At 33.7% G+C, this 72,089-nt stretch overlaps 2 protein-coding genes across 2 annotated transcripts; both read left to right on the top strand.

Moving 5' to 3' along the window:
* The first annotated feature begins 38,982 nt into the window (after positions 1-38,982).
* Positions 38,983-41,301, top strand: LOC139859158 (WAT1-related protein At5g40240-like). Its single transcript, XM_071847958.1, has 7 exons — positions 38,983-39,188; positions 39,277-39,342; positions 39,447-39,563; positions 39,652-39,889; positions 39,981-40,139; positions 40,230-40,381; positions 41,133-41,301. The coding sequence occupies exons 1-7, from the start codon at positions 38,983-38,985 to the stop codon at positions 41,299-41,301; spliced, it is 1,107 nt and encodes a 368-aa protein (XP_071704059.1).
* A 1,001-nt stretch (positions 41,302-42,302) lies between these two features.
* On the top strand, positions 42,303-48,592 carry LOC139859157 (WAT1-related protein At5g40240-like; the record flags this gene model as incomplete). The annotated part of the gene is made up of 8 exons (XM_071847957.1): positions 42,303-42,399; positions 46,593-46,686; positions 47,138-47,200; positions 47,294-47,410; positions 47,595-47,832; positions 47,920-48,078; positions 48,163-48,314; positions 48,418-48,592. Coding segments are annotated over 8 exons (1,095 nt in total), but the record flags the coding sequence as incomplete, so codon positions are not given.
* Between the last annotated feature and the right edge of the window lie 23,497 nt (positions 48,593-72,089).

Raw genomic sequence — 72,089 nt, 5'->3', positions numbered from 1 at the left:
ACTTTGTCCTCTTCAGTACACTTACTTATGGCAAACACCGATTCGACCTTCTCGGTCCACCGTTTCAATCCGATCGGTCCTTCGGTTCCATCAATTTCCAAAGGTTTGTAGGCAGTGAATTCTTTGTAGGTGCATCCTACACGATTTCCTGTACTGCTAGATCCAAGGTTATTGTTGGTATGTAGTGCAGCCTGTACTGCGGCTATCTTTGAAGCTAGAAAAGTACGGAATTCCTCTTCATTCATATTCACGGTGTGTCGAGTAGTCGGTGCCATTTCCTTCAAAATAGTCAAATTGAACAAGCTAATCATACAGAATATTAAGAGTAGTTAATAGTATTTCGTAGCATAATATGAACTCATTTATAAAAGCTTTTTCTTCATATTAGCATTTTATAAGTTTAAATTCGGGTAGTACCTACCCGTTAAGTTCATACTTAGTAGCTAATATACAATTCAACTACTACAATTCTATATGAAAAACTGATTGTAATAATATTTTGCGTTCAAACTTTTATACAATATTTTACAAACTTACAATATCGCTTATTTTACATAAAGCATGAAATATAGCACACAATAACTTTGATACAAGATAGTTGTGAAGATAATTCTAGCTAGTACACAAGTCGTTCAGCAAAGGCAATAAAGACACGTAATTCATACGTCCAGAAACAAGTCATGCATTCTGGTTTTACTATGACTACTTCCCATCCTTGGTCTTGTGGAACATAACCGTTATGGCCGTTGATAAGACAGCGTGTTGTAAAGTCGTCAAAGGGACGAGGGTTACGTAATGACCAACAGTCTCGTAATAACCTAAAAACCTCATTTCTTACCCCAATTACCGACTCCGTCACTTGTGGGAACGTTTTGTTTAATAGTTGTAGCCCGATGGTCTTGTTCTCACTTTGGTGAGAAGCGAACATTACTAACCCGTAAGCATAACATGCTTCTTTATGTTGCATGTTAGCCGCTTTTTCTAAATCACGAAGTCCTATATTCGGATATACTGAGTCAAAATAATTTCTTAACCCGTTGCGTAAAATAGCATTTGGGTTCCCCGCAATATATGCGTCAAAGTAAACACATCGTAACTTATGGATTTCCCAATGTGATATCCGCCATCTTTCGAACGAAAGCCTTTTATAAACCAAGGCATTCTTGGAACGTTCTTCGAATGTCTTACAAACTGATCTCGCCTTAAATAGTTGTGCCGAGGAATTCTGACCGACTCTAGACAAGATTTCATCAATCATGTCTCCGGGTAGGTCTCTTAAAATATTGGGTTGTCTATCCATTTTGTGTTTTTATACTGTAAAATAGACAAGAGTTAGATTCATAAAAAAAATACTTATTAATACAAGCAATTTTTACATATATCATAAAGCATAAGCACACTATATTACATATATTACACCACACGAATACAACTATCTTATTCCGACTCGCTCGTTTCTTCTTGTTCGGTTTTGGTTCATTTTGCCAAGTTTCTAGGGATATATGATGTTCCCCTAATACGAGCTGTCGTTGTCCACATTGGTTTAGAAAAACCTGGTGGTTTAGAGGTTCCCGGGTCATTGTTACAACTTAAGGACTTCGGGGGTTGACGATACATATAAAGTTCATCGGGGTTGGAATTAGATTTCTCTATTTTTATGCCCTTTCCCTTATTATTTTCTTTTGCCTTTTTAAATTCAGTTGGGGTAATTTCTATAACATCATCGGAATTCTCGTCGGAATCCGATTCATCGGAGAATTGGTAATCCTCCCAATATTTTGCTTCCTTGGCGGAAACACCATTGACCATAATTAACCTTGGTCGGTTGGTTGAGGATTCTCTTTTACTTAACCGTTTTATTATTTCCCCCACCGGTTCTATTTCTTCTTCCGGTTCCGATTCTTCTTCCGGTTTCGATTCTTCTTCCGGTTCCGACTCTTCTTCCGGTTCCTCTTCGGGAACTTGTGAATCAGTCCACGAATCATTCCAATTTACATTTGACTCTTCATTATTATTAGGTGAGTCAATGGGACTTGTTCTAGAGGTAGACATCTATCACATAATATCAAACACGTTAAGAGATTAATATATCACATAATATTCATATGTTAAAAATATATAGTTTCCAACAAAAATGTTAAGCAATCATTTTTAAAGAAAACACGGTCGAAGTCCAGACTCACTAATGCATCCTAACAAACTCGATAAGACACACTAATGCAAATTTTCTGGTTCTCTAAGACCAACGCTCGGATACCAACTGAAATGTCCCGTTCTTATTGATTAAAAACGTTCCATATTAATTGATTTCGTTGCGAGGTTTTGACCTCTATATGAGACGTTTTTCAAAGACTGCATTCATTTTTAAAACAAACCATAACCTTTATTTCATAAATAAAGGTTTAAAAGCTTTACGTAGATTATCAAATAATGATAATCTAAAATATCCTGTTTACACACGACCATTACATAATGGTTTACAATACAAATATGTTACATCGAAATCAGTTTCTTGAATGCAGTTTTTACACAATATCATACAAACATGGACTCCAAATCTTGTCCTTATTTTAGTATGCAACAGCGGAAGCTCTTAGTATTCACCTGAGAATAAACATGCTTTAAACGTCAACAAAAATGTCGGTGAGTTATAGGTTTAACCTATATGTATCTAATCGTAACAATAGACCACAAGATTTCATATTTCAATACACATCCCATACATAGAGATAAAAATCATTCATATGGTGAACACCTGGTAACCGACATTAACAAGATGCATATATATAAGAATATCCCCATCATTCCGGGACACCCTTCGGATATGATATAGATTTCGAAGTACTAAAGCATCCGGTACTTTGGATGGGGTTTGTTAGGCCCAATAGATCTATCTTTAGGATTCACGTCAATTAGGGTGTCTGTTCCCTAATTCTTAGATTACCAGACTTAATAAAAAGGGGCATATTCAATTTTGATAATTCAACCATAGAATGTAGTTTCACGTACTTGTGTCTATTTTGTAAATCATTTATAAAACCTGCATGTATTCTCATCCCAAAAATATTAGATTTTAAAAGTGGGATTATAACTCACTTTCACAGATTTTTACTTCGTCGGGAAGTAAGACTTGGCCACTGGTTGATTCACGAACCTATAACAATATATACATATATATCAAAGTGTGTTTAAAATATATTTACAACACTTTTAATATATTTTGATGTTTTAAGTTTATTAAGTCAGCTGTCCTCGTTAGTAACCTACAACTAGTTGTCCACAGTTAGATATACAGAAATAAATCGATAAATATTATCTTGAATCAATCCACGACCCAGTGTATACGTATCTCAGTATTGATCACAACTCAAACTATATATATTTTGGAATCAACCTCAACCCTGTATAGCTAACTCCAACATTCACATATAGAGTGTCTATGGTTGTTCCGAAATATATATAGATGTGTCGACATGATAGGTCGAAACATTGTTTACGTGTCTATGGTATCTCAAGATTACATAATATACAATACAAGTTGATTAAGTTATGGTTGGAATAGATTTGTTACCAATTTTCACGTAGCTAAAATGAGAAAAATTATCCAATCTTGTTTTACCCATAACTTCTTCATTTTAAATCCGTTTTGAGTGAATCAAATTGCTATGGTTTCATATTGAACTCTATTTTATGAATCTAAACAGAAAATTATAGTTTTATAGTCGGAAAAATAAGTTACAAGTCGTTTTTGTAAAGGTAGTCATTTCAGTCGAAAGAACGACGTCTAGATGACCATTTTAGAAAACATACTTCCACTTTGAGTTTAACCATAATTTTTAGATATAGTTTCATGTTCATAATAAAAATCATTTTCTCAGAATAACAACTTTTAAATCAAAGTTTATCATAGTTTTTAATTAACTAACCCAAAACAGCCCGCGGTGTTACTACGACGGCGTAAATCCGGTTTTACGGTGTTTTTCGTGTTTCCAGGTTTTAAATCATTAAGTTAGCATATCATATAGATATAGAACATGTGTGTAGTTAATTTTAAAAGTCAAGTTAGAAGGATTAACTTTTGTTTGCGAACAAGTTTAGAATTAACTAAACTATGTTCTAGTGATTACGAGTTTAAACCTTCGAATAAGATAGTTTTATATATATGAATCGAATGATGTTATGAGCATCATTACTACCTCAAGTTTAGTAGGTAAACCTACTGGAAGTGACAAGAAATGATCTAGCTTCAAAGGATCTTGGATGGCTTGAAAGTTCTTGAAGTAGGATCATGACACAAAAACAAGTTCAAGTAATATTTTTACTCGAATTAAGATAGTTTATAGTTATAGAAATTGAATCAAAGTTTGAATATGAATATTACCTTGAATAAGAAAGATAACCTACTGTATATAACAAAGGTTTCTTGATCTTAGATGATTACTTGGAATGGATTAGAAAGCTTGGAAGTAAATTAGTAAACTTGAAGGGATTTTTGAAGTGTTCTTCCTATGATGATTATAGCTTGATTATTGACGTGATTTTTGATGAAGATGATGATTAACTACTGGAAAAATACGTTCATAATAGTGTGTGTGTGTTGAGAGAGAATTAGAAAGAGAATTGGAAGTGAAATGGAGTGAATGATGAGTGGTAATTGGTGAGTGGTGAGTGGGGTTAAAAGGAGTTCTAGTTAGTTGACTAGCTCATGGTAGAAGTTAAAATTGATTAGTCATACATGACATAATCAAGAGTGGAATCCCATGCTAGTTCCTATTGGTATATATTTATAGTAAGTATGTTTTGAAGCTGTGTATAATACTGGTAAGAATACGACTAGAATTCTTGATGAAAGAAAAGAATGGAAAAGTAACTGTAACCATTTTCGTTAAGTATGAGTGTTTTGATATATGTCTTGAAGTCTTCCAAAAGTATTTTAATACATCTAAATACACTACATGTATATACATTTTAACTGAGTCGTTAAGTCATCGTTAGTCGTTACATGTAAGTGTTGTTTTGAAACCTTTAAGTTAACGATCTCAATTAATGTTGTTAACCCATTGTTTATTATATCTAATGAGATGTTAAATTATTATATTATCATGATATTATGATATATTAATATATCTTAATATGATATATATACATTTAAATGCCGTTACAACGATAATCGTTACATATATGTCTCGTTTCGAAATCCTTAAGTTAGTAGTCTTGTTTATATGTATATAACTCATTGTTAATATACTTATGGAGATACTTACATATCATAATCTCATGTTAACCATATGTATATCCATATATATATCGTCATGTCGTTTTTACAAGTTTTAACGTTCGTGAATCGCCGGTCAACTTGGGTGGTCAATTGTCTATATGAAACATATTTCAATTAATCAAGTCTTAACAAGTTTGATTGCTTAACATGTTGGAAACATTTAATCATGTAAATATCAATCTCAATTAATATATATAAACATGGAAAAGTTCGGGTCACTACAGTGGGAAGGGGTTAAATTCTTTCGGATTTTTAAAATTTTAAATTTAAACACTTGGTTACCATTACAAATACTAGTAACGCAGTAGTTGTATTAGAATCTTGTGCTCTCTGATAATAAAGAACAGCCCTAGTCTTATATACTGACTACCCAATTCTAGTAAAAATTTTCAAAATTTTTAATTAAATGATTTCAAAATCATGTTTATACATATTTATGAACGATAAAACTAGGTGTTAACACCGAAATTATTGTTACCTCGGAAAGGACATAAATTGAGAAACAACCCAAAATGTTAGAATTCATTTAAAATGGAATAGAGGACAATAAAAAGGAAAATAAAAGCCAAGTGTGGGAAAAATTTATCAAGTTATTTTGAACATATATCACATATTTTTGTACAAATAACTGAAGATACTTTTGTTTTGGACAATTTTATCAGTTTTACCCTATTTACTATAATATATTTGGAAGAAAGATGGATCTACACGATGAATCAATTCCATCATTAAAAGGAAGTAAAGTCTTCCAAAAAAGAAACGCGCTTCTTGATTTAGGTCAGGAAGTTGTCATCCAGACCAGCTGTAGGTTGACGAAAAACCTTGAAAAGTTTTCTCGAAAATCAGCTGGAAATCCACGGACCTCAGCATCAAACAGGGTCGCCAAGTGGTCAGACTTATCCTAACCATGAAAGGATCTGTCTCGTAAAATGGGGAGGGCACCGTGCAAATTAGCTTGATAAGACTAATGAATCAGATCCCCAGAAAGGATAATCTCCTTAAAAGATCAAAAATCAGCTTTTAAGACTGATATTACTCAATCCTTGAGATTGACCTTAAAGATTGAGAATTACAAACTCATGGAATTCGATGATATTGATAATGCTAAAAACGAACATATATTTCATAGCATTATTCCTCAAGAAAGACAAGCTTTTAGTTGCAATTGTTCTATTTACAAGTGATATTCGTTTAAATAATAAAAGGTGAAGACAAAAGACAGATTCGACGAATTGAAGACGCAAACGACCAAAAAGCTCAAAAGTACAAAAGACAATCAAAAAGGTTCCAATTATTGATAAGAAACGTCTCGAAATTACAAGAGTACAAGATTCAAAACGCAAAGTACAAGATATTAAATTGTACGCAAGGACGTTCGAAAATCCGGAACCGGGACCAGAGTCAACTCTTAACGCTCGACGCAACGGACTAAAAATTACAAGTTAACTATGTATATAAATATAATATAATATATAATTAATTATATTAATTATATATATATTATATTTATAAATAAAAACCGTCGGCAGAGAAAGACTCCAAGGGACTGAGCTGTAATTTCATTCTCCGCGACTCGCGGAGTTTGAAGGCCAAAATGGCCGCGAGTCGCGGAGCCCCCAGTTTTGAAACTCCCTATAAAGCAAACTGAATTCTGATCATTTTCATCCATCTTTTTCTTCTTCTTCTCATACGTAAAATATATATATATATATATTTATAATTTATATTTTAATTTTAATTATAATTCTAATAATAAGGGTATGTTAGCGATTATTGTAAGGGTGTAAGTCGAAATTCTGTCCGTGTAACGCTACGCTATTTTTAATCATTGTAAGTTATGTTCAACCTTTTTACATTAATGTCTCGTAGCTAAGTTATTATTATGCTTATTTAAAACGAAGTAATCATGATGTTGGGCTAATTACTAAAATTGGGTAATTGGACTTTGTACCATAATTAGGGGTTTGGACAAAAGAACGACACTTGTGGAAATTAGACTATGGGCTATTAATAGGCTTTATATTTGTTTAACTAAATGATAGTTTGTTAATGTTAATATAAAGATTTACAATTGGGCGTCCCTATAAATTACCATATACACTCGATCGGACACGATGGGCGGGGTATTTATATGTACGAATAATCGTTCATTTAACCGGACACGGGAATGGATTAATAGCCACTAGAATAATTAAAACAGGGGTGAAATTATGTACAAAGGACACTTGGTATAATTGATAACAAAATATTAAAACCTTGGGTTACACTCAGTCGACATCCTGGTGTAATTATTAAACAAAGTATTAAAATCTTGTTACAGTTTAAATCCCCAATTAGTTGGAATATTTAACTTCGGGTATAAGGATAATTTGACGAGGGCACTCGCATTTTATATTTATGACTGATGGACTGTTATGGACAAAAACCAGACGGACATATTAAATAATCCAGGACAAAGGACAATTAACCCATGGGCATAAAACTAAAATCAACACGTCAAACATCATGATTACGGAAGTTTAAATAAGCATAATTCTTTTATTTCATATTTAATTTCCTTTATTTTATATTTAATTGCACTTCTAATTATCGCACTTTTATTTATTGTTATTTAATCGCACTTTTAATTATCGTACTTTTTAATTATCGCAATTTTATTTTATCGCACTTTTATTGCAATTTCATTATCGTTATTTATTTTACGCTTTAAATTAAGTCTTTTATTTATTTAATATTTTTTATTAGGTTTTAACTGCGACTAAAGTTTTAAAATTGATAAACCGGTCATTAAACGGTAAAAACCCCCCTTTATAATAATAATATTACTTATTTATATGTATTTGTATTTTTATAAAAGTAAACTAATATAGCGTTAAGCTTTGTTTAAAGATTTCCCTGTGGAACGAACCGGACTTACTAAAAACTACACTACTGTACGATTAGGTACACTGCCTATAAGTGTTGTAGCAAGGTTTAAGTATATCCATTCTCTAAATAAATAAATATCTTGTGTAAAATTGTATCGTATTTAATAGTGTTTCGTTGTAAACTTCAATAGTATTTTATACCCCTTAGCTTTGATATCAAGTATTTTTGGCGCCGCTGCCGGGGAACTTTCTAAACGCCGGAAGCGCAACGCTAATAAAAAAAAAGAGATTTTTTCTATTAAAAGTCGCTTTTGTAAAAATACGTTTTAAATATTCGAAAATATAAAAAGAAAAACAAAAATATAAGTATTTTTAAGATTTTGTTAAATATTTAAGTTGATTAAGTTTCTTTATTTTTATTTTAGTTTATAAAAAATATAAGTTTTATTTAAATATCTTTTATTTATATAAAAACAGAAAAAAAAAATAAATAAATAAAGAAAAACGCGTTGAAATTAAACCTGTCAGTTGAAATTCTGAACCCCGCGACTCGCGGGGTTTGATGTTTTAAATACCGCAACTCGCGGAGTGACTCTGACACGAGACAGAACCCTAATTCAGCATTAATTACGGGGTATTTAATAATTATTATTATTATTAACCCTAATTATTATTATTATTATTATAATTAATTTTATTTTAAATTTTACTTTTTATTTAATTTATGTATTTAGTATTAATTAGTTTTATTAAATTGTAAAATTAATAGTTTTAATAAATAAATAATATAAAAATAATATTTTTATAAAAATTGTAATTTTTACAACTTTTTGTATATTTTTATATTTTGTCCCTTTTTAATCGTTGTAGCGTAATATTTGTATTTTTCGCTCATATTTAATTTTAAACTTAGTTTTTGCCATAGTCATTTTTACTCCTAGATTTTTAGGCTTTGCCGTAGAATTCCTTAAGTGCTTTTTCTTTAGACTAAGATTTAGGTACTCTAGAATTTTGCGACGCCTTTTTAAGTTTTAGTTTCTTTTTAAGTTATTTCCATTTGGGATTTAGTTTTTCCTGTAAGCTTTAATATTTTTAGACACTTTTTACTATGTATCAATTATCATTCCAATTAGTAATATCAATTTGCGATTATAATTTTAAGTTAGTTGTAGTAATAAGGTTAGGTTAGTCAAGTATTTTTAATTTTTTATAAGTTTCTTTTATTTTTCCGTCACCTTTTATTTTTTTTTCAACCATTTTTCTTTTTCAATTTTTTTTTTCCGACGAACTCTTTTTCTTTCTTATTTCTCGCTATTCTAGTTTTAGGACATAGATTTTTATTCTACTTCTTATCTAAATTTCTTAAAATTACGAAAATTTATTTTGAGTGGTTAAATTGATAGACATCAAAATTTTCTGGTTCGTAGTAATAGTTGGATTTGTACGTAGACCGGGTTATTGGAGCCAAACAGTCCTCAATTATATTGAAACCAAACGAATCCTGCCCCTCTGCTGCATCTTTTGGCTATTCAAAACGTGGGCAAAATCAGAAAAGTCTATTGGTTGGATAACTTATTATAATTTTTCTTTCCTTTTTAAAACTAATAGGATATTCAGTGAATGCACCGAGCAAGACGTTCATCACCTTTTGTACGTTCACCACCTGTAACTAGATCAAGACATTTAGCAAATATAACCGCCGTTGATTTTTCTTTAAAATCGTCATCCAGTCGACCAAGTACTTCAGTTCAAATTTCCGATAATCCATTTTTTGAACCCGACCTCACAATTGAGAATCCGGAAAATATTCAGGAATGGTTCGTAGATCCTGAACCACTAAACTTTCCTCCGGAGCCACCAATCATTCAAACAGAGATTGTTGAGGAACGAACCATTAAATCAGAATCATCTAGTGATACCGATTCAACAAATTCAATTATGGAGAATCTGGAACCTTTAAGTATGGAAGACCGAATGAGAGCTAAACGCACTGGCCAAGGTCACGCAATTACTCATCCAGACATTAATGCGCCAGATTATGAAATCAAAGGACAAATTCTACACATGGTGACTAATCAATGCCAATTTAGTGGTGCGCCGAAGGAAGATCCAAATGAACATCTACGTACCTTTAATAGGATCTGCACACTATTTAAAATACGAGAAGTGGAGGATGAACAGATATATCTCATGTTATTTCCCTGGACTTTAAAGGGGGAAGCCAAAGATTGGTTAGAATCGTTACCTGAAGGGGCGATTGATACATGGGACGTTTTAGTTGAAAAATTTCTTAAACAATTCTTTCCTGCATCTAAAGCCGTAAGACTTCAAGCAGAAATTGTTACGTTTACACAGAAACCAAATGAAACTCTATATGAGGCGTGGACTAGATATGTAAAGTTGTTAAGAGGATGTCCGCAACATGGTTTAGACACCTGTCAAATAGTACAAATATTCTACCAAGGATGCGACATCACTACAAGAAAAGACATAGATATAGCAGCTGGTGGTTCTATTATGAAGAAAACCGAAACTGATGCTTACAAAATTATTGATAATACTGCTTCCCACTTACATGAGTGGCACCAAGAAAAAGATATTGTTAGATCATCTAAAGCAGCTAGAGCCGATTCTAGCCATGACTTAGATTCCATTTCCGCAAAGATAGATGATGTGGAGAGACGAATGGAAAAGATGACTAAGGATATTCACTCAATACGAATTAGTTGTGAGCAGTGTGGAGGACCACATTTGACAAAAGATTGTCTCAGTATTGAATTAACAATGGAACAAAGAGAGAATATTTCATACATAAACCAAAGGCCTGGAAATAATTATCAGAATAATTATCAACCGCCAAGACCAATTTACAATCAAAACCAGAATTATAACAGAAATATTCCATACAACAACCAACAAGGTCCTAGCAATCAACAAGTATCCAATAATACTTATAATCAGCAAAGACCTAATTTTCAAAACAAACCACCACAACAAACCGATGATAAAAAGCCGAATTTAGAAGATATGATGACGAAGCTAGTTGAAACTCAAACGCAGTTTTTCACATCTCAAAAACAAACCAATGAACAAAATGCTCAAGCATTTAGAAATCAACAAGCTTCTATTCAAAATCTGGAACAAGAATTGAGTAACCTAGCAAGGTTAATAGGTGAAAGAAAACCGGGAAGTCTACCTAGTGATACAAATGCTAACCCCCGGAGTGAAACAGCTAAAGCCATTACCACAAGAAGTGGTACAACACTTAAACCACCTGAAATACCTGTAACTTCTGATGAAGCCATTCCTACTCCACAAGAACCACAACCTGATCAAGATAAGGAAAAAGAACCGGTAGTTGAAAAGGTTAATGAAGATAACACAGTTAAGGATAAACCTTATGTTAAACCATATCAACCACCACTTCCTTACCCGAGTAAAATGAAGAAAGAGAAACTTGAAGCCGAGCAATCCAAATTTTTGGATATGTTTAAACAGATAAATGTAAATCTTCCTTTCATTGATGTGATTTCAGGAATGCCTAGATATGCTAAATTCTTGAAAGATCTAATCTCAAATAGAAAGAAAATGGAAGAACTCTCGGCTGTTACTATGAATGTTAATTGTTCAGCAGTGCTGTTGAATAAGATACCAGAAAAACTATCTGATCCAGGAAGTTTCACAATTCCATGTTTTCTGGGTAGTCTTAGTTCAATAGAAGCATTGGCAGACTTAGGTGCTAGTATAAATCTAATGCCGTATTCACTATACGCTAAACTAGACCTTGGAGAATTAAAACCAACCAGAATAAGCATACAACTAGCCGATAGATCAATAAAATATCCTAGAGGGATAATGGAGAACATGCTAGTTAAAGTTGGTACTTTAGTATTTCCAGTAGATTTTGTTGTTCTGGACATGGAAGAAGATTCTCAAGTTCCTCTCATATTAGGAAGACCATTCTTAAACACGGCTAAAGCAATGATAGACGTGTTCGGTAAGAAACTGACCCTAAGTATAGAGGATGAGAGTGTTACCTTTTCAGTTGATAGAGCAATGCAACAACCACAATCTGCAGATGATACATGTTATTATATTCAAACTATAGATGCACATGCAGAATTATTAGAAGAATTTCCAGAATTACAAGGAACAGGAGAATGTTCTTTAGGAGAAGGTAATGAACCAATTGATGAAGCTGAAATGTTAGCTACACTTATAGCTAATGGATATGAACCAACAACAGAAGAAATTCAAATGCTAAAAGAAGAAGACAGATATCGATACAAATCATCGATAGAAGAACCTCCGAAATTAGAGTTAAAGCCACTTCCAAACCATTTGGAATACGCTTATTTACATGGTGAATCTGAATTACCTGTAATAATATCGTCTTCTCTTACTGAAAATGAGAAATCACAACTCATTTCTGTGTTGAAAGCTCATAAACCAGCCATTGCATGAAAGATTCATGATATTAAAGGAATAAGTCCTTCGTATTGCACATATAAAATCCTTATGGAAGAAGGTCATAAAACGTATGTGCAACGCCAACGAAGACTAAATCCTAATATGCAAGATGTAGTTAAGAAAGAGATTATTAAACTGCTAGATGCAGGTTTAATTTATCCAATTTTCGATAGTCCATGGGTAAGCCCAGTTCAATGTGTACCTAAGAAGGGTGGCATGACTGTCATTACAAATGAGAAAAATGAGCTTATTCCTACTAGGACTGTAACAGGATGGCGTGTATGTATTGATTATAGAAAATTAAATGACGCCACCAGAAAAGATCACTTTCCCTTACCTTTCATAGATCAAATGTTGGAAAGATTAGCCGGAAATAGTTACTATTGTTTTCTAGATGGATTTTCCGGATATTTTCAAATTCCAATAGCACCCGAGGACCAAGAGAAAACCACATTCACGTGCACTTATGGTACTTTTGCTTACAAACGCATGCCATTTGGACTTTGCAACGCCCCTGCAACCTTTCAAAGGTGTATGATGGCGATTTTTCACGACATGATAGAAGAATGCATGGAAGTATTCATGGATGACTTTTCAGTCTTCGGTGATACATTTAAATCATGTCTAGTTAATCTGGAACGAATGCTAATTAGATGCGAAAAATCAAATCTAGTACTTAATTGGGAGAAATGCCATTTCATGGTTAAAGAAGGCATCATTCTTGGACATAAAATTTCAAAAGAAGGAATTGAAGTGGATAGAGCTAAAGTAGATGTAATTGCTAAACTTCCACATCCTACCAATGTTAGAGGAGTTAGGAGTTTTCTAGGGCATGCCGGTTTTTACCGACGTTTCATAAAAGATTTTTCTAAAATTGCCACTCCTATGAATAAACTCCTAGAAAAGGATGCTCCATTCATCTTTTCAGATGAGTGTATCAAATCTTTTAATATTCTTAAAGAGAAACTCACTAATGCGCCGATCATGATAACACCAAATTGGAATCTACCATTTGAACTAATGTGCGATGCAAGTGATTTTGCAATGGGAGCCGTTTTAGGACAAAGGATTGAAAAACGATTTCAACCTATATATTATGCTAGTAAGACGTTACAAGGAGCACAAACGAACTATACAACTACTGAAAAAGAACTCCTTGCTATTGTCTTTGCTTTTGACAAATTTCGATCATATCTCGTTCTAGCAAAAACGGTGGTCTATACCGACCATTCTGCTCTTAGATACCTATTTTCAAAACAAGATGCTAAACCAAGATTAATCCGTTGGATCTTACTCTTACAAGAGTTTGATATTGAAATCCGAGATAAAAGAGGAGCAGAAAATCTCGCCGCTGATCATCTTTCTCGTCTTGAAAATCCTGAGTTAGAAGTTCTAAATGAATCGGCCATACAAGACAACTTTCCTGATGAATATCTATTGAAGATAGATTATAAAGAAATCCCATGGTTTGCAGACTATGCAAACTACTTAGTTTGTGGATTCCTTGAAAAAGGATTATCGTACCAAAGACGAAAGAAATTCTTCAGTGATATAAAACACTATTTTTGGGAAGATCCACATCTGTTTAAAAGTTGTCCCGATGGAATAATACGCCGATGTGTATTTGGAGATGAAGCTAGTAAAATATTAAACCATTGTCACACAGGACCAACAGGAGGGCATTATGGGCCTCAACTAACAGCAAGAAAAGTTTATGATGCTGGATTCTATTGGCCAACAATTTACAAAGACGCACACCTTCTTTGCAAATCCTGTGATGCATGTCAAAGGGCCGGAAAAATAAATTAACGTGATGAAATGCCACAAAATGTCATCCAAGTATGTGAAGTATTTGACATTTGGGGTATTGACTTTATGGGTCCATTTCCAAAATCTCATAATAATCTATATATACTCGTAGCCATTGATTATGTATCTAAATGGGCGGAAGCACAAGCTCTCCCAACTAACGATGCACGAGTTGTAGTCAACTTTTTAAAACGTCTTTTTGCAAGGTTTGGAACACCGAAAGCTTTAATAAGTGATCGGGGTACTCATTTCTGTAATAATCAACTTGAGAAAGTTCTTAAAAGATATGAAGTAACTCATAAAATCTCCACCGCATATCATCCACAAACAAGTGGACAAGTTGAAAATACCAACCGAGCTTTAAAACGTATTCTAGAGAAAACCGTAGGATCAAATCCGAAGGAATGGTCCATTAAATTGGAGGATGCACTCTGGGCTTTTAGAACAGCCTACAAAACTCCAATTGGAACCACACCTTTTAGACTTGTTTATGGAAAAGCATGTCATCTTCCAGTAGAAATTGAACACAAAGCATTTTGGGCTTTGAAGACATGTAATCTTGATTTACATGAAGCTGGACGTCTACGATTAAGTCAACTAAACGAATTAGAAGAATTAAGACATGAAGCATACAAAAATTCGTTAATCTATAAAGAAAGAACGAAGAAATAGCATGATAAAAGAATCAGAAGTTCAAAAGAATTTAAAGAAGGAGACAGAGTTCTTCTTTTCAATTCACGATTCAAGCTATTTCCTGGAAAATTGAAATCAAGATGGTCTGGACCATTCATAGTCAAAAGAGTTTTCCCATACGGAACGATAGAATTAATAAATTCAAATGGGATTGAATTTAAAGTTAATGGTCACAGAGTTAAACATTACATACATGGTCCGATGGAAGTCGACAATGAAGTTAATCACAATTTCGACACCACAGCTAACTAAGTGTGGGGAGAATCAAGTCTTTAAAGGATAATATGTATTTCTGTTAGAGTTAGATTGTCTGTTTTCGTGTAGTTCTCGAAAATGGAACCCGAATGGTCTTTCCCTAGCAGACCCTAAAGAACTAGTCTTCTCCCCCCATTCTGAATTTTTATTTTTTTTAGGTTTTTACAAAATGAAGACTGCCTGTGAGCTAAACCATGGTCTAATGCTACACGCTTTGATCACTAAACGTAATAATGACATACTACCAAGTGAAATAGTATCAGTAATCAGAGAAAGAATGGACGGAGTTAGAAAAGAATCCAGATGCGAAGATAATAAGTTACAATTTGGTAAAGGAAAATCAAAATCCGCAGCGAAAAGAAGAGCACGACACCTAGAACGATGTCACAAATGCGGAAAATGGTCACATGGAGGTAAATGTTCAAATAATCAAACCTATTCAAATACCGAATTTGTTACTTTATGCAGAGACGGACCGTTCATATGTTTAGAAGAAAAGACACTGAATGCGCGAGGTTACGCCTATGTAGCCATGGAAAACCAATTAAACCGACTATCTTATGAATGGGATAGATCATATAACTAAGAAATCTATTTCACAGGTATGTCTGTACAGTTTTTATTTTTATTTTTATTTTTAACCTTTTGATAATAAACGCTAATTTGTTCGCTAAAAAGTATTAAATTGGTATTGAATAAAATTAGGTTTGGCGACCGAAATTATTGATATCATTCAAAAATTTATTACATCACTGCGAAATTTAACGTTTATTCTTAAGGTATAAATATCTTTAATCAATCAACACAAAATATTTCAAAAATTCGTCATGAGTTAAATTAGGTCTTGGAACCGAAATTACTTTACCGAAAAGAGGGGCGCATATTTTTGATAATATTTGATTGATTAAAGTGGGATAAAAAGACAAAAAGATTTTTAATTTTATTCTTACCATGTTTTTAATATTAATATTTAAATCTTAAATTAATATTGTAAACTTTGTAAAAACAATATATTTAAAATTGTAAATATTTGAAAAATTAATATAAGTTTGGTATGAATTTATAAATTTTTAAATTAAGTTTGGTGTGAATTTTTAATTTTTAAAATATAAATTTTTAATTTTATGCATTTCAATTTTAAGTTTGGTGTGAATTTTTTTTATATTTAAGTTGTGTGAATTTAAAAACAAAAATTTACTTTATCTCATTAAGTTAAAAATATGATTTTTAAAATTCGTCGTAAGTTGAAGACTAGGTCTTTAAACCGAAATTGCTTTACCCGAGGGAGGGACGAGAACTTTTATTATCATTATTTTTAATCTTATTGAATTAAAGTATGCCAAAAACATTGAAAAAACCCAAAAATCTTAGCTTTTAAAACAATCGCTACAAAAAGACAAATTTTAAAATTTTGTCAAGGGACGGACTAGGACATCGATCCGAAACGACCTCGTCCTAAATAACAAACGAAACAAAATTTTAAAATTAAGTACTTAATTGTTTCATAAGTTAATGATTATAAAAAAAAAAAAATAGCAAACTCCGCGACTCGCGGAGTTTGAAGTGCAATTCGCCGCGACTCGCGGAGGAGTCGGATTACAGAAAAAAAATAAAGAGCTGCAACAGCTCAGTTTCACTCCCCACAACAGAAAATAAACTGCGAAAACCCACAAAAATACCCGAGAAAAAACCCCCAAAATCACAATTTTTAACCGTTAATCACCAAATCTTTTGCTAAAATCATGTTGAGAAGGATGCTATCTAAGAATTACTCAAGAAAAACGGTAAATTTCTACACCTAAACACCATTTAATCCGAAATTTGGTGTTCTTGAGTCATTTTTTTCCCAATTTGATTTTGATGCTTTTTAGTGTAATTAGGCTTAAATTGTTTATGTATTATGCTTGTATAACCTAGATTGATGCTGTTTAACATGATTAGAAGCCTTAAACTTCAAATTTTGAATAATCTAGGGTTTGTGTTCTTGAGCAAATTTGGGGCTTTTTGATATAAACAGGTTATGGCCGATTTTTGTCATGAATTGTTGCTAAAATAAGTAATGTAACATGTTTAGGTAGTTAAATGATCCAAACTTTGAGCCTAAATATGATTTTTGAGAATTAAAGTGGACTTTTTCAAGTCTAAAATTCATGAACTTGATTTTTGAAAGATAATGCCATTTGAGACTTGTTTAATTGCTAGTAATGATTATTTTGACATGTTATTTGAGTTGAATGCTTATGAACTTGGCGAACATTTTCGTATATGCTTATTTAAAAAAGTGTAGATTTGATAAAAATGTGAAATTGAGCTTAAGTTTGATATAAATTGATCATGTCATTGTAATTATTTTGATTGATGATTTTGCTGACACTAATGCATATTTGGATGCACAAAAATTGTGTTTGATGTGTTTTGCAGACTGAAAGGGGTGAATCTTCATCCCAAGCCCGCAATGCTCCTGCTGAGAATTTGGAACAACAGGAGGTGGATAACTACTACAAGCAGGATATACCTCATTCAGTCATGACCTTTTCTGATATGCACTTGGAAGAGTTACACCCGAACCTGAGATTTGACAAACTTTGGATAGATTATCCAAAATACCAAAGGGGTTTGCATACTCTTCATTCTAAGGTTGTTGAGGTACCGAGGGTCATAGAATGGGGACCCTTAGAAGCTGTAGAATTGGCCGGGCCAATTAGGGAATTACTTGTACAGAGGTATGGTAATTCTTCTTTTAATGACTGGGTACATTTATTCACCATGCGTAGACCTGTATATAAAGTATGGTGTGAAGAATTGTTATGTAGTATAGAGTTGAATGATCGGGTAGCTAGTTTAACCGATCGTTCTTTTATTAGATTTTTGTTAGGCGGTTCGATGCGCCACATGTCTTTAATGGACATGGCTCAGGCTTTACGTATATATACGCCTGAGGAGTTAGCGTCTGCCGATTGTAGAGGATTGATACTAAACGGTAGAAAGATAGATGAAAATTTTGATACACACGGTGTGTGGAGTCAAATGACAAGCCATCACCGTTTCAAAGGGGGGAAATTACTCTTATTTGGATATAGATAGAGCCGAATTAAGAGTGATACATAGGTTTTTAGCTAATTCGATTACACAAAGGGGTAAGAACAAGGAAAAAGTAAATGAACAGGATTTGTTTTACCATATGTGTATTCGAGACCCACAAAGCGCTGTAAGTATACCATATTGTGTGGGTTATTATTTATCAGCTATGGTTCGGGGGATGCGACCGCATAGCATAATAGGAGGTGGTATTTTTATTACTTTGATTGGTGAATATCTCGGTGTGGATATAAGTCAGGGGGGATTATTAGTAGAAGAACCAGAACCCCGCGATACTATAGGTTTAAATGTATACCATGGTGCGAAAGTTTTGAAGAGGCGAAATAACGCCGCAGTACGATACCATGGTAGACATCCACAGGTGGAGAGAAACCAACAGCAAGGTAATGTAGGAGGGGGGAATGAGATGCAAGAAATGCAAAGGTTTATAGCTTCTCAGGAATACGAAAATGCTAGACAGAGAGCATTTGAAGATTGGCAAGTTCATCAGAACCAAATCATAGCTCATTGCCAACATATAGGTAGAAACTATATTCCTACACCGAAACCCATCTTCCCTCCCTGGTCTATAGAGATGCAGCCACCGTATCCTACGTATGACCCTGCCGAAGCATTCTATAGCACCTATGGTTATGCCTGGAACCCCTATTGGTACCAGTATCATCCCTAGTATACTTATTATTTTTTTTTATTTTGTAATTTGTAATGATTGATACGTTTAATACTTTTGTTAATATTGTAATCATTTTTATAATTGTCTAACTTTTATTCTTAGATTTTAATAATTTTTGAATGTGGGGTAATATACCAAACTTCAAAAATATGTATATATATTTGCAGTTTATCTTATGTACACAACAGGGTAAAACAATGCATTTTCAAAGACTGGCATTAAGTTCAGCAAAAGCAACTAATTTTGACGACAAGATGCAAAATATATGTGAAATAACAACAAGACGGAATGAACAAATGATGTGCACCATTTATCATTCAGCAAACAAACGCCAATATATTTGGAAACTTTGGTAAAAATTTAATCATTTTCACACTAATCACCCTCAATTATTTAAATTGTTACTGATTTCTTGCAAATGAGGGCATTGCAAGATCTTAAGTGTGGGAAGGGGTTAAATTCTTTCAGATTTTAAAAATTTTTACTTTATACACTTAGTTACCATTAAAAATACTAGTAAAGCAGTAGTTGTATTAGAATCTAGTGCTCTCTGATAATAAAGAACATCCCTGGTCTTATATACTGACTACCCAATTCTAGTAAAAATTTTCAAAATTTTCAATTAAATGAACTAAAAATCATGTTTATACATATTTATGAACGATAAAACTAGGTTTTAACACCGAAATTATTGTTACCTCAAAAAGGACATAAATTGAGAAACAAACCAAAATGTTAAAATTCATTTAAAATGGAATAGAGGACGATAAAAAGGAAAATAAAAGCCAAGTGTGGGAAAATTTACCAAGTTATCTTAAACATATGTCACATATATCTGTAACAAATAACTGAAAATACTTTTGCTTTGGACTAAACTAAACTGTTTTTACCCGATAAAAGAAAAGAAGAGATGGATCTACACGATGAATCAATTCCATCATTAAAAGGAAGTAAAGTCTTCCGAAAAAGAAACGCGCTTCTTGATTTAGGTCATGAAGTTGTCGTCCAGACCAGCTGTAGGTTGACGAAAAATCTAGAAAAGTCATCACTAAAATCAGCAGGAAATCCACGGACCTCAGCATTAAACAGGGTCGCCAAGTGGTCAGATTTATCCTAACCATGAGAAGGATTTATCTCGTACAATGGGGGGGCACCATGCAAATTAGCTGGATAAGACTAATGAATCAGATCCCCAGAAAGGATAATCTCCTTAAAGATTAAAAATCAGCTTTTAAGACTGATATTACTCAATCCTAGAGATTGACCTTAAAGATTGAGAATTCAAACTCATGGAATTCAATGATATCTAAACTCGAGCTTGAACGAGAAAATATTTTGATCAAAATTATAAACCGATTTGTTTTCTGAAAACCCATTTTCAATGCGTTCATTACCATTGAACGTAAAATCCTAGGAATTCACCTGGAATTCATTAGGTCACCTGAACTAAATCGGGTGTCAACCGTAAGAACGGTGGTTGCATAGCATGGTCAAAGACAGGACCTTGTGCCATACCGAAAAATTATAAGGGTGAGCTTTACTATTGCTCCTACCAAGGATAATAATTGCATCCGACACATTACAGACCATAATTAAAAGCATGTCAGGGGACATTGCCTTAACAGTTGCTTGTTCAACGCTTTCCTTTACAACCGGACGGTAGTTTACAGAAAGGTAATATACGGAACAAGTAAACTGGACGTGTTGCTTTCCAAATACAAGGTTAGCAAGTGGGTGACACAAAACCGCAAGTTTTGAGCTAAAATTTTCAAATCTAAAACCCACCAAACCCACAAAAATATTTTGCAAACACCGGTAAAGGGTTATTCCGGAAAACTTATCTAGGGTAAAAACTAGATTTAATTTTCAAAAGATCAAATGTTTTCATAAAGATCCAATTTCCTTAATGGATCTAAATTTTTATAGTCATGTGGGACTGTAAACCATATCGTTACTACCATTGTTTATACCGCCGTATAGAAATCACTGATATATACAAAGTGTGAAGAATAAAGAAGTGATTCTAGTATTTCAAGACGATATTGCTTGAGGACAAGCAACGCTCAAGTGTGGGAATATTTGATAATGCTAAAAACGAACATATATTTCATAGCATTATTCCTCAAGAAAGACAAGCTTTTAGTTGCAATTGTTCTATTTACAAGTGATATTCGTTTAAATAATAAAAGGTGAAGACAAAAGACAGATTCGACGAATTGAAGACGCAAACGACCAAAAAGCTCAAAAGTACAAAAGACAATCAAAATGGTTCCAATTATTGATAAGAAACGTCTCGAAATTACAAGAGTACAAGATTCAAAACGCAAAGTACAAGATATTAAATTGTACGCAAGGACGTTCGAAAATCCGGAACCGGGACCAGAGTCAACTCTTAACGCTCGACGCAACGGACTAAAAATTACAAGTTAACTATGTATATAAATATAATATAATATATAATTAATTATATTAATTATATATATATATTATATTTATAAATAAAAACCGTCGGCAGAGAAAGACTCCAAGGGACTGAGCTGTAATTTCATTCTCCGCGACTCGCGGAGTTTGAAGGCCAAAATGGCCGCGAGTCGCGGAGCCCCCAGTTTTGAAACTCCCTATAAAGCAAACCGAATTCTGATCATTTTCATCCATCTTTTTCTTCTTCTTCTCATACGTAAAATATATATATATATATATTTATAATTTATATTTTAATTTTAATTATAATTCTAATAATAAGGGTATGTTAGCGAATATTGTAAGGGTGTAAGTCGAAATTCTGTCCGTGTAACGCTACGCTATTTTTAATCATTGTAAGTTATGTTCAACCTTTTTACATTAATGTCTCGTAGCTAAGTTATTATTATGGTTATTTAAAACGAAGTAATCATGATGTTGGGCTAATTACTAAAATTGGGTAATTGGACTTTTACCATAATTAGGGGTTTGGACAAAAGAACGACACTTGTGGAAATTAGACTATGGGCTATTAATAGGCTTTATATTTGTTTAACTAAATGATAGTTTGTTAATGTTAATATAAAGATTTACAATTGGGCGTCCCTATAAATTACCATATACACTCGATCGGACACGATGGGCGGGGTATTTATATGTACGAATAATCGTTCATTTAACCGGACACGGGAATGGATTAATAGCCACTAGAATAATTAAAACAGGGGTGAAATTATGTACAAAGGAAACTTGGTATAATTGATAACAAAATATTAAAACCTTGGGTTACACTCAGTCGACATCCTGGTGTAATTATTAAACAAAGTATTAAAATCTTGTTACAGTTTAAATCCCCAATTAGTTGGAATATTTAACTTCGGGTATAAGGATAATTTGACGAGGGCACTCGCATTTTATATTTATGACTGATGGACTGTTATGGACAAAAACAGACGGACATATTAAATAATCCAGGACAAAGGACAATTAACCCATGGGCATAAAACTAAAATCAACACGTCAAACATCATGATTACGGAAGTTTAAATAAGCATAATTCTTTTATTTCATATTTAATTTCCTTTATTTTATATTTAATTGCACTTCTAATTATCGCACTTTTATTTATTGTTATTTAATCGCACTTTTAATTATCGTACTTTTTAATTATCGCAATTTTATTTTATCGCACTTTTATTGCAATTTCATTATCGTTATTTATTTTACGCTTTAAATTAAGTCTTTTATTTATTTAATATTTTACATTAGGTTTTAACTGCGACTAAAGTTTTAAAATCGACAAACCGGTCATTAAACGGTAAAAATCCCCCTTTATAATAATAATATTACTTATTTATATGTATTTGTATTTTTATAAAAGTAAACTAATATAGCGTTAAGCTTTGTTTAAAGATTTCTCTGTGGAACGAACCGGACTTACTAAAAACTACACTACTGTACGATTAGGTACACTGCCTATAAGTGTTGTAGCAAGGTTTAAGTATATCCATTCTCTAAATAAATAAATATCTTGTGTAAAATTGTATCGTATTTAATAGTGTTTCGTTGTAAACTTCAATAGTATTTTATACCCCTTAGCTTTGACATCAGATATCTAAACTCGAGCTTGAACGAGAAAATATTTTGATCAAAATTACAAACCGATTTGTTTTCTGAAAACCCATTTTCAATGCGTTCATTACCATTGAACGTAAAATCCTAGGAATTCACCTGGAATTCATTAGGTCACCTGAACCAAATCGGGTGTCAACCGTAAGAACGGTGGTTGCATAGCATGGTCAAAGACAGGACCTTATGCCAGACCGAAAAACTATAGGGTGAGCTTTACTATTGCTCCTACCAAGGATAGTAATTGCATCCGACAAGTTATAGACCATAATTAAAAGCATGTCAGGGGACATTGCCTTAACAGTTGCTTGTTCAACGCTTTCCTTTACAACCGGACGGTAGTTTACCGAAAGGTAATATACGGAGCAAGTATACTGGACGTGTTGCTTTCCCAATACAAGGTTAGCAAGTGGGCGACACAAAACCGCAAGTTTTGAGCTAAAATTTTCAAATCTGAAACCCACCAAACCCACAAAAACATTTTGCAAACACCGGTGAAGGGTTATTCCGGAAAACTTATCTAGGGTAAAAGCTAGATCGTATTTTCAAAAGATCAAATGTTTTCATAAAGATCCAATTTCCTTAAGGATCTAAATTTTCATAGTCATGTGGGACTGTAAACCACAACGTTACTACCATTGTTCATACCGCCGTATAGAAATCACTGATGTACAAAGTGTGAAGAATAAAGAAGTGATTCTAGTATTTTTATTTTCAAGACTATATTGCTTGAGGACAATCAACGCTCAAGTGTGGGAATATTTGATAATGCTAAAAATGAACATCTATTTCATAGCATTATCCCTCAAGAAAGACAAGCTTTTAGTTGCAATTGTTCTATTTACAAGTGATATTCATTTAAATAATAAAAGGTGAAGACAAAAGACAGATTCGACGAATTGAAGACGCAAACGACCAAAAAGCTCAAAAGTACAAAGTACAATCAAAGTGGTTCAAATTATTGATGAGAAACGTCTCAAAATTACAAGAGTACAAGACGCTAAACGCAAAATACAAGATATTAAATTGTACGAAAGGACGCTCGAAAATCCGGAACCGGGACCAAAGTCAACTCTCAACGCTCGACGCAACGGACTAAAAATTACAAGTCAACTATACACATAAATATAATATAATATTTAAATAATTCTTAAAATTATTTATATATTATATATTATATTTAAAAACCGTCGGCAGAAGAAACAAGCTCATGTGAGCTGGAAAAGCAGGCCATGCGATCGCATGGCCTGGCAGTTATAAAGCCATGCGATCGCATGGTGAATAGTGCCAGGCCACATTCCTATAAAAGCATGCTCTGGTCGACTGATATATCAATCCATCTCTCTATCTATCACTCGTATATATATATATATATATATATATATATATATATATATATATATATATATATATATATATATATATATATATATATATATATATATATATATATATATATATATATTTATATTTATATTATTTTTTTAATTTTAATTTTAAATTCTAATAATAAGGGTATGTTAGCGAATGTTGTAAGGGTGTAAGTCGAAATTCTGTCCGTGTAACGCTACGCTATTTTTAATCACTGTAAGTTATGGTTAATGTTATTTTTAAATTAATGTCTCGTAGCTAAGTTATTATTATGCTTATTTAATGCCGAAGTAATCATGATGTTGGGCTAAATATTAAAATTGGGTAATTGGGCTTTGGACCATAATTGGGGTTTGGATAAAAGAACGACACTTGTGGAAATTAGACTATGGGCTATTAATGGGCTTTATATTAACTAAACGATACCTCGTTAATTTAATATATAGAATTATAATTTGACGTATTTATATATAACCACATACGCTTGACTGGGTACGGTGGGTGGGATATCTATAAATACCAATAATTGTTCATTTTACCGGACACGGAACTGGATTAATAATTAATAGACTTGTTGAAACAGGGGTGGATTACATTCAAGGGTAATTAATGTAATTGTTAACAAAGTAGTAAAACCTTGGTTTACATGCAGTCGATAACCTGGTGTATTCATTAAATAAAGTATTAAGACCTTGTTACAATTCGAATCCCCAATTAGTTGGAATATTTGACTTCGGGAATAAGAATAATTTGACGAAGACTTTCGCATTTTATATTTATGACTGATGGACTATTATGGACAAATCCGTATGGACATATCGAATAATCCAGGACAAAGGACAATTAACCCATGGGAATAAACTAAAATCAACACGTCAAACATCATGATTACGGAAGTTTAAATAAGCATAATTCCTTTATTTTCATATTTAATTGCACTTTTAATTATCGCACTTTTATTTATTGTCATTGTATTTAATTGCACTTTTAATTATCGTACTTTTTATTTATCGCAATTTCATTATCGTTATTTACTTTACGCTTTAAATTAAGTTATATTTATTTTTAAAATTTTACATTAGGTTTTAACTGCGACTAAAGTTTTAAAATTGACAAACCGGTCATTAAACGGTAAAAAACCCCATTTTTATAATAATAATATTATTTATATATTTTTGTATTTTTATAATTATAAGTTAAAAATATAGCGTTAAGCTTGTTTTAAAAGATCCCTGTGGAACGAACCGGACTTACTAAAAACTACACTACTGTACGATTAGGTACACTGCCTATAAGTGTTGTAGCAAGATTTAGGTATATCCACTCTATAAATAAATAAATCACTTGTGTAAAATTGTATCGTATTTAATAGTATTTTCCTTGTAAAATTAATACTATTTCATATACCCCTTGCATAACATCAAGTACGTAGACGTAACAAAGATGATAAACACTAGGTTTGATTTGCAAACAATACCCACGAACATTACCCATAACCTCCATAGTTATAACCTATAGTTTCCTTAGCTCTATCCCTCTCGAAAACCCATTTTTGAAAGTGACGCACTCATAACCTCGTCGTAATATTTTATGTATAATATTACTAATAATAATAATAATAAGATTAATAATAATAATATTAATCTTAATAATAATAATAATAATAATAATAATAATAATAATAATAATAATAATATAAATATAAATAATAATATAAATATATATGTATATATACGAGAGAGATTGAGAGTGTGCAACTGAGCCAGAATGATCGAGCTTTTATAGTGTGGCCTGAATTCTCCTGCCATGCGATCGCATGGCTAATGTGAGGGGATTCCATACGATCGCATGGATCCCTTTTCCAGCTCACACATGTAATTTAACTCTTCCTCGTCGACATATTTATTTATTAATATATAATATATAATTTATATAATTAATTATATATTATATTAAATTCACGTGCATAGTTGCTTTGTAATTTTCATTCCGATAAGTCGTACGTCATCACTCGACTTATGTCCCGGTTCCTGTTTTTCGAACGTCCTTTCGTATACTGAGAAAACTTGTACTTTACGTTTCGTGAATCGTACCTTTGTCAAAATTTAGTCTTAAATTATCCATAAACTATACCAATCGAGATATAACTTATACATTTGAGTGTTTTGGTCATTTACTTCTATAAATCATCGTCTCGCTATTTTTTAATATATATATATAATATATACATTTTCATTTTGAAATAGTGTTTTACTATAGCAAAGTTACTGTAGCAAAGTTTTTTTACTGTAGCAAATAGTGATTTTCGAAAACACTGTAGCTTTTCGGGTACTGTAGCAATTCGAAAATACTGTAGCAAATTAGTGTTTTACTGGTTCATCTTAAACGTTTTAGTTAACTTATCTAAATATAAATCGAATCAATAATCGAATGTTACTATCGTTTACTAAATAATTTGAAATCATATATATATATATATGCACATTAAGTTATATATATATTATTCGTGAATCTTCGAAAACAGTCAAAGAATAATTGATTACATGAATATAGTTCCAAAACTTTGAGACTCAACATTACAGACTTTGCTTATCGTGTCGAAATCATTAAATCATTTAAAGATAAAGTTTAAATTTGGTCAGAAATTTCCGGGTCGTCACAAAAAAACTCCATAATATAATATTTTTAATTATATTAAATCATTAACACAATACAAAACATATTATAAAAGTTAAAATATATTACAACACAGTTAACGCTTAAAACTAATTTCATCCTAAAGGACATGTATTCTTGTTGTGTCCTTCGGCTCTGCAAATGCTACATTTTGGTTTATGTCTTTCGCGTTCATCCATCTGATTAGGAAAACGTTTAGATTTCTTCCTTCCCCTATGTCTGATAATTTTAGTTACATCAGGCTTAATCCACCAATCTCTCGGTGCCAGTAATTCATGTCTCTGAGCGGTCTGAATGAATGTTCATATTGGCTATATTGCTCTCGCTAAATGGTAGTTGTGTACAACTTACTAGCCATTCCCTGTGCATTCTGTTGCAGATGGCTACACACAGATATGGCATGAGAGCAAGGAAGTCTTTGGTGTTGCCATCTACCACACGAACAATTTTTAGCTTCAAACTCTACTGTGTAATCAGTGCTACCTTCACCGCTTCTTTGATAGGTCGACTGCACCTTGAACAAACCTGTCTGAAAATGATAGCATGTTGTACTGTATGTTTGTGATTTCAATTCCTGTTCGTGATATATCTTCCACATTTTCTTGCTCAGTGGTGCATTCCATTGATTAGCTTCTCAGGATTGATCGACAAAGTGTTTTACAGTGTAATCAAATGTATATTTAATACATGCTTTTATGGGCATCATACGGGCATGACGCATTACATTGTTGAAGCACTCAGCAATGTTTGTCGTTATGTTACCCCCAACGACTTCTTCTTGGGTCCTTATAGATGGTCGACATTCGAACATCTGCTTCTTTCAAATACGCCCAAGCCTCTGGACTAGCGCGTTTGATTGCCCGAATAGCATTCAGGTATAGTATCTAGTTCATTGTCTCACCAATTGTCCAACACAACTGCTTGAGCTGTTGGATTCTTGGACAATGCTTCAATAAATTGCTACGAATGTAACGCAGACAATACCTATGTTCCCACCCGTATTGACTTGTAAAAATCCCCATCGCATGTAGGATACCAGGGTGTCGATCTGAAATGACACAAACCTTTCTTTCTTTAATGACAAATTGCTGGAACTTTTCCAAAAACCAAATCCAGCTAGCATTAGTTTCGTTGTCTACTATTGCAAAAGCAATTGGCATAACTTGATTGTTGGCATTTTTCGCAACAGCTAAGAGCATCTTACCTTTGTAACTACCTTTCAAATGGGTGTCGTCGATGAAAATGATCGTAACACACATGGTATATGCTCTAATTATTGGACCAAAAGCCCAAAACACGTACTTGCATATAGGGATACCGTTTTCATCTTGGCCTTCAGTCTCGAATTTGACAATTGTTTCCGGATTGGTATAAAGTAATTCATTTAAATACCTGGGTAGCTCGGCAAAATTACTTTCCCAAGTACCATACATGCGTTCAATTGCAATACGCTTAGCATTCCATGCCTTAGCGTACGTAACATCAACTTGCCATGTGTTTTTAACGAAAGCTTGAATGTTTGCCACCGGAATAGCAAGGTCTACCCTCACTAAATGGTTAATATCGGTAGCAATCAAGCTTGATGTTAAACAACGGTTGTCGTTTTGCGTCACATTTCCATAACAATTATGGAAATCGTGCCATTTAACAAGTTTCCATACCTTGGATCTATTTTTAACAGAACCGCTACATCCCCACGCACATTGTCTCTGTTCTTGATGGCCTGTGTATTTTAGGCTAGTTGTATAGCATTTTGCTTTCCAATAACCCGGTCTACTATCTACCACGACGAGTTCTCTGTTGTTTTGTATATTCCATCTCCGAACACCATATAATAATTCGGCTTTGTTCTGGAAAACCATTCCTTGTGTAATAACATTGGAATCTTTATTCCAAACAACCCATGAGATTTCGTCATCTTCAACATCGAATAAACAAGAACTAGCCTCACCAACTCTATTAACATTACCGAAATGTGAAACGGGGGTATCTTGTGGTACTGGCTCTTCACTACCATCATCATCAGAAACATTTTCTTCAACGCTATACGCATCCACTGTATGATCACTAGCGGTTGACATATCATCATCATCACCAGAATCTACATGTTGTTCTTCGTTTTGTTCTTCATTTTGTTCTTCATGTTGTTCTTCATGTTGTTCATCATGTTGATATTCTTCTTCAACAAATGTTGACTGGTTACGAGATGTAGATGGACCACTTTTAAAAGATTGAATCATATTCATAAAACTCACTTGCTCATACTGAATTTCAATATGAGCCTGATAGTCTTCATCACGCTGAGATAAAAAGTACATTGTTTCTAAAGTGTTATCGTCAACAAGTTCATTGCTGCAACTATGATTATTGACAACATACCACAATATCATTTTCAAAGAATGTGTTCTTTGAGAGACACCTAAATAATTGTAAGCCATATTATTTAACTGCATACAATTAATGCGGTTAGACATGACAAAACTCCTTGTAAATATTGTTTCATCGCCAGTAAGCCAACCATTTTGAAAAACAATTCTGCTACCCCAAACAAAATTAACCATAAATGGACGTATTGTTGTCATTTGAATACGTTATTTGGTGTTTTTTGAGGTTTTCAAGTGAAGATTTTATGGATTTCTGATATTCATTCACGTTTTTTTGAAGATGATTTATGTTCTTTGTGATGATGTTAATGAATATAAGTTAATAGGGGTATAAATAAGAGTACAAAAATACAAAAGCTGATAGTGATAAGATGGTGTTTCAGTGTTTCCAGCAATAATTTAGCTAGGGTTTCTAGCAAGTGAAATCCGAAGTTACTAATGGTGTATCCTATCGTATACACACATAAAAGGCATAATGGTTGCATAAAAGTAGTATCGGGAAGGCTGGAAACAACAGTTCTGCGAAGTTTTCCGTCTAGCGTTCTCCGCTGTACAGGCTGCTCCGTCATGCGTAAGCCCTGAAGTCCGCCTAGCGCGTAAGCCCTGGCCGGAGAACGCCACCTTCAGCGTAAATTTCGGATCACAAGTAACAGAACGTATCATCATCTGACACGTGTCCCCAAGCAATCTGGTGGATCTGACACTATAAATAGACCCCTTGGGTCGTCATTTTACACAGTTTAGATATTCTGACAACTTTGAGAGCTGAGACTTCACTTCTCTTTCTCTCTCTACTTTCTCTCACTAAAAGTCATCCGGCTATCACTTTTACGCTCTACGGACGACAGATTGATTAAGCCACCCCACAAGTTTCTATACTTGTGAACCGGGTCTGCAGGAATTATTTCCCGAGGGTAAAAATCAATCGGCAACACTCCGCCCTCCTAAAGCTAGATTACTTCTAGTATCTTGTTGACATACTAAGCCTTACCTCATAAGGAAATAGGTGTTTACAATGGCGCCATCCACTAATGCAAAGAACACACGAAACGGAAAAGGAACAAAAACAACTGAAGCACCATTTGTACTTGAAGCAGTCAACAATCCATCAACTGATGACATGATAACTGTTGAAGATGTACCCGTTCAGCCACTAGATGGTACGATTGAAGAAACAGTTGCTAAAACTGCAGAAAGGCTTAAACATTTGGAAACTAATTCGGAGAAAAGGCTAGTAATCGAAGAAACAACAGCCAAAAGTGCAGAAAGACTTTCAAATTTTGTTACTAATACAGAGCGACAACCATTGATGCAACCACGGCGATGTCCATCATTTATACCTCTTCAGCGGATGGCGGATGGCAGAGACAAGCACATAATGAAAAGGCAATCTATATCAAAATACAAGTTATCCAGGCTACTCGACAATCTGGGCAATCTTATTGATGATTCTGGGGATGATAACGACCTGAGCTATGATAATAATGACTCTGATGATGAAATTGACAAAGATGAGTTCATGTCAGAGAAGCAGTCAGTGTTGCTATTAAATGACATTCTTAAGCAGACAGCTCCGGCAAAATATAAGCAACGCTTAGCGCAGCCCGCCGTCCGTGCTGTGGCCGTGGACAATTTCTTTGCCCACATTATTGGAGAGCAAGCCACCAGCCATGGCAGAATCTACACAGTGTTTCATTGATCGAATTGCTAATTATCTATTGCCTAGAAATCTTGCTATACCAACAATTGGAGTTTATGATGGCACAACGGATCCGAAAGATTTTCTGACTATGTTTGAAGGTGTTATGAGGTTGCAGCATTGGGAGGATGAAGCTGCGTGCCATATGTTTCCTATGGTATTGCAGAAAATGGCACGCGAATGGTTTGCTAGTTTGCTGCCAAGGAGTATTACCAGTTTTCTTGATTTGAGAGCAAAATTTGTGATGCAATACCAAAATCTACGGAGCTGTACTCTGACACATCTTGATGCACACGAGATCACAATGCATCATAACGAATCTTTGAGCAATTTTATGAAGCGTTATACACTTAAAGCACAGAAGATTCCTGATTGTCCAGAATCACAGCTTGTATCTGGTTTTATTTTCTATTTGGACCAGCGACGGTTTAGTGCACTTGTTCATGCATTATGGTATGACTTGCCAAAAAAATTGCATCAAGCGTTGGAGGTTGCACAGAGGCATGTTCGAGCTGGTGAGCGTGGGTTGAACAAGTTTGATACTGGCAGTAGTAGCAAGCCGCACAACGGAGGACGGTATTTTGACAGAAATCAGAGAAGGAATGACAATTCAAATGGAGGATGGAGAGGAAACAATCACCCTAATGATTTTCACCACAACAGAAGGCCAATAGAAAGGCACCCGTTGATCATGGAGCTTACCAAAACTCCGAAGGAAATCCTTTTCACTAAACCAATTCGGACAACTTTCAATGCTCCAGCACCTATGGAGGAAAGGGAGAGTCCAAAGAGTGAGTTGTGGTGCAATTTCCATGAGGCTTGGGGCCATGATACAGACAATTGAAAATCTTTGATGAGAGAAATCATAGTGAAAATCAAGGCAGGAGAACTGAATCATTTGTTGCCTGGCAAACAGTACAGGAGGAATGATCCTCGCAGGAAATTTGCGTGGCAAAGGAATGATGGAAACAGAGGATGCTGTGGAGAGAACAGAAGAGAGCAGCATGGTGGAAGAGATAATCGGAACCAACCGTAGTACGGAGACCGGATCACAGAGCGCGAGACAACTCCAGAAGTTGTAATCAGGATGGTTTGGATCAACGACAGTCATTATGAAGAAGGTGAATCATCAAACAGCAATTTGGACAGCTGGAGATATGCTCCAATTATCTTTCAGCCAATTCAGAATTGGGCATTGTCCGTCCAACCAGTGATCATTTCAGCAGAGATAGCAAATAAGTTTGTCAACTGTATCTACACAGATACGGGAAGTGAAGCTGACATCATTTACTGGCATTGCTTGAAGACTTTTCCAAGGCATGTGCAGAGCAGAGCTAGACAAACGAGGTTGAAAGTTTCTGGATTAACGGGAGCACCGGTAAATGCCATGGGGCAGATTCGTTTGGAAGTTGTTATGGGCACATTCCCATTGTTGAGAACAGAAATAATTGATTTCACAATCATAGATGGAAATTCTCGGTTTAACGTCCTTTTTGGAAGGGCAGCGTTGGCTAAATTCGGAGCAATAACGTCGACAGCTCATGCAGAGATCAGGTTCCCAAATCCTAACGGAGTAGACGCCATACATTCATAGTATGTGGCACCGGCTAGGGAGAGATCCACATTTGTGAACTTACCAAAAGGTAACGTAAACTGGAGAAAGCATGATCGGTTGTTTAGTGATGATGAAGTTCAGGAGTTTTTCATTCCATAATCAAGTGTGTAGGCCGGATAGCGCTGGGCGCTCGGCGTATGAAGAAGAAAATCTCAGTATGTTATCAAGAACAAAAGTTTATTATCAGAGCAGTTTTTTAGCATTTTTATGAAGACATTGCCTTTTACAATCATTGTATTCATGCCAAAATACACATGTTTGGCATTTGAAGAACATATTTTCGCATTAGATGAAGAACAACGTTTATCAATTTATTGTGAACCATTGTGGTTATTTTATAGTGCATATGTTAGTAATTGCATACATTAAACATTCATGGCGTACTAATTAGGTTTGATCCACCTAAATTCGTCATCAATCGTTTATGTACTGCACAGTACCGAACAATAAATTTTATATTTTTCTTAAACAAAGTGTTGCCCGTGACAAATGTAAAACATTACATTTATAACCTGCCCACAGAAGGAGTGTATTTATAAAATACCTCCGATGGCGGAAGCTTTTGTGCCGGCCAGTAAAGGCACAAGGGATCGGCTAGAAAACGTTTAAGTTTTACTAGAACGCACCGAGGCATGATACAAAACTCATATACTTGTCATGACAAACATTATAAAAAACTTACTTCACAGAACGAAGTTCTATATTTTATGTATGAAGGCAAAATAATTAGCAATTCTTCCTCATATACTTTATGACGGAAGGCGTAAGACGGAGAGTCTATTGATTTGTAATCATTCTTCTAAAACACTTCATAATTCTTCCTCATTAATTTTATGACGGAAAGCGTGTAACAGAATTCAGACATCATATTCATTTAGCAAAACTTAATATTGCAAGGCGCCTACATATGAATTACCTTATACACTTTTTAAAATGATTCGCTCAATTATACACTGCACAATTGTGTATAGAAATTTTATGCTCAGGTGCATAATCGATTGGTTTTAAAGCATTAAGCATCAAAATATTTGCAACAAGCATGTAAACACACGTAGTCATCAAAATAAAGTCAATATGTATATAATGTCAAGGTTAGAAGGAAATTTATTACAAAACATTGTTTGACATTTTTACAAAAATCAATCAAACTGCATGCTAAGCACATCTTGAGCAGATGAATCTTCTTTGCTGCATACTTCATCATAAACGTTTATCTTCAAATTTATCATTTTGTCTTTAGTCTCATCAACCTTTTCCTGAGTACCAGAAGGCATAAGTTTGGCAATAGCAGCAGAAGGGGTCTGGTTGGGAGCAAGGCGTTTAAACAGCTTGCCGGTCACATCAGCAATGGCATGGGTGCAGGCAGCATCAACATAATCATTGTAGGGATTCCCTACAAGACTGGATCCAAGCACCTTAGCTATCAGACCTGGTATACCCTTCTTAAGCTCAGCAAAATTACCTTAGCCTTTCTCCACCCTCCGGAGAAGCTCAGCAGACCTTTCCCTCTCTGCATTCAGCTGCTTCTCCAGCTCACCCACTTTCACCTGCTCCTCTTCAAGTCTATTCTTCTAAGCATCCCTTTCCCCTTGCAGAACAACAGCAGCATCTTGAGCACTTTTTAGCTCAACTTCTTTAGCCTTTATTATTTTCTGCGCATCACTTAAGGTACGCTCAGCATCAGCAACTCTTTTACGAGCATTTGCACCTTCAGTTATGTCTTTACGGGCTATAGCAAGAATAGACTCTTGATGCTTCTGCAGTTGCAGCACAGAGTACAGATGATTGGTTAGCAGTACATGAGCTGCCATAGTTGATTCCCTGAGTTGATCAGAACGGAGAGCAGTGAATTGGGGTTTCAGCTCAGGGATAACACAACCCTGTACAAGAAAAAAAATTTATGAGTACTTTCAAGCAACTCACATCAATAAATTACAAACATATACATGCAGAAGATCTTATCATTCATACCTGAAGAAGAGTTGCAAATTCTTTATCCTTAGTGGCAGGGTTTGCAATGATGGCCTGTAATGCCCTCACATGAGCAGGAAGAGTTGGCTCTTGAACATTGGAGGATGTAATAGCTGGGTTAGTGATATTAGGAGGAGGAGAATGATAAGCAGAGTTGCCTTCCGGCCTATCTTCATGAAATTCAGACTCATCGAATGGAGTAAAGTTTGGGTCAGGCGTTTTCAGGCCCTTCTCTCCTTCACTTTCAAGATTCTCCTCCGTCCTACGTTCACCGCCCTCCGCGGCCTTCCCTTGGCTATCATCCGACTCTGCTAAAATCACTAACAAGAACAAATTAGCATTATGAACAAACATAACGGTTGTACGCAAAAACATGTGCATTTTCAAGAAAGCACAGAATGGACATACTTCTCCTGCGTTTCTGCTTTTTGTCCTCCTCTGTACTCTTCGCCCTTTTAGAGCCTATGCTCTTATTTCTTGTCTTTTGGGTTGGAGGAGGAGTGGGGTTAGTTTTACCCGTGATGTCAACTGACCCCGATGTTTGTTGATCGGCGGCAGTGGTATCATCCGCTATCCGCTCAGTGTCTGTATGTTCAGACCCGGATTCACTGTCTGAGCTGCTCACAGCAATTTCTTTCCCCTTTTTAGCAGTAGCAGCATCAGCAGTAGCTGTACTTTCAGCTGCAACTCTCTCCGCCTCTAGCTCTTCAGCAGTTTTGTCACGAGCAGTGACCTCTACATCATCATCAAGATCAGCGGATAAAAGAGCAGAGCGAACCTGCATCACGGAGTTGGCTGCAAAAATTATACATAAACATCAATACAAGTAAACATAACAAACAATAGACACAAATCTATATATATAATAGGATGATCATATCACATCCTACCCTGGTTTTTCTCACGAAGTACTGGTACAGAATTGCTTGGCCATTCTTGACTCACTTTGCACAGCACAAGAATTCCCTCATACCTTTCGTATGATCTGGGCGGAAGACGGAGCTCTTTCAAGCTATTTACTATCCACTGCTCTGAGGGAGAAATCTTAACGCCCTTTTCTATACCAGCATCAATAGCACCCCATTCCTGGACAACGGAGTACTCTTCCGGAATAACGGTCTCATCAACAAAGAAAAATGGACTTTTCCAGTCCTTCAAATTTGAAACTCTATTCGGAACAACAAAATGGTTATTTTTCTTACTATCAATAGTAAGCCAGCAATCACTAATTGTGCGAATTCTAAACAAATAGATAAAAACTTTAATGCGAGGCTTTATATTAATAGCATTGCAGTACATTTCAAAAAGGATGATTTTTTGAAGGCTGTGGGGATGCATTTGACTAAGACAGGCCTTATAATATCTAAGAAGGCGAAGAAGAAAGTTAGTAAAGGGAACACGGAGGTTGTCGTGGGTAATTTGTAAGGAGTATAAAGTAATTTTCCCCTCAGGAGGGTTTTCAGCAGTTTGTCTATTGGTGGGAAGAACAGGGTTGTATTGATTGAGATGGCGGAAGGCAATCTTTAAGCCATCTAAATATTCACTTGTCAATGATGAAGCCATCGTGCTAACTTCTGGGATGTCAGCGGTATTTGACGAAGAAGGCTTAGCGTGCTCTTGGCCAGTACTCCGTGTAGAAGCCATGATAATACAGTAAAAGATATCAACAAGAAGAAAATAGCAGTAAGATGAAGTGTACTGACCTTGGAAGACGGTAAACCTTAAAAAGTTGACGATTGAAGAAGGCGATGAAGATTTGGGGGAGAAATATGCTTTTTAGATCTTGGCAAAAGTAAAAAAGTGATGGTAACAGGGTTATGCCGGTTTTTATAGGATTTCATCGATGCAATTTTTATGGTCACGATTAAGACACGTGTAGGGGTGAGTTTAAACGAAGGGTACGAAATAACACTTTTTACAACTGGAGGCGCGTGGACAATCTCAGCCGTAAAAAATTAATCATAACAGCGTCAGTAAAACTCGTCTGCATTTAATGCCTAAAATGTTTTCTCCGATGCAAGTGGGCAATGAACAGGCTGGTTTGGCATGCGTTTTCAAAAGTTTAACGACTTAATCATTCTTCAAATGCTTAAGTCATTAAACTGGGGGGACTTAATGGTGTATCCTATCGTATACACACATAAAAGGCATAATGGTTGCATAAAAGTAGTATCAGGAAGGCTGGAAACAACAGTTTTGCGAAGTTTTCCGTCTAGCGTTCTCCGCTGTACAGGCTGCTCCGTCATGCGTAAGCCCTGAAGTCCGCCTAGCGCGTAAGCCCTGGCCGGAGAACGCCACCTTCAGCGTAAATTTCGGATCACAAGTAACAGAACGTATCATCATCTGACACGTGTCCCCAAGCAATCTGGTGGATCTGACACTATAAATAGACCCCTTGGGTCGTCATTTTACACAGTTCAGATATTCTGACAACTTTGAGAGCTGAGACTTCACTTCTCTTTCTCTCTCTACTTTCTCTCACTAGAAGTCGTCCGGCTAGCACTTTTACGCTCTACGGACGACAGATTGATTAAGCCACCCCACAAGTTTCTATACTTGTGAACCGGGTCTGCAGGGATTATTTCCCGAGGGTAAAAATCAATCGGCAACACTCCGCCCTCCTAAAGCTAGATTACTTTTAGTATCTTGTTGACATACTAAGCCTTACCTCATAAGGAAATAGGTGTTAACAGTTACAAACTCCGGATTCAGGTAAAAGCCTGAAATCCGAAGTTCCAAACTCCGGATTCAACTGAAATTCGAAGTTCCAAACTCCGGTTAGGGCTAGATGGGGCATCTTGTCAGCAAACAGGGCAGCTTTTCACGACAGACGGTTGAATCCGGAGTTCCAAAGTCCGGCTAGGGTTCTGGTCAGCTAACGGGGCAACTTTTTGATGAGAGAGGGTTGAATCCGGAGTTCCAAACTCCGGTTTTAAGTGAAATGGTGAAATCCGGCATTTGAAAGTTCGGAATTACCATGTTTACAAAATGTTTTCCAGGATTTCTATTTTTCAAACATTTTAAAGGTTTATTACCATTTCAAAAAAAAAAAAAAAAAAAATCCTCTAACATGCTAAACTTACATGTTAGGCTGTTAGCAATCATTCAGTCACCAATAGAACAAGAATAGTCAATTGATTTTCAGCAACACGTAACCCTCTCTATAATTTTATCACCGTTATTTGTAACTTTAATGAGTCTAGTTTGCCAATTATGAGCATTCTTAGACATTTTACTTTTTCGTGCTGGAAGAAAAGTTAACGGTGCCCTGTGAATATTGTAATCATTTACACACTCAAATGAAAATTAGATTGTTATACGTATGATATTAGTCTTGTATTATTCATTCAGAAATTACCCTTGGATTTCTGATTAATGAAGGTGGACTTTTAAAGGGTTTAGTAACATTTAAGTAGTTGAATTTCTACGGTGAGTACTGAGTAAAGTTTTATTTAAACTAATACTGTATCTATCCTACACGTCAACGAGTAGACCAATATATTTTGACATGTGCATTGTACATTGTAAATGTGCATATAAATTGTTATACATTGTGCATTAATGATGGAACATTGTGGTGCCTATATTATATATAAGTGTGCAGATTACCTTATTATCAGAGACATGAAATCAAGCTCAATAGAAAAGAAAATTAAACGATTTAATCTTCATTTTTTAACATTGAAATGATGATTAAATTGTTTATTGTGTGGACTTTAGCCCTTTAGGGGCTTCAGTGGAGTATCAGCAAACTAATACCCTTGCTTGCAGTACTAAGTTTATGCTTGAACTAAACCTTTTTTAATTCTGTTGTCTATTATATTATACATCTTGCTGATATTAGAATTCAGATAGGCGTTGGAAAACCGCCACTACTTGAAAGCCTTGAATATTTTATTTAAAATAAAAAAGATTTTTCTGGGAATGAGCTCGATTTACGTTTTTTTGAATTCTACACAACCTTTTTTGAGGCATACTTATACCCAAATTGGTGGAGTCTATATTCGGATGCATGTGAGACCTGAGATAAGAGATGACAACAACAAATGGGACATGGTCATGGATGGATGATGTGCTGCCCTTTGTTGTTATGTTGATGATAACTTGTTTGGATATGAGCGTGTTGACTATAGTCAAAGCAGCCATGAATGGCGGTATGGGCAGTATAATCTATATTGTTTACCATGATGCTCTTGGAACATTGATTCTTCTTCCATTTTTCATCATCCATATCTTCAGGTTTGCAAATTAATTGCATTGTTTCTTTTCATTTTCTTTGACCTGCATAAACTGATCGAAATAATCATAACGCTTTGTACTTTTACAGAAACGTTGCGCGACCTCCGCTCACTTTCCGCCTTCTTTTCAGATTCGCAATCCTTGGTCTTTTAGGGTAAACAATGCAAACACGTGGTTAAATTTCTTATGTTACAAAGTTTTTCCTTTTTTTTTTCTATAAAAAATTAAATTAAATTTAAATGCATGGTTTGTTTGTAGGACTTGCCTTTCTCAGGTTCTTTCATATGCAGGTATTTACTACAGCTCTCCAACTATGTCAAGTGCCATTTCCAACTTGAATCCAGCCTACACATTTTTGCTTGCAATCCTTTTCAGGTACACGTAAATATTCTTTACAAATTCGCTTCTTGTGTTTAAATTAATCTGAAGGTCTCAAATTGTTGTTTATATATGTGTGATTTAGAATGGAGAGTATAGACATAAGAAGCTCAAGCAGTCAAGCAAAATTATTGGGTACAATAATTGCAATATCGGGAGCAATGGTGTTCACATTGTATCAAGGCCCGGAAATTTATCATACAAATGTGTCTCCTGATTTAACCAATCGAGTTCCTTTATCACAACAACCGTTAAATAGGGTTTTTGGAGGTCTGCTTATTGCTATATCTGGAATATTTGCTTCAATGTGGAATGTTTCGCAAGTAAGAGTTCCCTTATTACATAGTATATACCATTCAACTAATATTTAGTTATATACTGTATTATATTAAGTTTCTTGATATATGTATCCAGACAGCGACAGTTCGAGAGTATCCGGATCAACAAGCCGTTGTCTTTTGGTACTGCTTATTTGGAACAATTCAATGTATAGCTCTATCCCCTTTTCTAGAACCAAATCCAAGTGCTTGGGTGGTGCAACCTGGAATTGAGATGCTTGCTATTGTATACGGGGTAAGTTGAATAAGTAATTTTACTTTTTGAAGTTGGATGTCGGATATTCATGATGGTAGATTGATTAAAACATGTATATTGTATTTGAAGGGGGTGTATTCAACTATAATTCGTACTATTGGTGTCACTTGGTGCTTGAAGAAGAAAGGTCCAGTTTTTGTGACCATGTTCACGCCTCTTTCGATAGTTATTGCAGTCATCATGGGTGTCACATTTCTTGGGGATTCACATCATTTAGGAAGGTAATTAATGGGCTGTTTACTTTTTTCCTTCCTGTATTAAGTATTTGCCTCTTAATAGGAAAGGGTATCTGATTCTATGTCTCTTAGAAACATACCATTTTTCAGATTCAGTGACAAATAAACAACAAGTTGTACAAAAAACAGATCATCAAGTGAAAAGCATATAGTAATCCTTTTTTTATTTCACAATTTTGAAATTTAAATCTTGAGACACATTATATACTAACCTAGTGGAGTATTCAAATGAATCCAACAATTTGCTTTAAATCGAAAGGACCAATGAGAGCGCGGCAATCACTTGTTCTCACATGTATTCAAAACTACTCCATCACATGTAATTGACTTCCCTAACCCTTAACCCTTAACCTTTAACACTTAACCCTAAACCCTATATCCAGGGTTTAGGGTTTAGGGTTTTGATTTAGGGTTTAAATTGAATTTTTAACACGAACGGTTTAGAGTTTAGAGTTTAGGGTTTAGGGACTAAACCCTAAACTCTAAATCGGGTTAAATTTAAAAAAAAAAAAAATTGAAATTTTTTTTTTGGAAAAAAAAATTCGATTTTTTTTTTTTTTGAAAATAAAAAATAAAAATAAAAAGATTGGTCCCTTTGATTTCAAGCAAATTGTTGGATTCACATGATTAAAACTAACCTAATCTATCCCATTTGAGCTTGGTGGTCATAATTAATTGAGAATATTCTGTTACTTCGTGGCTTGCTTTTATATTTCGGATTTGTATATGCATACAGCGCCATTGGAGCTATAATAGTTGCTGTTAGATTTTATATTGTGATGTGGGGGCACGCTAAAGAGAAGAACAAGTTACTGGTTGCAATGGATGAGGATTTGGATGTTGTAGACGAACTTGGATCACACGCTCCTCTCCTTTCATCTGTAAAACATAAATCTGAATGTTAATTTAATGTATATGAATTGGAGCAGCCATTAATGGTTATGGATTGCATAAAACTTACTTTGTGATCATGTTAAGTTTTATCAGAAGTTTATGTCTGAATTCAATTGCCGTGAATGTAGGTATGTTTTTGTTCAACGCAAATTTGATCATATTAAAGGGAGGAAACAATATTATTACTTTTGTGTTATTATTAATTATTAAGTATAAGAATAAGAATAAGAAAATTGAAGTGTAGCGTTTCTTTTTGTTTATTATGTTGAGATTCACGTTGACATATAATATTGCCTATAGATCGGCTTTTTCTTGGAAGTCCTAATTATTTATTTAAAGTATCAAAATTGTTTATTGGGAGCTGAGATACAAGTAATTGACTTAACTTAGAAATCAAGTTTGAGATAATGCCTATAAAGTTGAAAATTAATATTCTGTAGAACCGAACCAAAATGTTGTAGAACCGAACAAAAATTCAGGCGGCCGAACAAATTTGCTCTAATTCGAACGAATTTTCGTTCTACAATTTTGTAGAACCAAACAGAAAATGTAGAACATGTGATTTTCATGCATCTTAATTTTTGTTCGACTAACCACAAAATTGTTCGGCCGCGTCATTTTTTGTTCGAATTTGAGTTCTCAAGTTCTCACTCTTAGTGAATTCTCAGTGGATCCCTCCCCTATATATATATATATATATATATATATATATATATATATATATATATATATATATATATATATATATATATATATATATTATGCTTAGAATCTGACATTAGCTGGCTCAAAAATATATCATAACTTATCAAGAAAATTGGTGTCAAAAGGTGAATTGCATTATTAGACGCAGGTTGAACAAAATCAACCCATTATGATACATACTTTTATCAAGATGTTACAGGCGATATTCGAATGCATTTAAGGTTTGTGAACAGATTATTACTTATTTGCCGGCAATTGTGACTGAAAAAAAAAAGATATGAAGACAACAAGTAAGACGTGGTCATGAATCGATGATGTGATGCCGTTTGTAGTTATGTTGATGATAACATGCTTGGATATGAGCGTGTTGACTATAGTCAAAGCAGCCATGAATGGTGGTATGACCTGTTAGAATACAGCAACAACAACAAAGTCAAAATTACCTATTTTGGTAATTTTGACCATTGGGATCAGAAAGTGAACTTATCATTTCCCATTAGAGACAAGTCACAGGATCACACTAACAGCCAAGATAACGGGTCCAACAACAGCTTGGACTTCCATATTTGTAAAAGGGGGTTCCAAAATGTATTGGAGCCATCCCTTAAAGTAGAAGGAGCTGTTGATAGTTCTTAGTATATAACACTTACTGTATGAACTCATAAAAACCAATTCAATTTGTATCAAAAAAAAAATCCAATTCAATACAAAGATCAGTTTTTCAGTTTTATCATTCAAATTATAAGTTTATCATGGTATCAGAGATGATGGTGAAGATCTAGGATCAATTCACTCGTTCTAAGCTTTAATCATTTACCAAAAATAAGCTTCCATGTCAAAATTGACGGTAGCTTAAGATGTTCATACAGAAAAACAACTTAGTAAACCAAGCTTCCATGTCAAAGATTGACGGCAACTTGGCCAATAACCAAAATTAAATTCGATTCGTAAACGGTCAAACAAGTTACACGAGTTACCTGAGTGCTCTCTGTAAACCACAAACCTCTGTCACCAAACAAGAAACCATCATTGCAAACCACCCTCGACCACCAAACGAGTTACCTGAACTGATCTGTATATATTGTGGTACATCAGGACACACAATAGTTCAATGTTTTGAACTTGTTGGTTATCCAGAATGGTGGAGCAAACGGAAACATGGCAGAATGGCGGTAACAGCGACGGCCGGAGAAAGAAAGAGAGCTGAGGTGGTGATGACGGCCGGCGGCCACCGTAAGGTTACCGGCAACGGCGACCTCAAAATTTCTCACAATCCGAAAAAAGGTACCTCAAAATCTAAATTCTTGTATCAGTCGACCAATTGGGTGAAGGTTAAACCCTCAAACCCTAATTTCACCAACCCCGTTCATAAATCAATGAAAAAGAGAAATCACTTTAAGGGTTCAACCCTCAATCGTATGAGTCAGCTTGATGTTGCTCTCTACAATCGATTCAATTGTCTTGAAGAAACGATCGAAGAAGGGTCAAACCCTACTTCTGGATCGAAGTTATCTTATAGAAATAAAAGAGAGAGAGATAAGTCTGACACTATTGTGACTGAACCCACGTTGGGAGAAAATAGGAAAGGGTTTAATTATGTGACCAATGCTAAACTTGATCATGGGCAGTTTATTTATGTGCCCAATGCTAAACCTAACCATGGGCTTAATTTAAAAGGGAGGTGGGTTAAGCTAAATGAAAATGGGCTTAATCCAAGAATATCGACCCATAATGAAAAAATGGGTGGACTTGATGGGCTTAATATATCTCAGGGCTGAACCAAGGAATCTCATATGAATAGAAATAATAAAACAGCCCAACATTTTTCTGAAAATAAACGTAACCCATGTTTTACCGGAAAAGCCAATATAATTTCAAATAACGTTAAGAGTAACGAATGAATTTTTGATTGTGGTGCTACACACACCATGAGTTTCGAAAAATCTGATTTTTATGCTCAATCAAAACCACGGGTTAGTAAAATTCAAACGGCCAATGGAGGTGTTGTACAAGTAGAAGGAGGTGGGAAAATTGAAATAACTCCGACTATGAACTTATCTAATTGTTTATATATTCCAACCCTGTCCCATAAACTTTTATCCGTTAGTCACGTTACAAAAAAATTAAATTGTTCCGTTTTATTACACCCTACTTTCTGTATCCTTCAAGATATCAGAACTGGGGTGATTATTGGGCGTGGTACCGAACGGGGCGGGTTGTACTATGTGGACGAAGTTAACCAACAAGGTACCGTGATACTTGCTCACGGAACACCTACAAGGGAAGCATGGTTATGGCATAGGAGATTGGGTCATCCCTCTGCCGGATACTTACATGCTTTATTTCAGAGCATTTTTCCCTCAAATGTTAATTTAAATTGTGAAACTTGTATTTTGGCCAAAAGCCACCGGAGTACATTCAAACCTAGTAATACTAGAAAAGATGTACCTTTTGCTCTAATCCATTCTGATGTGTGGGGTCCTGCACCGGTTGTTGGGGGAAGAAATTTTTGGTATTTTGTCTTATTTATTGATGACCATTCACGCATGACCTGGATTTATTTTTTAACTCACAAATCAGAAGTGTTTGAGAAATTTTCCCATTTTTATAAAATGATACAAACTCAGTTTAACAAAAATATACAAAATTTAAGATCCGATAATGGGGGTGAATTTGTCAATACGTCAATGAAACAATTTTGTGAAGATAAAGGGATTATACACCAAACTTCTTGTGCTCATACTCCCGAACAAAATGGAGTAGCCGAACGAAAAAATCGACTACTCTTAGAAATGACAAGAGCATTATTAATTGAATCAAAAGTTCTGAAAAGTTTTTGGCCTGAAGCTCTTGCTTCCGCTACCTACCTTATTAACCGACTACCTACTAAAGTTTTGGGTACAAAAACTCCGAAAGATACTCTTTCTCAATTTCATACTCTTCCGAACTCATTTAGCATTGAACCTCGAATATTTGGGTGTTCGGTCTTTGTCCACATTCCAAAAAATGAACGCACCAAACTTGATCCATGTGCGGAAAAATGTGTCATGGTTGGCTATGGAGTAAACCAAAAAGGATATCGGTGTTATAGTCCCAAAAGACGTCATGTTTTTACTACAATGAATTGTGAATTTGTCGAAACCGAATATTTTTATGATACCCAACTCACGAGTGAGGGGGAGAAAGAGGATAATGACACTCTCAGTTGGAAAACCTGGACACCTAAACCTGGTAACATTGAAACACCAAATCCTGATCCCGAATCGCCAAATCTTGATCCGCCAAATCCTGATCCTGAATCGCCTAACATTGATCCCGAAACACCAAATCCTGAATCGCCTAACATTAAAAATAAACCTATTTAAAGAATTTGAAATGAAAGATTTGGGCAGACTCAAATACTTCTTGGGGATTGAAGTATTACGATCCCAACAGGGAATATTTATCTGTCAAAAGAAATATATTCTTGATCTTCTTGCAGAAACAGGGATGATTGATTGTAAACCAGCTGAAACTCCAATGATTCCAAATCAAAAGCTATTTATGGAAGATGATGCTGAATTAACTGATAAAGGGCAATACCAAAGGATAGTGGGAAAACTCATTTATCTCGCTCATACTCGACCAGATATAGCACATGCAGTTGGAGTTGTAAGCCAATTTATGCATCAACCACAGGTTCATCATTTGGAAGCCGCAATGAGGATCATCCGATATTTAAAGAAGACACCAGGTCATGGAGTTGTATTCAAAAAGAATAGGCACCTTGAAACACAAATTTATACTGACGCAAGTTGGGCTGGAGAAAAAGGAGATAGACGGTCAACTTTGGATTTTTTCACAATAGTTGGAGGAAACTTAGTTGCGTGGAGAAGTAAGAAACAAAAAGTTGTGTCCCTATCAAGTGCTGAATCAGAATTTAGAGGAATCGCAAAGGGAGTAGTGGAAGCTTTATGGATTCGAAAACTCCTGACAGAAATAGGATTCCCTCCAAAAGAAGCTATTCAAATCTTATGCGACAATGAGGCAGCCATTGCCTTTTCAGAGAACCCTGTTCAACATGACCGAACCAAACATGTTGAAATCGATCGACACTTTATCAGAGAAAAGCTTGATGCTGAAATCATATCTCTTCCTTCAATTAGATCCGAAGATCAGCTAGCCGACATCCTTACCAAATCTGTCAATAGAAGACTCTTCAGCGAAGTTCTCGGCAAGTTGAACATTGGAAACCCCACTATTCAACTTGAGGGGGAGTGTTAGAATACAGCAACAACAACAAAGTCAAAATTACCTATTTTGGTAATTTTGACCATTGGGATCAGAAAATGAACTTCATCATTTCCCATTAGAGACAAGTCACAAGATCACACTAACAGCCAAGATAACGGGTCCAACAACAGCTTGGACTTCCATATTTGTAAAAGGGGGTTCCAAAATGTATTGGAGCCATCCCTTAAAGTAGAAGGAGCTGTTGATAGTTCTTAGTATATAACACTTACCGTATGAACTCATAAAAACCAATTCAATTTGTATCAAAAAAAAAAAAAATCCAATTCAATACAAAGATCAGTTTTTCAGTTTTATCATTCAAATTATAAGTTTATCATGACCAGTATAGTTTATATTGTTTACCATGATGCTCTTGGAACATTGATTCTTCTTCCATTTCTCATTCTACACATCTACAGGTAATAATTTAATCCATAATTCATTTTAGCTACAAGTAACTTCAGTTTAACATTTATTAAAACTGAAACTGCATATTATCAGCCAAGTTGATTGAATATCATTGGTCTGATTGGGCACATTGAGATGATCCTGTCACTTATTTGTTTTAATAATTATAATTGAGTTTATGGTATATATGTAAATTAAACTATAAATAATATCTACACCTGCAGATTTTTGTTTTTTTAAATGGTAAACTCACACACTCAACACGTTGAACTGATGACCTTATGGTCAGGTCATAGGGGCACCTTAATACTGCAATGACCCTTTGGTTACACATATTGAATAATAGAGGGTCGAGGACAACCCAACCAAACAGGTCAAATTTCTTCAGTTTAACCCATATACGTGTCGCTCTTTGTTACGCTACAAAGAAAATGCTAATCATAATACTTTTCACTTGCACAGAAATGTTGTGCCTCAGCTCACTTCGCGTCTTCTTTTCAGATTCTTCATCCTTGGACTTTTAGGGTAAGCAATGCAGCCCATTGTGAAATTTCAAGTGTTACAAAGTTCTTAATACTAAATACTAGTAACTAACTTTACATTATGGTTTGCATCTAGGATTTTTCTTTATCAAGTACTTGCTTATCAAGGAATTTACTACAGTTCTCCAATAATGGCAAGTGCCATCTCAAACTTGATGCCTGCCAACACATTCTTGATTGCACTAATTTTCAGGTAATTAATATAACCACATTTCTAAATAGTCACATAAGCATATCTTAAGGTGGCCATTGAAAGGGTCGGAAATAGTCATGGATAGTTAAATAGACTCTATACATCTGAGTAAAAATACCCATATTTCCTAGGTAGCCTGAACAGGAAAAACTTCATCTATCTACCCGTTTAAATGTATTTTTAGTATGGAGAAAATAGATATAAGAAGTTCGAGCAGTCTAGCCAAATTATTGGGTACCATAGTAGCAATCTCAGGAGCAATGGTGTTCACATTCTATCAAGGTCCAGAAATTTTTAAAACCATACAGTCTAATCCCGATTCGCCCAATCGTCTTGTTTTGTCACAATCGTCGGACTGGGTATTTGGAGGTCTGATTCTTGTTATTGGCGGAATCGTTGGTGCCTTATGGAACGTTTTACAAGTAAGAATATATCTTTTTCCGATTATATAATTCTTTGCCTGCATTAGATTATAGATAATTCAGTAAAATCTTGATTCATACTTATAGACAGCAACAGCTAGAGAGTACCCAGATCAACGAACAATGGTCTTTTTGTTCTGCCTTTTTGGAACGATTCAATGTATAGTTATATCTCCTTTTCTAGAACGAGATCCAAGCGCTTGGGTGCTGCAACCCGGAATTGGGATGATTGCTGTTGTTTTTGGGGTGAGTCAAGTCAAGTCAACTAAACTAAACTATTTTTCTTTTTAAGTTTAGAGTTAATAGTTTGACATTTTTTTCTTTTCGAAGGCGGTGTTTTCTGTTGCGTTTCGTAGTACTGCTATAACTTGGTGCTTGCCGAAAAAAGGTCCTGTTTTTGTGGCAATGTTCTCTCCGCTATCGATAGTTATCGCAGTTATCATGGGTGTCACATTTCTTGGTGATTCACTTCATTTAGGAAGGTATATTGTTAATTGTTAATTGTTAATATTTTTTTATAACAAAACCATAACAAATTGATTGATTCACAATTTTTTTTAATCTATTTTGAATTTGTATATGCAGTGCCATTGGAGCCACAATAGTTGCTGCGGGATTTTACACAGTTATGTGGGGCCAGGCGAAACCGCGAAAGAGAAGAACAAGTTACTGGTGGTGGTGGTGGTGGTGGAGGAGGATTCGGACGTTGTACATGAATCATCATCGTCTGACCAAACAGTGCCTCTTCTTTCATCCGTAAATGAATCAACAATGTTAATCTAAACTAACGATTTCGCTAACAACAAATGTGTATTAGATGTTATTATGATTGTACATTGACCGTATATCATATTTTTCTCAATTTGAGTTGTCTGCAACTTAATTTGATATCGGAAAGTAAAAGAAAATTATGCTAGGTCGTAACAAGTAGTATCATACCTATAGTTGGATCGGATCATGCAACATTGTACATAAATTTTCACTTATGTGATGTGCCGAGTATGTGACCGTACCGAATATAGAAGGATCAGATGAATCAATGAATCTGAATTTAAGGGGAGATATGTTGGATTCAAACTCATTTACACAATTAAAAGTACTTAGAAAGGAAAGAAAATTATGTATGCATACAATTTGATATGCTAAGTCAATTATTAATTTTTTTTTTTAAATTAAAAAATAAAAAAAAATAGTACAAAGATTGTGCGGACTTAAACCCACACGTATCCGCACAAAGAGTATGCGAATTCAATGGCACACAAACCCAAAGATCATTTTGTGTGGATTCAGTTTTTTTTTTTTTTTGTTGGTTCTAACTCATTATGTTTTATGCTTGTTAATTTATTACAAAGAAAAATTTGAATCTGAACATGTGTGAGTGCATGAATGTTTTAACTCAGATAACGGTATCTAAACCTCAGGTACTTGGTAATGTTAAAACACATAGGTCACATTGAGTCGACACAACTTTTCTTTGGATGAATATGGATTTAAGTTCGCACATACTATGTGTGGACTCCATACAAGGGGTCGTGATTGGAAAAACTAGGGTATCCAAACAATTTGAGTTCAAACGTGTGCGAATCCTGATGTGTTCGGACTTAGGTAACAGGCCGTAATCTAACATATTCAGTAACGTTTCGAAAAAAAGTCAGGAGGAGTCAGGAGTCCGCACAAATTTTGTGTGTGAAGTGTGTTTTTCGTATTTTTTTAAAAAGTGTATTTCTATTAAAACTTTTATTTAAAAACTATATTCACGTCATTTTCCCGTAGAAACTTGTATCCTAACAAACTTATATAACCATATTCCTTATACTAAACGAACACGTGTGTAAAACATAACCATATAAAAGTAACTAAAATGTGAACAACCACTAACTTATAAAAGTAACAACTTACAAGCAAAAGGTTTATGAAAAGTTAGTTATCATGGTTTTGTTATTTATTATATTCCGGTCAATGTACATAGATTACAAAATTACATTGTACCACTAAATTTTGTTCTTTTTATAACGTTTTTATTAGTCAAAAGTGTAAGTTTTGAAACATATAAATATAAACACATAAATTAAGAGTGGAAAATTACGTGATATTGTGGTTTGTTTTAACTTTATTATCAATAAAATATTTATTTATATTTTTCTTAATATACTACTTATGAGTGATGGCATGTAGGTATGTCATATCATTAGTACATAGAACAATTTTCATGTCATATGAAATTGATAACGAGTCTTTTCTTTCTATCATGGTTAGTTGTTGTATACTCCGTATTTTATCACTTTTTTAACTAGAAGTCCTCTTAACAATTAACACATGTTGTCGGTCGACTTTATACCTAGGTTCGATTGAGTCTAGTTTTTGTGTGTGTGTGTGTGTGTGTGTGTGTGTGTGTCATTTATGCTTTGTACACGTGTACGTGGTAGCATCCCTCTTTCAAATCTCCAACTATTTTCTAATTTTTGAAAAAGTATACTAGTAGTATTATATTCGTAGTTTATATATATGAGTGGTATTCTTTTCTCAATTCTGTACCTATTATCCAAATAAAAAAACATATTTTATATATATATATATATATATATATATATATATATATATATATATATATATATATATATATATATATATATATATATATTAGTTTTTGTATAAATGGATGATAAAATTTTCATTTAAATAAAGTTTGAGATCTAGATAGTATAATTTTATAGGTCTAGATGGTATAATTTTATAAAGGAAAATAAATTGGTATATAAGATCATTACATGTAATAAATTAAATTATATCAATTTATGTTTATATTCAGTTAATATTTAATTTTGTCCATATGAATTTTGAATTTTTGTATACTAATATGAAATTTGAAAATGTTGAATTATCTATAAAATATTTACTCGTAAATTTTATTTGAAAGTAAAATACAGCAATACAGTGTGAGGACCCGAAAATTTCCGACCAAATTTAAACTTAATCTTTGTATGATTTCAACAAGATAAGAAAAGTCTGTTAGGTTGAGTCTCAAAATTTTGAACTGTTTACATATATGCAATTACCCTTCGACCGCTTCCAACGATTCACGAACAATTAATTGTAATGAATGTGTGTGTGTGTGTGTGTGTGTGTGTATATATATATATATATATGTAATAACTGGAAATATTGATATACCATTTAATCGTTAGAACTAAAAATATAAAAATTAAATACGATATAATTAAATTGTTATGAAAATGAATCTATATGTATATTTAATGTATAAAATTATTGTAATACTCGCTTAATGTTTCGATTAATATTGAGCAAGTTAAGTTCGAACTTATGTAATTTTAAAATAAACGGTGATACGAAAATGAGTTATATAAATTTTAGGTTTATTAAAAATGTATTTAGGAACTATTTGTAAAGTTTTAACACTTTTTATATTTTACCCAGAAATAAGAGGGACAGTTGATGTAATTTTTATTTAACAAATTTAGGATCGAATTTTATACCATAATGACCAAAATAAATAAATATAGTAAATTTAAAAATATGGGATTTTTTTTCTGAAGACCCATATCCGCCACTGATTTACAACGGAGTACGATTTAATAAATCCGTAGAAAACTGTCGGCAGAAAATAGTGGCATGTAAATGTTCTCACACGTTTTAATTTCCTTCTAGTTATTTAATATAATATATTTATTCCTTTCTTTTCAATATATGTATTACTCAATTGTTCCTTTCTATTACTCGACACCTACATGCATGAATCACACCACTTTTATATACACATTCACATTACCAATCTATCATTCATAAACTTTTCTATTACTAATCGATTCTTTCTATTTTCTATACTAACGAGAACCACAGCCACGAACCACCATCATCCATATAGTTTTCTGCTTCTATTTGATCTCCACCTTAACCATCATCGACACCCACCATCAAGAAATGATCATAACCATGAAGTGTATTCATACTACCACCTTCATCTTCATACTAGTTCTTGTCTACCCTTTTCTTCTTCAACCATCGACAACTACCATCACTTTTTGTTTCACTTGTTAACCGAGAACCACCATTTCAAACACCCACCGGCTATTGCTCGTTTCCTGTTTTTATAGTTCAAACAACACACAAACACCACCTCCCAACACCATCTACCACCAAAAATGTTTCCTGCTCGATCAACACGAACACCATCATCATGACTTAAGGCGGTTTTCCCTTCCCGTGGACGAATCAAATGACAAAACCTTCCACCTCCATGATCACCAATCACGACCACAACCATCACCTTCATGAGAACGAACTGCACTCTTTTTCTGTTTTCCATTGGAATGACATGCGTACTGTTTCTGTCTCTAGTTCAACCAACACACAACCCATTTAACCACACAAACCACCATGATCATCGTTACTTTGCCGTTGTACCAAATAATCACCTTGGCACCACCTCTACACCAATTAAACCTTTAAACACCACCACCATAATCGTTAACTTACTGCTGCTGTTTTAATTTCCGTTTCTAACCGAAACCATCACGTCGCCTACCACTTTCCATCACCACCACTTCACGACCACGATCATCATAGAACAAACCCAGCTGCATACTACTGTTTCCTGTTTCTTCTTATTTCGAACACCAACGAACCACCACATAAACCGAACCAATTATTTTTTGTTTTCTGTTGAGCGAAACCACAAGAAGATTGATGAAGCATGCGGTATTTTTTTCTCTTTTCATCAAATCAACTACACCAAAGGGATTAAATAAATAAGGTTGATATTTGCACTCTTTTTCTTTTCCCTTGTGGCCGACACCACCATCTGCATACTTTATTTATTATTGGTTTCTTTTTTTTTTTTTTAAAACAGATAAAGGAGTACTCTAATGGTATTCATAACCGACAATTATAAGTAATGAATCCCACTCAGGAATTTGATAAAATATTACGGTGTATTAGTTTCTTTTCCTTTGGGCCGTGATTTAATTTGTTGGGCTTATACTTCGGACTTTCCAATTGGGCCGAGACCCATTGTTACCTGCTGCTAAACGATTGAATGTTGATGATGGTTTGTTAATGAGTGTTGGTGATGATAAACAGTTAATAATAATGATAATGATGAGGATTATAATGATAATTAGGGTTAGTTTATAATATTGTGTTTAAAAGAAGATGATAATGATTATGATCATGTTGTGATCATGATAAAAGATGATGATGGTAAATATTTACATCGATGATGAAGAAATATGGCGACTACAACTTGCCTTTCTATTTTTTTTTTTTACAAAATCGCTGGATCATTTAAGCTGTATAGGGATTGGGCTGTTTGTGAGGATCCAAGTAAACATTTAAATAGGTTTCATTTGTGTTGGGCCGAGATGAAAATTAATGGGTTAAATAAATTAAAGTCCGGTATTAATTCATAAAAATAGAGATGGATGAATGGTTAGTGGAATTATCGGGTTAGCGTGACGTCGCGGGTTCAAACCCGGATTTGGGCATTTTTTTAGGAATACTTCTTTGAGATAGTTTACTTATTACTCATTATTATTATCATTATTATTATTATTATTATTATTATTATTATCATTATTATTATTATTATTATTATTATTATTATTATTATTATTATTATTTTAATTATTAGTATTATTATTAGTAAAAGTACTATTATTATTATTATTAATGTCATTAACATTATTATTATCACAAATATTAGTAATATTATTAACATATAATATTTTATTTATTTTTTAGTAGTATTATCATTATTATTAATATTAAAAGCATTTTCATTTTTATTAACATTATTATTATTATTAGAATCAACATGAATTTTATCATAATTATTATTATTTTTATATAACAAATTATTGATTTATAATATAATATGATCAATCTATAAATATATTAATATAACTATATATATAAATATTAATATACAAAATAAATATATATATATATATATATATATATATATATATATATATATATATATATAACCTTTAAAATAACAAATATATTACTAAATTAAATAAATAATATATATAAACTGGTTTGATTATTATTACATGTTAATTATATGTTTTAATATATATAACCGATATAGGTTCGTGAATCCGAGACCAACCCTGCATTGTTCAATATCGTCATATGTATTTTTACTACAAAATACAGTATAGTGAGTTTCATTTGCTTGCTTTTTAAATGCTTTTGAAATATATATTTTTGGGACTGAGAATAAATGCGTTACTTTTATAACTGTTTTATGAAATAGACACAAGTAATCGAAACTACATTCTATGGTTGAATTATCGAAATCGAATGTACCCTTTTTATCATGTCCGAAGTTATCCTGGAATGATGGCGAATTTATCATGTCTGAAGTTGTCCCGGAATGATGGCGAATTTATCATGTCTGAAGTCATCCCGGAATGATGGCGAATTTATCATGTCCGAAGTTGTCTCGGAATGATGGCAAATTTATCATGTCCGAAGTTGTCTCGGAATGATGGCGAATTTATCATGTCCGAAGTTGTCCCGGAATGATGGAAATATTCTATATGCATCTTGTTCAGGTCGATTACCAGGTGTTCAATCCATATGAATGATTTTTATCTCTATGTATGGGATGTTTATTTATGAGAAACGGAAATGAAAATCTTGTGGTCTATTAAAATGATGGAAATGAATGTTTATGATAAACTAATGAACTCACCAACCTTTTGGTTGACACTTTAAAGCATGTTTATTCTCAGGTATGAAATAAATCTTTCGCTGTGCATTTGCTCATTTTAGAGATATTACTTGGAGTCATTCATGACATATTTCAAAAGACATTGCTTTCGAGTTGTTGAGTTCATCAAGATTATTATTAAGTCAATTATAGATAGGATATATTCTGAAATGGTATGCATGCCTGTCAACTTTTGATGTGATGAAAGTTTGTCTTTTAAAAACGAATGCAATGTTTGTAAAATGTATCATATAGAGGTCAAGTACCTCGCGATGTAACCAAATGTAATGTATTCGTCCAGATGGATTAGGACGGATCCCTACAGCTGGTATCAGAGCGGTGATCTTAGCGAACCAGGTCTTGCATTAGTGTGTTTAACTGATAGTTGTTTAGATGCATTAGTGGGTCTGGACTTTGACCGTGTCTGCATGTCAAAAGTTTTGCTTATCATTTCTAGTCGAAATCATCTGCTTATCATCCTTAGGAAATTACATGCTTATCGTTCTTAGTCTAGACACATCTTACTGCATTGATTGCATGAATAGTGTATAGACAAAAATTAATATCTTAGCGTATCTGCTAATTCATATCTTAGCGTATCTGTTACTGTAAACTTTGCCTGGCATATTCCGTAAATTCCTCCATAATCTACGGGATCTTCTGTACTATATACAGGTATCCTATGTAATTAGAATATCATCCAATATCTGAAAATCATTTCATATTGAAAACCCCTTTATCTAACCGTACAAGACAGAACTCGCAACTAGTTCAAACTCCTCGAATTCCGACAGCTATTCCAATATGGATTTCCACTCGAGCTCCGAAAGCAGTGTGACCGGAATGGATTAACCAATCAGCCATCATCAATTCTGGATAAATTGGGGATGGGTTCGTAGCCTACTTAATCAATGGAGATGAGAAGAAGGTGATCCCTTCCATCCACCACATTCCCCTCTTGGCGAAGAACCTGAAGCACTTACCGTCGAACCTGTCCGAAACACCATTTTCTCTCTCATTTCCAGAGTATCTCATCACGACTATATACTATCTCGAATTCTAGATCTTATTCATCCGCTCGTTTCGACCGACAATCATCCTGAAATAATAGAAGAAGTCAACGAACTTCGCGCTCGAGTAGTGGCTTTGGAAAATATGGTGCAAAGGTTACAAGCACTAGCAGCATCACCAGCATCAACAGTACCATCATCAGCAACATCAACAGTACCATTACCATCCATAACAACCACATCCGCACCGCAAACCTCAACTTTATAATATGTACCTCGAGCATAATCATCGTTCTATAAATCGTTCCACATCATTTATCTTCGTTCTACGAATCGTTCTACGTCAATTATTTTCGTTCTTCATGGCAATTATGTAATCTCTAATGTTTTAGAGATTATGTATTCTAGTTCTAACGGTAAATCAAATGAGTTTAATATTATATTGACTCATTAAATCCATGATTACATCTGAAGAAAATATATATATACATGTATTTTCATAAAGATTGTAATTAAAAATTCTTTCGTACAAACTGGTAATGGTGAAAATATTTTAACGGGAAGGTAATACCCGAGGAATATTTAAATTTCACATTAATAAGTTGCACTGTACATTCTTCGAATCTGATTCAACAGTCATTTACTATCCTACTTGCATCCACAGATATACGTATCCGTTCACCGCAGAATAACCATTTTCATATTTGGATTTTGACATATCAGAATTCAACAAGTGGCATAATGAAGAAAACATTGGACAAAATAAAATTTGTTAGAAACAAACAAATTAACTATGAGAAATTCTGTTAAGAATCCACGCTAACAAAATCCTAGCTAACTGTTCCTAGCTAACTGTTAATTCGTTATTACATTTAATTATAGCAATTTATTTATCGCAATTTTAATTCTCGCAATTTTATTTATCATCATTTAATTCCTGTTAATTATTTTACGCACTTTAAATATCGGGACACGTATATAAGGTTTTGACATATCATATCGACGTCATCTATATATATTATTTGGAATAACCATAGACACTCTATATGCGGTAATGATCGAGTTAGCTATACAAGGTTGAGGTTGATTCTAAAATAATATATATACTTTGAGTTGTGATCGAGTCTGAGATATGTATACAATGGGTCACGATACGTATTAATTAATTCGAATATTATATATTAAACTATGTATGAATTATTGAATTACTAACTGTGGACTACCAACATTGGACAATTAAAATGAATTAAAATATTAATTATAACATACGAAACTAAACAATTCTTCAAGTTTTCCACTTGATTTCATCTTAAACCTCATTTGTATCTTGACGATTACAATCTGCGTTCAAACCTTTCATGATTCTTGAAAACACCTCAATCGAGAGGATGAACCAACCGCACTTCATCTACGGAAGAAAAGATTGATGCATATAGTTATGCACCTGAAAACACTCGGAACCTAAGTAAACGTTTAACACGTATCTGTGCTAGCCCTTTGGCATTGTTATTACCGAAAATAACATTTCAATTCTTTTTCAAATTAGCAAATTTTATCACAGCTTCAACAAGACAACTTCGATTTTTCCGCCAGAGTAACTCTATTATAAACCTGAAATATACGATTACCCTTTTCATCATCATTACCGGAGAACCGTTTATATTTCACCACATTAGCAGTAAACTTACCAGCAACTTCATTACTCATTGGCTTAAGTCTCTCCGAAGAACCATTATATTTGTTCGTTAAAACCTAATCATATACTCATTCGCATTTGGCAACGAGAATTGCCATACCAATTACTGAGAATTAGCAAACAGTATTTTGAATTTCGCAACGTTTCTACATCAATAGATATATGTATACATATAACATTTATCTCTTAGAATTATGACCTTCCATTCTGAAATTCTGAAAAGCACCCAGTCTGCGAATCAATACTCTGAATTTTAAAAAGTTGAATGAAGCAACAAAAACTGTAAACGACCTTAACAGCTAAAAGTTTGATGATAAAGAAATTATATGTTAGCAAAGCTTAGAAATGTTGGAACCGGAAAACGAATTGAGCAAACCATGAAGGAGGCTGTGGACAAATCACAATGACTAAACATGCCTTCAAAGAATCCAAATGACTCAGTGTCTGCTGAAGTTATTAACGAATACCTTACTTCTAACTCTACATTTTTACGGACAAATCTTCTTCATCATCCTTGAGATTAGAAATTCTAAGATATCATCGTATCTCTTCATTATAAATATCCTCGATATTTCTGAAGATATTTTCGTAACTATTCAAATCTGAAATCATTTACCCTCTCGCGTTATCTTTATACATCATAAAGGAAACTGTTTAGTTTCTATATCTTGTAAAACTGCGAACTTAAAATTTGAATGTTTTTGAAGTAGTGTTGGGAACTGATGCATGGGTTAGTATAATATAACGACACTTGATCAATGTGATTATATTACAGTAAGTCATGCTGAGTTTCTAATGAAACGTGATGATTCACAGATCATAACGTCATCATGTGCCATGTTACACGAGTCTTACATTCTATCTAATCTCCAAACATATCAAGAACATATCTTCCTGATAGTTCTACCTTTTCTCTTGAATCCTGGTAATTTAACCAATCAAGATTGTGCTATTACAATCTCTTTCTTAGAACATTAGCCATATTCATTCGAAACTTTATCCCTACGAATTCTGGACCATTATTCGCTTGACTTAAATTCGAGAAGAGAAAACAAAAGGATGGAACACCAAAATATAAAGGAAACGAAGAGAGTGGATTTATAGTGAAATATTCGACAAAACAATCGAAATAGATTATTGCATTTAACCAAAGAAGACCCTAATTTCTTTAATTACTGAGGAACCAAATCTTATAATGAAGATTTTATCTAAATCCCTCGAACTTCGGAAATCAACCATGTCTACGTCAAAAGATAAGACGAGTCTTTATTTCTCCATCTCACTCTTTTGTGATAGCTTCACCTATACTCTTCGAGTAATCGAATTGTTTTATCTATATTACTCAATGGTGATAAAACTCTATTTCTCAACTCATATCCGTCAGGAAAACATATTTATTGTCAGCCATGACCATCCCAATCAAATTTCGGGACGAAATTTCTTTAACGGGTAGGTACTGTGATGTCCCGAAAATTTCCGACCAAATTTAAAGTTAATCTTTGTATGATTTCGACAAGATAAGAAAAGTCTGTTAGGTTGAGTCTCAAAATTTTGAACTATTTACATATATGCAATTACCCTTCGACCGCTTCCAACGATTCACGAATAATTAATTGTAATGAATGTGTATATATATGCATATAAATATATGTATATATAATAACTGGAAATATTGATATACCATTTAATCGTTAGAACTAAAAATATACAAATTAAATATGATATAATTAAATTGTTATGAAAATGAATCTATATGTATATTTAATGTATAAAATTATTGTAATACTCGCTTAATGTTTCGATTAATATTGAGCAAGTTAAGTTCGAACTTATGTAATTTTAAAATAAACGGTGATACGAAAATGAGTTCTATAAATTTTAGGTTTATTAAAAATGTATTTAGGAACTATTTGTAAAGTTTTAACACTTTTTATATTTTACCCAGAAATGAGAGGGACAGTTGATGTAATTTTTATTTAACAAATTTAGGATCGAATTTTATACCATAATGACCAAAATAAATAAATATAGTTAATTAAAAAATATGGGATTTTTTTTCTGAAGACCCATATCCGCCACTGATTTACAACGGAGTACGATTTAATAAATCCGTAGAAAACTGTCGGCAGAAAATAGTTTCATGTAAATGTTCTCACACGTTTTAATTTCCTTCTAGTTATTTAATATAATCTATTTATTCCTTTCTTTTCAATATATGTATTACTCAATTGTTCCTTTCTGTTAGTCGACACCTACATGCATGAATCACACCACTTTTATATACACATTCACATTACCAATCTATCATTCATAAACTTTTCTATTACTAATCGATTCTTTCTATTTTCTATACTAACGAGAACCACAGCCACGAACCACCATCATTCATATAGTTTTCTGCTTCTATTCGATCTCCACCTTAACCATCATCGACACCCACCATCAAGAAATGATCATAACCATGAAGTGTATTCATACTACCACCTTCATCTTCATACTAGTTCTTATATACCCTTTTCTTCTTCAACCATCGACGACTACCATCACTTTTTGTTTCACTTGTTAACGGAGAACCACCATTTCAAACACCCACCGGCTATTGCTCGTTTCCTATTTTTATAGTTCAAACAACATACAAACACCACCTCCCAACACCATCTACCACCAAAAATGTTTCTTGCTCGATCAACACGAACACCATCATCATGACTTAAGGCAGTTTTCCCTTCCTGTGGACGAATCAAATGACAAAACCTTCCACCTCCATGATCACCAATCACCACCACAACCATTACCTTCATGAGAACGAACTGCAATCTTTTTCTGTTTTCCATTGGAATGACCTGCGTACTATTTCTGTCTCTAGTTCGACCAACACACAACCCATTTAACCACACCAAACCACCATGATCATCGTTACTTTTCCCCTGTACAAAATAATCACCTTGGCACCACCTCTACGCCAATTAAACCTTTAAACACCACCACCATAATTGTTAACTTACTGCTGCTATTTTAATTTCTGTTTCTAACCGAAACCATCACGTCGCCTGCCACTTTCCATCACCACCACTTCACGACCACGATCATCATAGAACAAACCCAGCTGCATACTACTGTTTCCTGTTTCTTCTTATTTCGAACACCAATGAACCACCACATAAACCGAACCAATTATTTTTTGTTTTCTGTTGAGCGAAACCACAAGAAGATTGATGAAGCATGCGGTATTTTTTTCTCTTTTCATCAAATCAACTACACCAAAGGGATTAAATAAATAAGGTTGATATTTGCACTCCTTTTCTTTTCCCTTGTGGCCGACACCACCATCTGCATACTTTATTTATTATTGGTTTCTTTTTTTAAACAGATAAAGGAGTACTCTAATGGTATTCATAATCGACAATTATAAGTAATGAATCCCACTCAGGAATTTGATAAAATATTATGGTGTATTAGTTTCTTTTCCTTTGGGCCGTGATTTAATTTGTTGGGCTTATACTTCGGACTTTCCAATTGGGCCGAGACCCATTGTTACCTGCTGCTAAACGATTGAATGTTGATGATGGTTTGTTAATGAGTATTGGTGATGATAAACAGTTAATAATAATGATAATGATGAGGATTATAATGATAATTAGGGTTAGTTTATAATACTGTGTTTAAAAGAAGATGATAATGATTATGATCATGTTGTGATCATGATAAAAGATGATGATGATAAATATTTACATCGATGATGAAGAAGTATGGCGACTACAACTTGCCTTTCTATTTTTTTTACAAAATTACTGGATCATTTAAGCTGTATAGGGATTGGGCTGTTTGTGAGGATCCAAGTAAACATTTAAATAGGTTTCATTTGTGTTTGGCCGAGATGAAAATTAATGGGTTAAATAAATCAAAGTCCGGTATTAATTCAGAAAAATAGAGATGGACAAATGGTTAGTGGAATTATCGGTTAGCGGGACGTCGCGGGTTCAAACCCGGACTTGGGCATTTTTTTAGGAATACTTCTTTGAGGTAGTTTACTTATTACTCATTATTATTATTATTATTATTATTATTATTATTATTATTATTATTATTATTATTATTATTATTATTATTATTATTATTATTATTATTATTATTATTATTATTATTATTATTATTATTATGATTATTATTATTATTATTATGATTATGATTATTATTATTATTATTATTATTATTATTATTAGTATTATTATTAGTAAAAGTACTATTATTATTATTAATATCATTAACATTATTATTATCACAAATATTAGTAATATTATTAACATATAACATTTTATTTATTTTTTAGTAGTATTATCATTATTATTAATATTAAAAGCATTTTCATTTTTATTAACATTATTATTTATTATTATTATTAGAATCAACATGAATTTTATCATAATTAGTATTATTTTTATATAACAAATTATTGATTTATAATATAATATTATCAATCTATAAATATATTAATATAACTATATATAAAAATATTAATATACAAAATAAATATATATATATATATATATAACCTTTAAAATAACAAATATATTACTAAATTAAATAAATAATATATATAAACTGGTTTGATTATTATTACATGTTAATTATATGTTTTAATATATATATAACCGATATAGGTTCATGAATCCGAGGCTAACCCTGCATTGTTTAATATCGTCATATGTATTTTTACTACAAAATACAGTATAGTGAGTTTCATTTGCTCCCTTTTTAAATGCTTTTGCAATATATATTTTTGGGACTGAGAATACATGCGCTACTTTTATAACTGTTTTATGAAATAGATACAAGTAATCGAAACTACATTCTATGGTTGAATTATCAAAATCGAATATGCCCTTTTTATCATGTCCGAAGTTATCCCGGAATGATGGCGAATTTATCATGTCCGAAGTTGTCCTGGAATGATGGCGAATTTATCATGTCCGAAGTTGTCCCGGAATGATGGTGAATTTATCATGTCCGAAGTTGTCCCGGAATGATGGCGAATTTTTCATGTCCGAAGTTGTCCCGGAATGATGGGAATATTCTATATGCTTCTTGTTAAGGTCGATTACCAGGTGTTCAATCCATATGAATGATTTTTATCTCTATGTATGAGATGTTTATTTTTGAGAAACGGAAATGAAAATCTTGTGGTCTATTAAAATGATGGAAATGAATGTTTATGATAAACTAATGAACTCACCAACCTTTTGGTTGACCCTTTAAAGCATGTTTATTCTCAGGAATGAAAGAAATCTTCCGATGTGCATTTGCTCATTTTAGAGATATTACTTGGAGTCATTCATGACATATTTTAAAAGACGTTGCATTCGAGTCGTTGAGTTCATCAAGATTATTATTAAATCAATTATAGATTGGATATATTCTGAAATGGTATGCATGCCTGTCAACTTCCGATGTGATGAAAGTTTGTCTTTTAAAAATGAATGCAATATTTGTAAAATGTATCATATAGAGGTCAAGTACCTCTCGATGTAACTGATGTGCGCGAGGTGTACTAGGAAATAGTATAATTTTTACAACGAAATACTATTAAATACGATACAATTTTACACAAGATATTTATTTATTTATTTATAGAATGGATATACCTAAACCTTGCTACAACACTTATAGGCAGTGTACCTAATCGTACAGTAGTGTAGTTTTTAGTAAGTCCGGTTCGTTCCACAGTGAGACTTTTAAACAAGCTTAACGCTATATTTTTAACTTATAATTGTAAAAATACAAAAATATATATAAGTAATATTATTATTATAAAAGGGGGTCTTTACCGTTTAATGACCGGTTTGTCGATTTTAAAACTTTAGTTGCAATTAAAACCTAATGTAAAATACTAAAAATAAATACAACTTAATTTAAAGCGTAAAGTAAATAACGATAATGAAATTGCGATAATTAAAAATACGATAAATAAAAAGTATGGCAATTAAAGAGTACGATAAATAAAAGTGCAATTAAATACAATGACAATAAATAAAAGTGCGATAATTAAAAGTGCAATTAAATATAAAATAAAGAAAATTAAATATGAACTAAAGGAATTATGCTTATTTAAACTTCCGTAATCATGATGTTTGACGTGTTATTTTTAGTTTATTCCCATGGGTTAATTGTCCTTTGTCCTGGATTATTCGATATGTCCATACGGATTTGTCCATAATAGTCCATCAGTCATAAATATAAAGTGCGAAAGTCTTCGTCAAATTATTCTTATTCCCGAAGTCAAATATTCCAACTAATTGGGGATTCGAATTGTAACAAGGTTTTAATACTTTGTTTAATGAATACACCAGGTTATCGACTGCGTGTAAACCAAGGTTTTACTACTTTGTTAACAATTACACCAAGTACCCTTGAATGTAATCCACCCCTGTTTCAACAAGTCTATTAACTATTAATCCAGTTCCGTGTTCGGTAAAATGAACAATTATTGGTAATTATAGATATCCCGCCCACCGTACCCAGTCAAGCATATGTGGTTATATATAAATACGTCAAATTATAAGTCTATATATTAATTTAATGAGGTATCGTTTAGTTAATATAAAATCCATTAATAGCCCATAGTCTAATTTCCACAAGTGTCGTTCTTTTATCCAAACCCCAATTATGGTACAAAGCCCAATTATCCAATTTTAATATTTTAGCCCAACATCATGATTACTTCATCTTAAATAAGCATAATAATAACTTAGCTACGAGACATTAATTTAAAAATAACATTAACCATAACTTACAGTGATTAAAAATAGCGTAGCGTTACACGGACAGAATTTCGACTTACACCCTTACAACATTCGCTAACATACCCTTATTATTGGAATTTAAAATTAAAATTAAAATTAAAATAATATATATATATATATATATATATATATATATATATATATATATATATATATATATATATATATATATATATCTTTACGTATGAGAGAAAGAAGAAAAAGATGTGTTATATTTGCTCAAAAACTGCGAAATTTATAGATGTGGCCTCACACCTACTGCCATGCGATCGCATGGCTTTTTGCCTTCCAGGCCATGCGATCGCATGACCACTTTTTCCAGCTCACAAAACTTTGTTTCTTTGTATGCCGACGGTTTTTATAAATAAATATAATATATAAATAATTATAAGAATTATTTAAATATTATATTTGGTTTATGTGCATAGTTGACTTGTAATTTTTAGTCCGTTGCGTCGAGCATTGAGAGTTGACTTTGGTCCCGGTTTCGGATTTTCGAACGTCCTTGCGTATAATTTAATATCTTGTATTTTGCGTTTCGCGTCCTGTACTCTTGTAATTTTGAGACGTTTCTCACCAATAATTTGAACCACTTTGATTGTACTTTGTACTTTTGAGCTTTTTGGTCGTTGCGTCTTCAATTCGTCGAATCTGTCTTTTGTCTTCACCTTTTATTATTTAAACGAATATCACTTGTAAATAGAACAGTTGCAACTAAAAGCTTGTCTTTCTTGAGGGATAATGCTATGAAATATATGTTCGTTTTTAGCATTATCAAATATTCCCACACTTGAGCGTTGCTTGTCCTCAAGCAATATAGTCTTGAAATAAAAATACTAGAATTACTTCTTTATTCTTCACACTTTGTACATCAGTGATTTCTATACGGCGGTATGAACAATGGTAGTAACGTTGTGGTTTACAGTCCCACATGACTATAAAATTTAGATCCCTTAAGGAAATTGGATCTTTATGAAAACATTTGATCTTTTGAAAATTAAATCTAGCTTTTACCCTAGATAAGTTTTCCGGAATAACCCTTCACCGGTGTTTGCAAAATGTTTTTGTGGGTTTGGTGGGTTTCAGATTTGAAAATTTTAGCTCAAAACTTGTGATTTTGTGTCACCCACTTACTAACCTTGTATTGGAAAAGCAACATGTCCAGTATACTTGTTCCGTATATTACCTTTCGGTAAACTACCTTCCAGTTGTAAAGGAAAGCGTTGAACAAGCAACTGTTAAGGCAATGTCTCCTGACATGCTTTTAATTATGGTCTATAACGTGTCGGATGCAATTACTATCCTTGGTAGGAGCAATAGTAAAGCTCACCCTTATAATTTTTCTTCGGTCTGGCACAAGGTCCTGTATTTGACCATGCTATGCAACCACCGTTCTTACGGTTGACACCCGATTTGGTTCAGGTGACCTAATGAATTCCAGGTGAATTTCTAGGATTTTACGTTCAATGGTAATGAACGCATTGAAAATGAGTTTTTAGAAAACAAATCGGGTTGTAATTTTGATCAAAATATTTTCTCGTTCTAGCTCGAGTTTAGATATCATCGAATTTCATGAGTTTGTAATTCTCAATCTTTAAGGTCAATCTCTAGGATTGAGTAATATCAGGCTTAAAAGCTGATTTTTGATCTTTTAAGGAGAGTATCCTTTCTGGGGGTCTGATTCATTAGTCTTATCAAGCTAATTTGCACGGCGTCCTCCCCATTTTACGAGACAGATCCTCTCATGGTTAGGATAAGTCTGACCACTTGGCGACCCTGTTTGATGCTGAGGTCTGTGGATTTCCTGCTGATTTTAGAGATGACTTTTCTAGATTTTTCGTCAACCTACAGCTGGTCTGGACGACAACTTCATGACCTAAATTAAGAAACGCGTTTCTTTTTCGGAAGACTTTACTTACTTTTAACGATGGAATTGATTCATCGTGTAGTTCCATCTTTCTTTCAAATATATTACAGTAAATTGGGTAAAACTGATAAAATTGTCCAAAGCAAAAGTATCTTAAGTTATTTGTTAAAAAAATATGTAATATATGTTCAAAATAACTTGGTAAATTTTTCCCACACTTGGCTTTTATTTTCCTTTCTTTGCCTTTTTATTGTCCTCTATTTCATTTTAAATGAATTCTAACATTTTAGGTTGTTTCTCAATTTATGTCCTTTCTGAGGTAACAATAATTTCGGTGTTAACACCTAGTTTTATCGTTCATAAATATGTATAAACATGATTTTGAGTTCATTTAATTGAAAATTTTGAAAATTTTTACTAGAATTGGGTAGTCAGTATGTAAGACTAGGGCTGTTCTTTATTATCAGAGAGCACTAGATTCTAGTACAACTACTGCTTTACTAGTATTTTTAATGTAACCAAGTGTATAAGGTAAAAATTTTAAAAATCCGAAAGAATTTAACCCCTTCCCACACTTAAGATCTTGCAATGCCCTCATTTGCAAGAAATCAGTAACAATTTAAATTATTAAGGGTTATTAGAGTAGAAAAATAATTAAATTTTACCAAAGTTTCCAAACATATTGGCGTTTGTTTGCTGAATGATAAATGGTGCACATTATTTGTTCATTCCGTCTTTGTTGTTACATCACATTTGTTTTTCATTTTGTCGTCAAAAGTACTAGCTTTTGCTGAACTTAATGCCAGTCTTTGAAAATGCGCTGTTTTACCCTGTTGTGTGCAATATACATACATACAAATATAAATATGCATGGTAATTTGAAATGGGACTTAAAATCCCACTTTCAAATCAAATATGAAATATTAGTACAAAATAATAAAAATATTAAACAATACATTAATGTATCACAATATCATATGTTTAAACATAAATAAATAAAAATAATAAAAAGATGAAAAATCATAGAAATCGCCAACTGGAACTATGTCAATCTGGATAGGGGTTCCAGTTCATGTCGTCGTCTGGGTTCCATGGTTGGTGATAGGTGTACTGGTAGGCTTGGTTAGGATCGTAGAGAGTATATGGTGGTCTCATCTCGGGCTGGTGTTGAGGATAGTAAGCGGGTCGGGTCGGAACATAGTGATCCTGAGGTGACAGCCGGCTCATAATCTGACGCTGATGATAGTCCCATCTATCATGCTGTCGTTGCCTGGAATGATCGTAATCATTCCGGGCTTGCCACTGCTCCATCCGACGAAATCTCTCCACGTTTGTCATATCTACCTCATCTACACGCTGGTAGACATCAGTCATAGCCTCCCGAATGACATCCCTAATGTCATCTGCTTCCTCCATCTCCTCATCTGATCCTCTCTCTACCTGTGGATGACTACCTTCATAGGGTATTGCCTGGTTGCGTCTACTCTTTAATACCTTAGCACCCGCATAATGAAATGTCCCGTTCTTATTGATTAAAAACGTTCCATATTAATTGATTTCGTTGCGAGGTTTTGACCTCTATATGAGACGTTTTTCAAAGACTGCATTCATTTTTAAAACAAACCATAACCTTTATTTCATAAATAAAGGTTTAAAAAGCTTTACGTAGATTATCAAATAATGATAATCTAAAATATCCTGTTTACACACGACCATTACATAATGGTTTACAATACAAATATGTTACATCGAAATCAGTTTCTTGAATGCAATTTTTACACAATATCATACAAACATGGACTCCAAATCTTGTCCTTATTTTAGTATGCAACAGCGGAAGCTCTTAATATTCACCTGAGAATAAACATGCTTTAAACGTCAACAAAAATATTGGTGAGTTATAGGTTTAACCTATATATATCAAATCGTAACAATAGACCACAAGATTTCATATTTCAATACACATCCCATACATAGAGATAAAAATCATTCATATGGTGAACACCTGGTAACCGACATTAACAAGATGCATATATAAGAATATCCCCATCATTCCGGGACACCCTTCGGATATGATATAAATTTCGAAGTACTAAAGCATCCGGTACTTTGGATGGGGTTTGTTAGGCCCAATAGATCTATCTTTAGGATTCGCGTCAATTAGGGTGTCTGTTCCCTAATTCTTAGATTACCAGACTTAATAAAAAGGGGCATATTCGATTTCGATAATTCAACCATAGAATGTAGTTTCACGTACTTGTGTCTATTTTGTAAATCATTTATAAAACCTGCATGTATTCTCATCCCAAAAATATTAGATTTTAAAAGTGGGACTATAACTCACTTTCACAGATTTTTACTTCGTCGGGAAGTAAGACTTGGCCACTGGTTGATTCACGAACCTATAACAATATATACATATATATCAAAGTATGTTCAAAATATATTTACAACACTTTTAATATATTTTGATGTTTTAAGTTTATTAAGTCAGCTGTCCTCGTTAGTAACCTACAACTAGTTGTCCACATTTAGATGTACAGAAATAAATCGATAAATATTATCTTGAATCAATCCACGACCCAGTGTATACGTATCTCAGTATTGATCACAACTCAAACTATATATATTTTGGAATCAACCTCAACCCTATATAGCTAACTCCAACATTCACATATAGAGTGTCTATGGTTGTTCCGAAATATATATAGATGTGTCGACATGATAGGTCGAAACATTGTATACGTGTCTATGGTATCTCAAGATTACATAATATACAATACAAGTTGATTAAGTTATGGTTGGAATAGATTTGTTACCAATTTTTACGTAGCTAAAATGAGAAAAATTATCCAATCTTGTTTTACCCATAACTTCTTCATTTTAAATCCGTTTTGAGTGAATCAAATTGCTATGGTTTCATATTAAACTCTATTTTATGAATCTAAACAGAAAAGTATAGGTTTATAGTCGGAAAAATAAGTTACAAGTCGTTTTTGTAAAGGTAGTCATTTCAGTCGAAAGAACGACGTCTAGATGACCATTTTAGAAAACATACTTCCACTTTGAGTTTAATCATAATTTTTGGATATAGTTTCATGTTCATAATAAAAATCATTTTCTCAGAATAACAACTTTAAAATCAAAGTTTATCATAGTTTTTAATTAACTAACCCAAAACAGCCCGCGGTGTTACTACGACGGCGTAAATCCGGTTTTACGGTGTTTTTCGTGTTTCCAGGTTTTAAATCATTAAGTTAGCATATCATATAGATATAGAACATGTGTTTAGTTGATTTTAAAAGTCAAGTTAGAAGGATTAACTTTTGTTTGCGAACAAGTTTAGAATTAACTAAACTATGTTCTAGTGATTACAAGTTTAAACCTTCGAATAAGATAGCTTTATATGTATGAATCGAATGATGTTATGAACATCATTACTACCTTAAGTTCCTTGGATAAACCTACTGGAAAATAGAAAAATGGATCTAGCTTCAATGGATCCTTGGATGGCTCGAAGTTCTTGAAGCAGAATCATGACACGAAAACAAGTTCAAGTAAGATCATCACTTGAAATAAGATTGTTATAGTTATAGAAATTGAACCAAAGTTTGAATATGATTATTACCTTGTATTAGAATGATAACCTACTATAAGAAACAAAGATTTCTTGAGGTTGGATGATCACCTTACAAGATTGGAAGTGAGCTAGCAAACTTGAAAGTATTCTTGATTTTATGAAACTAGAACTTTTGGAATTTATGAAGAACACTTAGAACTTGAAGATAGAACTTGAGAGAGATCAATTAGATGAAGAAAATTGAAGAATGAAAGTGTTTGTAGGTGTTTTTGGTCGTTGGTGTATGGATTAGATATAAAGGATATGTAATTTTGTTTTCATGTAAATAAGTCATGAATGATTACTCATATTTTTGTAATTTTATGAGATATTTCATACTAGTTGCCAAATGATGGTTCCCACATGTGTTAGGTGACTCAAATGGGCTGCTAAGAGCTGATCATTGGAGTGTATATACCAATAGTACATACATCTAAAAGCTGTGTATTGTACGAGTACGAATACGGGTGCATACGAGTAGAATTGTTGATGAAACTGAACGAGGATGTAATTGTAAGCATTTTTGTTAAGTAGAAGTATTTTGATAAGTGTATTGAAGTCTTTAAAAAGTGTATAAATACATATTAAAACACTACATGTATATACATTTTAACTGAGTCGTTAAGTCATCGTTAGTCGTTACATGTAAGTGTTGTTTTGAAACCTTTAGGTTAACGATCTTGTTAAATGTTGTTAACCCAATGTTTATAATATCAAATGAGATTTTAAATTATTATATTATCATGATATTATCATGTATGAATATCTCTTAATATGATATATATACATTAAATGTCTTTACAACGATAATCGTTACATATATGTCTCGTTTAAAAATCATTAAGTTAGTAGTCTTGTTTTTACATATGTAGTTCATTGTTAATATACTTAATGATATGTTTACTTATCATAGTATCATGTTAACTATATATATATCCATATATATGTCATCATATAGTTTTTACAAGTTTTAACGTTCGTGAATCACCGGTCAACTTGGGTGGTCAATTGTCTATATGAAACATATTTCAATTAATCAAGTCTTAACAAGTTTGATTGCTTAACATGTTGGAAACATTTAATCATGTAAATATCAATCTCAATTAATATATATAAACATGGAAAAGTTCGGGTCACTACAGTACCTACCCGTTAAATAAATTTCGTCCCGAAATTTTAAGCTGTTGAAGGTGTTGACGAATCTTCTGGAAATAGATGCGGGTATTTCTTCTTCATCTGATCTTCACGCTCCCAGGTGAACTCGGGTCCTCTACGAGCATTCCATCGAACCTTAACAATTGGTATCTTGTTTTGCTTAAGTCTTTTAACCTCACGATCCATTATTTCGACGGGTTCTTCGATGAATTGAAGTTTTTCGTTGATTTGGATTTCATCTAACGGAATAGTGAGATCTTCTTTAGCAAAACATTTCTTTAAATTCGAGACGTGGAAAGTGTTATGTACAGCCGCGAGTTGTTGAGGTAACTCTAGTCGGTAAGCTACTGGTCCGATACGATCAATAATCTTGAATGGTCCAATATACCTTGGATTTAATTTCCCTCGTTTACCAAATCGAACAACGCCTTTCCAAGGTGCAACTTTAAGCATGACCATCTCTCCAATTTCAAATTCTATATCTTTTCTTTTAATGTCAGCGTAGCTCTTTTGTCGACTTTGGGTGGTTTTCAACCGTTGTTGAATTTGGATGATCTTCTCGGTAGTTTCTTGTATAATCTCCGGACCCGTAATCTGTCTATCCCCCACTTCACTCCAACAAATCGGAGACCTGCACTTTCTACCATAAAGTGCTTCAAACGGCGCCATCTCAATGCTTGAATGGTAGCTGTTGTTGTAGGAAAATTCTGCTAACGGTAGATGTCGATCCCAACTGTTTCCGAAATCAATAACACATGCTCGTAGCATGTCTTCAAGCGTTTGTATCGTCCTTTCGCTCTGCCCATCAGTTTGTGGATGATAGGCAGTACTCATGTCTAGACGAGTTCCTAATGCTTGCTGTAATGTCTGCCAGAATCTTGAAATAAATCTGCCATCCCTATCAGAGATAATAGAGATTGGTATTCCATGTTTGGAGATGACTTCCTTCAAATACAGTCGTGTTAACTTCTCCATCTTGTCATCTTCTCTTGTTGGCAAGAAGTGTGCTGATTTGGTGAGACGGTCAACTATTACCCAAATAGTATCAAAACCACTTGCAGTCCTTGGCAATTTAGTGATGAAATCCATGGTAATGTTTTCCCATTTCCATTCCGGGATTTCGGGTTGTTGAAGTAGACCTGATGGTTTCTGATGCTCAGCTTTGACCTTAGAACACGTCAAACATTCTCCTACGTATTTAGCAACATCGGCTTTCATACCCGGCCACCAAAAATGTTTCTTGAGATCCTTGTACATCTTCCCCGTTCCAGGATGTATTGAGTATCTGGTTTTATGAGCTTCTCTAAGTACCATTTCTCTCATATCTCCAAATTTTGGTACCCAAATCCTTTCAGCCCTATACCGGGTTCCGTC

This window comes from Rutidosis leptorrhynchoides, chromosome 7 (genome assembly GCF_046630445.1).
Source record: "Rutidosis leptorrhynchoides isolate AG116_Rl617_1_P2 chromosome 7, CSIRO_AGI_Rlap_v1, whole genome shotgun sequence".
Taxonomy (NCBI): Eukaryota; Viridiplantae; Streptophyta; class Magnoliopsida; order Asterales; family Asteraceae; genus Rutidosis; species Rutidosis leptorrhynchoides.
The sequence above is the reverse complement of the archived record's forward strand: the minus strand, read 5'-3'. Positions and strand labels throughout refer to the sequence as shown.

Coding starts and splice junctions, on each gene's coding strand:
- LOC139859158 (XM_071847958.1), top strand. CDS start 38,983: ATGACAACAACAAATGGGACATGGTCATGGATGGATGATGTGCTGCCC. Junction 39,189..39,276: donor TTCATCATCCATATCTTCAG/GTTTGCAAATTA, acceptor GTACTTTTACAG/AAACGTTGCGCGACCTCCGC. Junction 39,890..39,980: donor CAATGTGGAATGTTTCGCAA/GTAAGAGTTCCC, acceptor ATATGTATCCAG/ACAGCGACAGTTCGAGAGTA.